Source organism: Gymnoscopelus braueri, assembly GCF_963280865.1.
Source record: "Gymnoscopelus braueri genome assembly, chromosome: 17".
Lineage (NCBI taxonomy): Eukaryota > Metazoa > Chordata > Actinopteri > Myctophiformes > Myctophidae > Gymnoscopelus > Gymnoscopelus braueri.
In genome coordinates this window covers 41,296,385-41,366,037 of record NC_137617.1, presented here as the reverse complement: position 1 = coordinate 41,366,037, position 69,653 = coordinate 41,296,385, and the positions used below count along the sequence as shown (strand labels likewise).

Genomic DNA, 69,653 nt, shown 5'->3' with positions numbered 1-69,653 from the left:
ATTTCTTTGTTCCCCCTTTTTTCCATCTCCTGAAAAGTATTGGTACAGACTGAAGATTATGTAACGTAGTTTAAGTTGACGTTACCTGATTTTAATGACGTATCGCGCACGTCGCGTAACACCTACACTACACCTATGTTAATTCACACGGACACCCGGCAGTCGGCAGCTTTTGTAAGCTTTGTTGAGGTGTGACTGAACTTAAGGGTTGTTTTAATCGGTACATGTGCGTGTGTGTGCTACTGAAAAATATTTGGGCGGACGCCGTGGTACTGTGTGCAATGAGCAATGTAACACTGGCTGTCATGTGTTGAAACAGCTGGTCCACATCAACATGTAGACATATACACATCCATGATTTAACAAACAGTGACAATGAGACCGAATGAACCGCCATCTTATCTTGTCCTGCTCCAGTTGCTGAAAACTGATGTTTTTACTTTCGATTTCATCCGTGGATTTATCTACTAGGGGAGACCAAGGATGGTTGTCACACTTTTTACTCTGACTTGAATTGCTCATCAACAACACATCTGATGATAATCACTCCTACATCAGAATGAAGCTTACGGTCTTGGCTTGAAATGGGTATAACCTTTTTCCGCATAACTTATTCTATCAGGAAGTTATTAGCCATAAAAGTGACTTTGACACAGTGTGACAACCAACCCCATAGCGGGGTAGCTTGTCACAATGCACAGGGTTGGTTGTCAATGGGATGTGATTTAAAAATGTGATTTAAAAAAAACATTTGTAATTTATTTTTTGAGCTAGAGACACACAATATGTTTTTAAATGACTAGAAACACCATCCCCAATACCCAAGGCCCTTTATAGTTGTAAACCATTATTATTGACCACCTGACCATGTGACAAACTTTCAATGCTAGCTGTCACATGGCTGTAGCTAGCCAATGAGACAAGTAGCCTACAGTCTATCCTTTCAGTCCCTGTTATTCAGTAAATCTCTAGTTTGAACCTGGCTCCTCCTGGCATCACGTCTTAATTGTCCTTGAGCAAGGCACTGAACACAACTGTTCCTAGCACACTGTATAATGTCTTCCATACAGTTAGATCATACATGGGCCACATGCGGCCCCCACCTTCACTTAATGCGGCCCGCAGGTTAATATCAGAATACTGATATATTATTGATTTGTTATTGTTTTTATTGACTGTTACAATTCCAAACATGACCCGCTTTAATTACTTCAGTCTATTAGTAGCTTAATGACTAGTATTACAATTTTATTGTCTTTTTTATGTCAATGTATTTGTATTTAAGTTCATAAAGTTAACATAAGTATAAACTAAATGCATTTGAAATTAGATAAAAAATTTTACTTTTTAGGATTCCAATTAAAAAATAGCAAAAATAGCAGATCTACAAGCTTGTTTTGAGCTTGTAGATCGTCTATTTCTGCTACTTTTGCGTGACCTCGAAATATGGCATTAAATTAAGAAAAAAGTTAAAATACGTAGATAGAGGTGTGGGTGTCTGCCTGACAGTATAAGTAATGTGTTCCTCTGGAGTGAGTGTGGAAATATAGTGGCCCTCTACATCATCAGTGTTGCATCACCTCTGATATAGTCTCGCGTAGCCAGACAACTATGCCACAATCTCTGAATGCTTTATAGAGTCTGGAACTACACCTCCCCAAATCCGAGAGAGGAAACTGGCACTTCCGTTCATGAAAATATATTTTAAAATATCTTTACATTTTATTTTTTAATTTCCATTTCTGCTAAGCAGCAAGATAAATATACTTAGATGATTTGTATTTGTATTAGGATAAATGTGCGCGACTGTAAAGACCAAACGGAAGTGGGGAGGAGGCTTCATATCCGGTTTATATTCTAATCATGATCAGAGCTTCTGAGTCCCAGACTGTATGACCGGAAACATTTGAACATTGTGGGAGGCAATAGTCTGGCCACGTGAGACTACCCCTGATATAACCAAGCCCCCAGAGTTGCTGAGAAACATTGAAGCTGCCACCCCAGTGGCCAAAGCTGGAACTGCAGGCGGGGAGAAATACATGCACGCGCAAAACATGCTGAGAGATATTTATATATATAGATATAAATATGTAAACATATTATACATAAACACATATGCATTTAGTTATACATAGGCATCTCGAGTGTATTTAATAAATATATCGCGTTCAATCCTTGACACACGGGCTGCCGTAGAACGCAAAAAGGACACTAGTGCGCATGCTCATAACTCTATGGGGGTACAAAATCAAACCAATAATTCTACTTCCGGCAGGTTTCCGGGTGCTTCAAAACGCCACTGAGCCAAGCCCCCAGAGTTGCTGAGAAACATTGAAGCTGCCACCCCAGTGGCCAAAGCTGGAACTGCAGGCGGGGAGAAATACATGCACGCGCAAAACATGCTGAGAGATATTTATATATATAGATATAAATATGTAAACATATTATACATAAACACATATGCATTTAGTTATACATAGGCATCTCGAGTGTATTTAATAAATATATCGCGTTCAATCCTTGACACACGGGCTGCCGTAGAACGCAAAAAGGACACGCGCATGCGTATAACTCTATGGAGGTACAAAATCAAACCAATAATTCTACTTCCGGCAGGTTTCCGGGTGCTTCAAAACGCCACTGAGCACATTCATTGAAATGATAGCTGGGGGCGGGGCAATCCGCCCTCTAGTTATATTATACCTCTATGCACTGAGCACATTCATTGAAATGATAGCTGGGGGCGGGGCAATCCGCCCTCTAGTTATATTATACCTCTATGGATATAACCAGTGGTTTACTAATGGTGATTTTTATTTCCAGGGGAACGGCATTTTAATGACGTCACATGCACACGCGCGCGCACGCTCACCACCACCGGTGAAACCTGTTATGCAAATTAGACATTTGGGTATTTGTCTCGTGAACCTAGGGGGGTGAAAGGTTACCAGTGGAACGCCGTGGTGTCCCGTGAAGCGACCAAAACACCACTGTGTATAACAATGATTAATGACAGCATGTAGAGCTATTTACCACTTATTTAACACACAATATCACTCACCCTACCTGTAAATGGATAGTTTTATATTCTTACTTAGTGGAGAATACTGCATGGCCCTCTGAATCTCCTCATTATCCTGAGAGAGAGAGAGAGAGAGAGAGAGAGAGAGAGAGAGAGAGAGAGAGAGAGAGAGAGAGAGAGAGAGAGAGAGAGAGAGAGACAAAGACAGAGACAGAGACAGAGAGAGAGAGAGAGAGAGAGAGAAAAACATTAGTGCACCTTGACAAACATGAAAACATCATTATGAATAGCATTAACCACATGAACCCCAGCATGCCTATTCTGGGGGGAACATTCCCCAAAAATAGCCGATCTACAAGCTCACAACGCATCGTTGTGAACAAAGAGATTTGGGTTCTTTCTTGGAGCAGTCCAGGAAACTATTTAAATGAGAATAGAGGGTTTAAAGGGATATTTCACTTTCAAACATGTTTGGGGTAATTCTCACGTCTACTCTGGCTTTTGTGACACTCCAGACAGCTTGATTCACTATTTACATATTTGATATTCATCAGGGATTCACCGAATGGAAAATTCTTGCCCGAAAACTGAATTATATTTTGTACCATTGCTGTCATGGCTGTGCCTCTGTTGTAGAGCTATAATAATAATAATAATAATAATAATAATAATAATAATAATAATAATAATAATAATAATACAATTTATATAGCGCTTTTCTAGATACTCAAAGTTGCTTTACAGAGCGAATATAAAAACGACTTTATTAGAAAGAACTAGTTAAAAAGGTTATAACTATAAAAGAAAGGTAAACAAAACAAAAGGGAGGGGCAGGGGTTGAGCTATATGATTATGGCAAAACTTATAATCACTATGGGTCTATATTGAGATCAGTTATTTAAAACATATAGATTTATTTATTGTGTAGAATGATTTATTTACTATAGTGTAGTAATAAAAGACAATATGTCTCAAAACATTAGCATGCCATACAGTTGAATTATTGCAAATTAAATAAATATTAATTCAAGAAATGAAAACAAATATTGAATAGCCTAACAAAAGGAATGATAATGTCTGCTGTCTGCAGTTGCATTATTGCACATAGCCAAAATGCATTAAAGGGATAGTTCACCCCCACAATGACTTTTTTTAGTCACCCATAGAGACTTGAATTCATGGATATTGTTTTGTTTTTGTCTCATTCCTAAGACAATAGTTTGATGACCAGCAGAGGTTCCGGTAGGAGACACTAAGAGTCTCCTTTGTGTCTTCTACCGGAACCGCTGCCTACCGGTCCGCTGGCCATCAAATTATTGTCTTAGGAATGAGACAAAAACAAAACAATATCCATGAATCTCCATGGGGTAACTAATCTACAGAAACATTAATTTTTTTGGGGGTGTACTATCCCTTTAATAATATTAGGCCTGCCGCCTGCCATTCCTGCAATTCCTTTTGTAGAAGTCACTTTTAGTTTTAAAATCATTTCGGCTGAAAAACCAATATGCTTTTTTCGTTTTGCCTTATTCGGACGGATATATTCGGTGGCCGAATATTCGGTGCATCCCTAATATTCCTTTTATCAGTCACGCCCCCTTCCTATACAAACCCATTGTAACTTCAAACTACATTTGAACCATGTTAGATTCATTGAAAACATCGTCCTTGGTTCTGGTGACTGATATTGTCCTTCTAGAGGCTGAGGAGATCACTTTTTTATAATGTTTTGGGGTAATGAAAAAAAAAACAATAATGAAAAAAAGAGAGAAATAATACATGAAAAAAGTAATTGAAAAAACACCGTCTCCTCAGCCTCTAGAAGGACAATATCAGTCACCAGAACCAAGGACGGGTGTTTCTGATGAATCTATCATGGTTTAAATGGAGTTAGAATGGGAAGGGGTCGTGTCTGTTAAGATGAATATCAAATATCTAAATACTGAATCAAGCATCTTAAAAACTGAGGTGAAACACAAAAGCATGAGTTGACGTTAAAATGACCCAAACATACAGTATGTGAAAGTGAAATATCCCTTTAAGTGCATGTGAATTACATCAACAATTATGAATGACAGATTCATATGGTAGAAGGGTGCAATTTGTGACAATAAAGCACAGAGATGTTTAGTTTTCTGTGGTAGCCTATACTACGTTTGTTTGTGAATCTGTAGAATTATTAAAAAACTTCTCATTTATTCAGATGCAAAAACAAAAGACTTTGAGAAAAATGAGAATGAAAAATAAACACTTAAGGCAAACTCTAAGAACCAAAACAACCCAAACGGCTAAGAACTCCAGTGCTGGAAAAAGTACTTAAATGTTTTACTTAAGTAAAAGTATCAATACTGCAATGTAGAAGTACCACTCTGTTACAAGTAAAAGTCCGGAATGAAAAAATTACTTGAGTAAAAGTACAAAAGTATTGGCATCAAAATGTACTTAAAGTACCAAAATAGCAGATCGACAAGCTCGATGCGACGCGTTGTGAGCTTGTCGATCTGCTATTTTCTGCGATTTCTGCGATTTTCTGCGATCTGCTATTTTCAGCCTAGGTATAAAACAGGGCTGAAGTTGTTAATTGTTTTATATTATAAATCTACTGTCTAAATCTTCAAAATAACTAGTAACTAAAGTTTTCAAATAATTGTAGTGGAGTAAAAGTACAATATTTGCCTCTCAGATGTAGTGGAGTAGAAGTAAAAGTACAGAAAACTGGAAATACTTAAGTAAAGTAAAAGTAAAGTTGAGTAAATGTACTTAGTTACTTTACACCAGTGAAGAACTCCAACAGGCTAAACCTTTATCACCAATGGCCCTGCAGCTCTCCCTCAGGCATGTTACCTGTGTTTCTGTTTGTATCTGCAGCCTCCTTTAAAGGGTTAGTTCACATTTTTGGACTTAAAGCTGCAGGAAATACTTGCCATGAATGTAGTGGTTGCAAAGGTATTAATTGATTGCCCGAGTCCCGTGGTCAGAGTTCAGGTCCGGTTCTGATGAATATGAAGTAGTTCTGGTAGATTAGTAGATTTGGTGGGGGCCGCTCATTAAAAAATAAACGAATAAATAAAAACTAGCGTCATTTGAATTGTTGACCTATTTCTACCATATAGTGCAGGTTTCGTTCAACTTCGACCCCTCTGTCACATGGTACTATTTTTTGTGTCATGTATTTTGTGGGTGAGTAGGCTGCCGCGGCGTAGTGATTCTGGACACAAACAATAGTACCATGTGACAGAGGGGTCCAAGTTGAACGAAACCTGCACTATATGGTAGAAATAGGTCAACAATACAAATGACGCTAGTTTTTTTAATTTATCTATTTTTAATGAGCGCCCCCCACCAAATCTACTAATCTACCGGAACTACTTCATATTCATCAGAACCGGAGGATTGCCACCAGCAGTGCAGGAGAGACAACAAGCAAACAATCAGTGAACATTTACAGTTTCATACACTACTTTAAAACCATAGAAAGCATTCCTCTGTCTGTCTGTCTGTCTGTCTGTCTGTCTGTCTGTCTGTCTGTCTGTCTGTCTGTGTGTCTGTGTGTCTGTGTGTCTGTGTCTGTGTGTGTGTGTGTGTGTGTAGTAGGGCATGGGCTGCCCTGTGACATTAACCATGCACTTTAAACCTTCTATTCAGACAAAAAAAGACTTGAGTTACAACTGTAGTTGGACTGCTTTTTCCGTCAATACAAAATCTCTTACTCAAAAATAGCCCATCTAAAAGCTCACAACACGTCACGTTGCGACGCTTGTAGATCAGCTATTTTTGCCAAATGTTAGAGCACCCCAGTCTCTTTTAAACAGAAAGTAATACAGAGGACAGGAGCCTATCCTATGTCTGACAGAGGCGCGCCACCGTTTTCTGCCACAGCGCCCCAAAAAAATACAAAATAATTAAACCAGTAAGAAATATAACTTTTGTATTCCACTGATACTCTAAAACTGGGGGAGAAATCTTAATTTTTATCTCCTTCCCCCCATATGCTAATCAGATAAGGGATTGTGACACTCCCTGAGGTCTCCAAAATCCATCCTCACTTTGGCTATTTATTGATACTAGTGAAATAAGTTACTGGCATCTTACAATGTCCTACTTTTGTGGAGATATCTTCTGAAAATATACCTCAGTTACTTTACAGCACTGCAAATAATAATGCAAATAATAATAACCAAACGTCTGTCTCTGTTTAACCATAGATGGACAGCTATCTATCTATCTATCTATCCAAACCTAATAATAACGTTAATAACGTTTTTGCACTCAGGCAACAAGTCACCTTCCCCCAACAACTCCTCCAAACATGTCCACTGTATTTACTATAAAAAATTATAAGAACAACCCAACATCTCCCAACAACAACTCCTCCAAACAAATCCGTTCTCAATAAATAGATAGATTTGCGTAACACACACACACACACACACACACACACACACACACACACACACACACACACAATGTCAAATAATTTCAAAACGTGCCTTGTAGCTTTGCAAACGCCCAGGAATGAAGAAGTTTCTCTGCAGACAATAAGACTGTTTGAGTAAATGACAAATTCCAGGTTTTTCACACACCTATGCAAGCCAAGGTACAGTAGGTGGCTGCTCCCATTGGTCGATTCACTCTCTTTCTTTCTCTCTGCCAATGGGGGCAGAGATAAGGTGGATACTTTAGACTGCAGAACACAGCTAGCTTTACTATGCATCATGTCAACCCTCAAGTCATGATTCATACAAGATTAAACCTTATTACGTATAGTGTTTGAACATTGATTGATTGATTGATGTAGTTTATTTAGAAAGACATGAGAATAGTACATGACAGTACATAACAGTACATGGAAGTACAAATTCACAATACAAGGTCTACTAAACTGGAAACCCTCATTAAGCACTAAGCTTGTTTAAGATGAGAACCCCATGCACACAAATCATGATGAAATATAAGAGGCAGGCAGATATACACACTACTATACAGAATGTCATACAATCAGCTTTCAGGTTACTGGTATGACGAGAGAAAAAAAATAAAATATATATATATATACAAAAGAGGAAAATGAAGGAGGGGGGGGGTAGGGGGGGGTAGGTTAAGACTTAGACAGGGGCCATTTTCAAATTGCAGCCTCCTGAAGGTGTATCTTTAGGGCAGTTTTGAAACATTAAATAACTTTAAGTTAACAGCTAGTTGGCTGAAATTGCTGTCGTGTGTGTGTGTGTGTGTGTGTGTGTGTGTGTGTGTGTGTGTGTGTGTGTGTGTGTGTGTGTATTTACCTACATTGACTTAGTAGATGTAACAGAAATAAACCAAAATAACTGTGCATAAGTGCATGATTTCCTTCCAGTTCATGAAGAGGTTCTCCACACACTAAATAATTGTATGCGTGTCTGTCTGTCTGTCTGGCTGTCAATTCTATTCCATTCCAATCCAATCTCATTACTTCATTTGAAGTTATATTCATAGGAAATTGTTATGAAATTAAATAATATCACATATTATTGCCGTCTCTTTCTTTCTCTCCAATGGTGGCATTCAGTTATACAGCGTTGTTTTTCAGTCACTGCTATAACTACAGTATATCACTTTGAAAAATGTTATTATGAAGAAGAATAGCTACTCTCATTATTGACATTTTTTAAGGAACCCCAATAAACCATTTGAAAGTACTGTAGAACAATTCAATTGGAAGTGAAACACACATTACCATGTCAAAGCCAACATGTTTCTGTTGGTTAATGTGTGGCTATTGTTGGTTTCAGCTATACATCACCTGAGGCTGAGAGCCCAAATATTTTCAAATTGTAATTAGCTACACAACATGTTTTTCAAGTTACTGTAAAGGGGAATACCACACATTTTCAACATCACTAGAGTACAAAAGCATGTACTTTTGAAGTATTCAAAAGTAGATGCTTTTAAAAAATACTCAATAAACATTCAGTAAACATAGTCAACTTTTGAAAATAAATGAACCTTTTCTCATTCCCAAAATGTCAAACATTGACTTGAGATATGTGTGTTCTGGTTGATCTGGTTTGTCAGACTCATTGAGCTGGTCAGACTAGCGCGTTCTGCTCCTGCCTCTGCCATTACCGCCTTTTGTGTGAGTGAAAGAGGGATAGCATCAATGGATAGACCTGGAAGACGTATTTCTGCTTTTACATCAATCCCAGTTGAGAGCAGGTTCTGTGATTGGTTTTCTACCGTGAAACACAGCATTTTTTTGAAAGAAAAGAAAGAAGACATAAAAGTAACGAGTCACAGCCTTCCTAGAAATGCAGTGGAATCAAAAGAAAATATATTTGTCTTTGAAATATAGTGGAGTGAAAGTTAGTATCGAAAAAAAAGCAAATACGGATACTCTAAGTCTAAAATGTTTACACAAAAAGTGTACATTTGGAAACTTAATTCGGTTGATTATTTCTCCACTTCAATAATACCTATTGGTATTGTATTTTATATCGTTGTGTGACGGCCACACCAGCAGCCACACAAAGTTGGTAAAACATGGTGGACACTTTATTAACAACATACTACAAACATAAAGGACTACACACAACCGGTTAAATGACATTCTGTTTATTGCAAGTTTGATGATAAAGTTACTGACTGGAGTGTACATCCTTTAAGTTCTCTTTTGTCAGGGTCAAGTTGTTTTATCAGGAGTCATTTAATTGGTATTTAAGTTTATTGTCTCCGCCAGAGGTGGAGAGTATGTTTTCGTTCTTGTCCTTCCGTGTGTGTCCCCGTCTCAGCCAAGCTAACATTGGTCCAGCTTCGCGTGACACGTGACAATATTGTTGTCACCAATGCTCCGATTGGCTAGCGAGACGCATGATGACATAGAAACCTATAAATAGCAAATGTGCTTCAAAAAATCATCTATATTTTTTTAAGTGAGCTTCCATCAGCCAAGCTAAAATTGGTCAAGTGACACGTGACAATATGTAATATAAATAGGTAAGACGGGATTAATCAGGAACAGTACTGGCGGAGACCTGTGCTCCGAGGAGCACATTTTCTAGTTTAGTTTTTGTTGAGTATCAGATGGGATGAGGGCTGGAGTTTAGATGGCTGACCAAAGAAAGGACCAGCTGCTTCACATGTCCTTATAAGGAGCTGATTGAGTAATTGGACTGCACCATGTCTCTATGCATAATGTGAGGGGCAGAGGTTTATTATGAGTTTGAATTTATTATTGCAATTGTGAGGAATGTATTTTGATAGTTCAGTTGTATGTAGTTTCTTTATTTAATATCAATCAATCAATCAAACAAACTTTATTTATAGAGCACATTTTTACAGAACCTTAGTTGACCAAAGTGCTGCACAGGTAAAAAAAAGAAAAGAAAAAAGCAATACATCAATATATAATATAATCATGTATAAAACACAGTATATTTACACCTATGTACACAGAAGGTAGGAAATGTTCGACAGGAGTTAAAAACAGGAACATTTTAGTTTTGGATGTTGTTAAAAGCCAGAGAGAAAAGGTGAGTTTTAAGTAGGACTTAAAAATCTCAATGGACTGAGCAGTTCTGATGGGGGGGGGTTGTTCCACAGCTCTGGGGCTGCCACTGCAAAAGCGCCTCTGGTTTTGAAGGTTTGAAGGCACTGTCAACAGCAACTGGTCAGCAGACCTCAGAGCTCTGGGTGGATTATGGGGCGTTATAAGTTCAGCCATATATATAGGGGCCAGACCATTTATAGATTTAAAAGCAAATAGCAGTATTTTAAAGGGCAAGACCACTTTGGTAGAGGTTTGGGTTGTGTAGTTACCTTGCCATGATGTAACTCCAAAGGTGGACAAGAAATCTAAAATAATTGCTCCATTGATTAGAAATTGATAATTCACTCATTGACTTACATTGTACGGTGAAACAGATCTCAAAGTCACTCTTTTAGCACGTCAATAAACACAAACAAAGCTGATTCAGACAATATAGAACATCACCAAACCCAGTACTGTTTATGTTTTTAATAAAAATGTCAACTTCCTGCTGATTTTACTATTTGAAGATCCGGATCCGGATCCGTGGATCCAGTCTGGGTTTTCTTCTTAATACAAATAGCGAAATCAACAGGAAGTAAACATTTTTATTTAAAAAACAAACAGTACTAGGTTTGGTGATGTATATCTAATAAAAAAATTAGGGGGGGCCAGAATAGAGCTGGGGGACCCCACAGGTAAGAGGGGCTGTGGATGAGGAGAATTCACCCAGCTGGACTGAGAAGGTCCTGTCCGACAGATAGGATCTGAATATGAATATGGAATATGGAATATGAGTTAGTGTGGTAGTGGATTATGTTGTAGTTATTTGTAGTGTGTTTAAATGTTATTCATTGTCTTGTCTTGTCTTGTATTTGATCACCCACTATTATATGTTCCCCTCATGTCTCATTTTGGTTAAGTCAGTCTTGATGTGAAGTTCAGTTCTGTTTGTCCACTTTTGTTTTGGGTTATTGGTTATTGGGAAAATAAAAGACAAAAATAATACATTTTAAAGAAACTACACGTGTGTCCTGGTGTCTCTCTTGCAGACCAACTCTGGTGCCTGACATATGGTGGGATCACAGGATATATTTTTTGTCAAAATGTTTTTTTTTCATTGCCAACCCCCACTGATGAACAGTGGATTGTGGCAGAGGGAGAGGAGGACCCTGTGGAACACAGGTGGATCCAGAGGAGCAAGCAGATTGCACCGCCCATAGAGCCACTGGACAGGGTGCTGAGGGTGAAACCAGCAGAGAACCAACACCGGTGGACCTGGCTGGCACTATTCATACTCGCATGGATGCAGGCGCTCCGATATATGTGCGTGGCTCAACTCGACCCCAACTACTGATATTTCACCGGAAGAAAAATATTGTTTTGTTACTCCACTGCGCCCTCTACAGATCTGGTCAATGGATTTTTTTGTTATTGACCAGATTTTTCCTTCCGGTGAAATATTTTCTTCTCTGGCCAAAAAGTATATTTTAGACATGAGTGTCCCCACTTAGTAGAGTTGGCTTTCAACTCCATAAAACCGTCTTTGTTTTGTTGAGTAGAGAAAGCGTATTTTTTTATTTTTTACTGCAAACGGGAGGCTGAAAAGATTTTCCAATGGATTCTGTTACTATTGGGTATGCTAAAAAGCATACTAAAAATGTAGGAAAATCTAAGATGTGGAAAGGCATTCTTTTCAAGGTGGCATCCGCAATGGCTGCTGGGAGCTTAATTTTTATTTTATTTTACTGTTGTCTCCTGTACTATGTTTATTTGTCTTGTACTGTATTGATGATGTCTGTTTTTGTATGGATAACTATGCCACCACTTTTTAACAGCCTGCTCAGGGACTACAGATGAAAATTAGCCAACTCTGGCTAACTCTGGCTCATTTACATGGATGTGAATAACTGACATGTTGATCAATGTGCATTGTCCCTGTTAAATAAATAAATAAATAAATAAATAAATAAATAAATAAATAAATAAATAAATAAATAAATAACTATAAGTTAGGAGGGAATATGTAAAAAATCATACAAATTATGCACTTTTGGCATGGTGTTAGGTATGTTAGGTACGTGTTAGGAACATGGCAGCCGAGGGTGTGTGTGGTTTGTTAGGCTCCACACATATTCCTTTAATTTGCTTTATCCCGCAATTATTTATGGTTTTGGTGCTTAGAACAAAGAAGCATTTTAAACTGTAAGCGCAGAGATAATCGAAATGTTTGCGCACTGCTGCTTTACTGCTGGTTTCTGCTGGTCCCACTGGGACAATGCTTTAATAGACCACCGAAGTCCTGACGTCACTCGTTCATCCCCAGGTTCGTAAAGTCATTTCTCTATGGAGAATAACATTGGGTCATCATAGAATCGTCTCATATAAGAATTGTGGTCCAAAAATAAACAAACTGTCTCGGCGATATTGTCAGGGAGGAGGCTCTGTATCGTTTATGATAGTCAGTCACTTATATTTGATACAGTCTGTTTCTGGCGAATATTTAACTAATTCGGCGGAAGTAACATTGGCGTTTTCTCACCGTCAGTTGATGCTTCATGTCCATAAGAGTCAAACCGCCGGGGTCATTTGTTTATTTTTGGAACACAGTTCTTATTTGACGCGATATTAAATACGTCTATGGGATTCAGAATGGGGGTGGAAAACCGCGAACCAGGTAGACAAACAAAGGATGTGTAAATTACGTCAGACTTCGGTGCTCTATATGAACAATGCGGAAAAACAAATGCAAAAAATAGCAGATGACCACTCTACGCTTCTAAATGAAACACAGAGGTTGAATTTCCTCGGGTATGGATACCTTATGATTCATTCCACCACCAGACCAAAGGAATGCTGCCACGGTAAACCAAACAACAACAAACAAAAGACGTGGATTAGAGGTCGGTGGTATGCTTATAGAATACTACTGATTCTACTTCTGCTATCCGGCGATGTACACCTAAACCCCGCCCCTTCAACCAACTTGGTCCCGGAACAAACACCAGTGAGTGGACCGAACGTGGGGCAACTGAACGCAGACGCCAGTAGGCTGCCAGCCCTCACCGGAGCGGCGGCCTCATGGGGATCGGTGCGCTACAGGGCTGGATCGGTTGGAGATGAGGACGCACGGCCGGATCCGTTCGGGCTGAAGCTTGCCCAGGACACGGTGCACAATGCAGCGAACCCACGGGACCCTAATCTACCTGCTGGCCTTGTTTTCCACGCGGAGGGACATGAACTGTCTGGAGATTCTACACAGTCACTCGCCAGCCAATCTGGGAACCCAGAGCCAAGATGAGAATGAAAAACAGCGCCCTCTGCTGTTTGTACTATCTTGTAGGTTAATGACTTCAAGGTCAAAGTCGATGACACAATCATCTCTCGAGTTTACCTATTTGGGATGTATTCTTGACAAATACCTCACAGGAGAAAGCATGGCAACAAAGGTGGTCAAAGGAGTAAACCAGAGAACCAGATTTATGGGCAGAGTTTCCCCTTTTGTCAACCCTCAGGCCCTCAGGACCCTCTCAGGGGCCCTGATTCAGCCCCTTTTTGACTATGCTTGCTCCTCTTGGTACTCCAACACCTCAGTGTCACTGAAGACTAAGCTTCAAACATCCCAAAACAAACTGATTCGACTACTTCTCGGACTGGGGTCCATGACCCACCTCACTCCCACTCACTTTACCAGCCTAGGCTGGCTCAGGGTGGAAGACCGGGTTAAACAACTAAAAATGGGACTGGTCTTCAAAATTGTAAATGCAGATTTGCCCGAAATGCCCCCTATACCCGTTTATCTGTCAAAATACCTCCAAAAAGTTAGTGACACCCACAGTCACGAAACTAGAGGGAGCGTAAACAACAATCTGGTACCACCCACCCATAAAACAAACATGGGCAAATTCTCAGCCACCGAGGTATGGAATAGCCTAACCCCATCCCTCAAAAAATGCAGTTCGTTGGGCTCATTCAAAACAGCCCTAAAAACTCATCTATCTGGAGGCCATAAGAGGAGGTAGTACCAGTTTCCCTGTAGACAGATGACCCCCCCTTTTTTTGTACATACTTTTATTTAATTTTTCATGATGCTTTTTTTGTACATAGTGGTATTTTTTTCTCTGTTTCTTATGTTGATTGAACTGTTTGGTTGCTACTATATATGTCTCAACTCAACTCAACTTTATTTATAAAGCACATTTCAAACAACCACAGCTGCCACAAAGTGCTGTACAGTGCATAGGTAATAAGTAAAACAGTAGCTAAAAACACAGTATACAATGACAACACACAAAACAAGAAAAACTGAGGGGGGGGGCAGCACAGGGTCAGAGGTCTCATGCTATGTTAAAAGCCAAAGAATAAAAGTGCGTTTTAAGAGAGGTTTTAAAAATGGCCAGAGAAGGGGCTTGCCTAATCTGCAGGGGAAATGTCTATGAAATTAATTCAAGGACCCCAACGGAAACAAGTCCGCAAGGACTTTTTTGGTCGGACCTTTTAGACAAATGTATTATAAATGTAACTGTGTTGTTTTACATTCTTTTGCCTAATAAAAATGTCAATCAATCAAGCAACTGTGTACATACTGCTAACAAAAACTGCTCAAAAGAATTAAGGGGTCAAAGTGTTCCCTTAATTATTTTGAGCAGTGTATAACTATGCCATCCAATTCTGCTATGACAAATAGTTGTATTAATTCCGCCACTCTAACTCTGAGCTCTGTTACTCAAACAATGATTGGGATGCTGGGTTTCAATCCCTGGCCGAGTCTTGCCAAAGAAGACTATAAGGTACCCAATGCCTCCCTGCTTGGCACTCAACATCAAGGGTTGTTGGATTGTCCCGCCTGTGACATACAAGCATCATTTCCATGTACTTGTAGGCTACATAAAGCTGCACTATAGAAACAGGAGATATGCTCCTGACCTATGGGCCACATGGCTCTGGAACCTTGGTTCCCAAGGCTACTTACTTAATTACTCAAACAATGCCACTATCATAAGCTGACAGCTTTACTCTCCAATATTACAACATCCCATCTTAAACACAGCAACACATATGCTTACACCTAGAAGAGATTCTAATCGACGTAATCCTGCCATGACATACCCAGTCATTTTACCCAAACATTTTTTTTACTATGCAAGTAAATGCATACAACATAATACATGCCTTTTAGGTCTTATTTCACAACCCTGGGTAGGCCACCCAGCCTGGCGAGCTATGCACTCCACTCTCGCATTATAGAAAAACAATAAAGATTTTATATGAAAGGAATAGTAATAGTCACTGCCTTTTCATCTCGTTTTAATTGCTGTAACAGGTTAAAATGAATAGCATATAAAAATAAACATACAAAATGTATTTTGTGGCATCTGTATATTGAAATGCAACAAATAAATAAGATAGCAAGTACTACAAGAAATTATTTAGCAAATATATCTACCTTACTTTGGTAAATCCAACACTATTCAACAAATAAATTATAAATGGACCAATAAATAAATGAATATAAAAATAAATAAATTAGATAATACATAAAATTCAAGAGAAATGCAAAGGTTGAGTGTCAAACAATGTGAGTTTTCAGTTTGCGTTAAATGTGGCAGAAGCCAGCAGGTCAAGTCTCAGCAGGTGATTTCTGATCTCCTTCCTGATCAACTCCCAGGCCTCAGCGCTGTGACCCTGCACACAGGAAATAGTGTTGAGCAGCTGTTCACAAACCTTTTACGTAAAAGACCCCCAAATGAATATGTATTTAGCTTTGGACCCCAAACAAATATATTCAAGAATTTTCAGACTTTTTGAAAAAGAAAAGATCTACAAGTAACGTGTTGCAATGCGACACGTTGTTGCGAACGCAGCGGAAGGAGGCGCACCGAAGGCGCGCCTCTGCGCAAGTGGAGCTTACTATGAAACCGTGCTCGGGTTGTGTCTCTCTCTGTATCTCTCTCTGTGTGCACTGCCTGTGTGCAGCTCCTCTGAGATAAGTAAATGTCCAATATAGACGTACCATACATCAAATGAAAGGTCTTTGAAAACTGAACACACCTGTCAAGGTTGCGTTTAAGCCCGCCCCTTCCCCCGGAAGCCACGCCCCGGAGAAGGCTCCTAAAAACTCCCCATTGAAACCCCATGTTAAATGAAAAGTGCCCGAATCGCTCCGAAACTTTTTCTACCCCCCCTAAGTGGGGGTCTACGAACAAATACTTCGGGCTCGGATTTTGGCTCCGCCCCCCGGAAGTGGGTGAAACAGACACTTCAAACACTTTGTTGAATTGTTCAAAAACATTCAACGCTTTTTTTTTGTGAATTTGTATTTTTCTAAGATGCTCCTTTTAACGCAGATTTTTTTCTTATTTTTTTTTATTTTTTTATTGGTTATTTTTTTTTATAAATATTTCATTTTTTTTTTGCGTTCGCTTCCCGCGTTCGCGCGTCTTACTTGTGAGCTTGTAGATTTGAAATAGCTAATTTATATAGGGTTAACGTTGTTAACCTATTTAGACCCGTTACACCTATACGTTGTTATACCTTTCAAGCCAGGAACGGCTTGAAAGGTATAACTATAAGTTTTTCAGAAAACTTTTAGAAGGATTTAAAAGGCGTTTTTAGAATCGGCCTCAGGTCTAAATGGGTTAAACACATTTTGATGTTACAGTATATGAACTAATTTCGCTGGGGGCTCATTGGAACCCTCTCAAAGACCCCTAGGGGTCCCCGGGCTCTTAACCGGTTATTGCACTTCATCATGCAATGAATAGCGAAAACAGCTGATCTACAAGCTCACAACGCATTGCATTGCAAAGCGTTGTGAGCTTGCAGATCTGCTATTTCTGCCATTTTTGAAATCGTTTGAAAATGCTCACCGAGAATAATAATCAAAATAGAGACGCCAGGTTGAACGTGGTTAATAAACAAAATGTCAAGGCCTATATTAACACCTAATCTGCCAGAATTATTTCAGATTTGTTGCTGTAGACTGCCAGAGATTTTTCATTGAAAAAAAAAGTACTCAGGAGCCGAGATACAGAATTTTTAAGTTTTAAGTTAACAAGGAAGTGGATAGGAGTTTAAATCTTCGATAAATCATATCTCCTTGGTCTTTGGGTCAAAAAAAAAAGAACGACGCAGATCTGCGTCTTTGGCAGCCAGGCGAGGGATTAAATAGAACGCAGATATGCGTCTTTGGCAGCCAATGTGTTGTCTTTTGAACCCTCAATCAAAAGAGACAAAATGGAGGTTATTCTTAGATTATTCTCACCATCTGTTCCAGGACATGATGCGACAGCCTCTTGAAATACAAGTGCAGCTTCCTGCTCTTTTTCTTCCGATTCACCATCTACAACAGAATAAGACCATAATTGGTCATCTCACTAATCCAACGCTTAATTAGTTCTCCATTCAAATAATAATACACTTAAGGACTGAGTTATTGGCACTGGCATGCTGTAGTCTGAAGCCAGAGGGCGTATATATATATAACACAATTGTGGTATAATAAACTATTTTACATCTCTTCAGGATTTCACAAAAAAAATACGGCCCCTAGTACCTAGAATGTATTCAAAGGCGAGGTAGATCGGCTATTTTCGAACATTTTTTAAATGATGAAACAGGATTTAAAGTTAACAACAATGCTTACACAGGAGTGTAGGCCCTCGCCCTACTGGACTAAGACATTAACAAAGTCCTCCACCCTGCTGTCGATCCACGACACGGAGTCCAGGTCCTCCTCAAATAGCTCAGCCATCTCCTCTATAGTCTGCACAATGAAGGCAAGCTTGTCCTCGGGCTGTGAACAGAAAGAAACTGTTGATAAACCCACTACAGTAGAGGTATATTATTACATTACGTATGCATACCGAGAACACAATACAAAATGTTGACTTCAAGTTAACACTTATCTGTTCTATAGCAGGTAACAATGCAGTGACAAACTAATAGTGTTAATAGTGCTAAAAGTGTAACATAACACTATTACTTTGTAGATTTGATTGATTGAATGATTAACATAGCCTATGTTAACGCCTCAATAATTAGGCTACTACGGCATTTCATCTATTTATGTATGAGGAGCAGTGGTGGAAAAAGTACTCAAATTCCATACTTAAGTAAAAGTACCAATACTGCAATATAAAAATACTCTGTTACAAGTAAAAGTCCAGAATAAAAAACTTACTTGAGTAAAAGTACAAAAGTATTGGCATCAAAATGTACTTAAAGTACCAAAAGTAAAAGTACTAAATATTTGAAAATAGCCGATCTACAAGCTCACAACGCGTCGCGATGCGACGCGTTGTGAGCTTGTAGATCTGCTATTTTCAAATAGCCTAGGTTTAAAATAGGTTTAAAGTGGTTAATGTGTGTTTCATTATATCATAATTTATATCTGAAAAGTAACTAGTAACTAAGGTTTTCAAGTATATGTAGTGGAGTAAAAGTACAATATTTGCCTCTGAGATGTAGTGGAGTAGAAGTAAAAGTAATGGAAATTGTAAATACTCAAATAAAGTACAAATACCTCAAAATTGTACTTAAGTACATTACTTAAGTAAATGTACTTAGTTACTTTCCACCACAGTTCATAGGTGATAGCACTATTAACTAATAAATATAGATCTAATGAATATTGATCACAGACAGAGACATAATCACGGTGTCCTTTATAACAACTACTAATGAACTACTGACTAGCCTACATCAGCATACTGTAGGTCTTCAATAGCTACAGGGCAGGCTATTCTGTCATTTAGGCAGCTCCAGAACAGTAACAATCAGACATATAATCAATAATTAATATCATTAATTATTGATTATTAAGTATGATTGGAGGTGGTTACTACAGCTCCTGGAGGTGTAGTAGCCTACTATTAATTTGTCCCTGCATAACTGCTATGCCATTAATAAAGTGTTGGCATTCAAGGTTTACTGAGGCCATAGTCTCAGAATGAAAAGGATGGAGATATATTTACCCCACGTTTCCCATGTTAAAATAATTAAGACATTTTATGTCTCAGAACTTACCGATGCGTTTAATGCATGAGAGTACATGCCATGTGGGAAGGGAACTGCAGAATCCTCCTCTGTATAAGCTCCACCCTATAGTTTGACACAAACATTTTGCATATTTGACAACTAGTGTGAGATGTCAACAGAATACAGTTTTCAGTCATTATCCTGTGAGCAGCTATAACCAAAGGCCACTTACCAGTTTATCCAGCAAAAGCAACGAGTTTTCACTGTACTGTCTGAATTTATGATCCATCCATCTGCAACTTAGCGACAACCCATGGCTGCATGAATTTAGACACAAGCAAATAAAGAATATCTTGGTGAACATATTGAATGGTAAGTTTTTCCTTTTCAACAAACAAATGAGGTTTTCGGAGACCAGTTTACCATAATTAGCCATGTATCTCAGTTGCATTTATAGTTGAACAAATAGAATAAAGGCTCACCTGTTTCACTTTCCAGACTTGATACAGTGGTTGTAAACAGTTCAGAAAGCGGTCCACTGGTCTGATAGCTTGGAAAGTACAGTTGATAAATATTCTTAATTAGCTCGATGGCCCTTATTAACAAATTAGTTTTCATAATTTATCTAAATGGAGAATTAACTTAGCTTCAAACCTTCTGTTCTAACGCATTGCTAATCACCTTATTTTCTAATCTACTCGACATGAATACATTGTGATTGATAGCCTATTATGATAAGCACGGCATCTAGTTTTGACATGTGCGACAAAGAATTTTCAAGTGAGCTTCACATTGAGATATTCCTAAATTTGTAGCCTACTAGTTTGCTTTAGTTAAGATTAGCCCACTCAGAGCCATGGGCTGTGCTAATGATTGAACTTCAGATATGCCCATGTTGTAAAACAGGGGTCTTTAATGTTTTTCAGGCCCTTTAATAGCTGAGAGAGATGAAGCAGAGACCCCCGATACATGAAATTGCGTTGCAGATTAAACTGTCATAATTTTATAGATGGCTTCATCATAGACTTGACACGAGTTGAGAGCACTATCAATGTAAATAAAGGGTTCCAAAGCTTTACTTGTTCACCTCCCCCCCCAAAACAACATTTTAACTGGGGACCCCCACCCTGACAAGCACTTGGAATTGTAGCCATTACATTTAGTTTGGACTGTTCCACAGATAGTGAAAATAGCTGAACTACTAGTAAACCCATTAAGCACAGATGATGAAACCGTGTGTGAATGTGGACTTCAGACACTTCAGGTGCAATGACGTCATTTCAAATCGAAGTGAAAACGAAATGTAGCTCTACGAGCAGCAGGTATTGGCTACAGTGCGTGGGAAATAAATGACGACCAGACACTGAAATAGAAAAGGACATTGTTCTGCTTTCAACTGAGGACCATCGTTTAAAATGTGGAGCTCAGACAAGGTAAGAAAAAAGAAAGGCATCATACTCTTTATGCATTCATTACAAATACAGACACAAGGTACGTGTGTGTATAACAGATATTTTATATATATATATATATATATATAATATATATATATATATATATATATATTTCTCTCACAATATACATCACAAATCCATTGCCTGTTGATCGTGTGTTAAACACTACATGAGTTTCTTCAAAAAACTATTATCTATATTACATAAATGTATTTTTTTATTTGTAGAAATAAATTGGGTTCCAGGTTCTAAATATTAGCCTAAGTAATTTGAGGCATGGACAGGTAAAAGCAATAGCAGAAACTGAATGTGTCAAATCAGTCAGTAGTCTGAGACCACCGGATACCTGGGGTCTCGAATGGGGATCTTTTACAGGTATTTACCCAGGCCTATAAAAAGGAGTCAAAAAGAACAGTGTCTAAATTATATAAGAGCCTGGTATCAGCCAGAACTAACTCCACAGAATATATTAAAACTAAATGGGGAAAAGATTTGGAGATCAATATTACTACAGATGATTGGGAAAATATGTGCAAAACACAGTATACATCAACTAACTCAAGAATGTGGAGGGAGTTCTGCTGGAAGAATTTAACCAGTTTTTTTTATAACACCTAAAATTAAGTCAAAGCAACTAAAAACAGATCAACCATGCTGGAGACAGTGTGGCCACATGGAAGCGGGCCACGCTCATATATTCTGGAGGTGTCCCAAAATTCAAAAATATTGGCAAGATATTCACTCCACCATAGAATCTGTTCTAGGTTTTGAGATACCTCAGACTCGTTCCTTGTTGTTATTGGGAAATATTCCTGATGATTTTTTGACACATGACAAATATTTAATCAAAATCTTTCTAGCAGCAAGCAAAAAAGCGATCACGCGTCGCTGGTACCAACAGGATCCTCCAACCAAAGACAATTGGGTGGACATTATAGGGGAAATATACACTATGGAAAGACTAACTTACATACTCAGACTACAAGAGGACAAATTACAAAAAAACTGGGAAAAGTGGTCATCTTTCTTTCAGCCCACGGACAATGTATAACTATGACTAACTAAAAGAAATAACTGTAACAATTGAAGAATGCAGCCCTTTTCGTATCTTTATTGTTTTTGTGCTGTCATGTTTTTATTTTTTGTTTTGTTCCCCCCCCCACTTTTATGTTCTGTCTTGTATTCTTGTATGTGTACATGTCTTTTGAAAACCCTTTGTTTCAATAAAAATTTAGTTATAAAAAAATCAGTCAGTAGTCATTTCAGATCAGACAGGGCTCCAGTCCACACTTTCTTTTCCACTGGTAGCACTGGTGTATGAATTGCCTGCAAAATATTGTCCAAGAGCCTGCAGATCTACAAGCAAACAACGCATCACATCGATTTACATTCATTCATTTGTTTATTTGGACAGGACAATGCATATTAATGAACGTCAAGACGTAAATACACCGGAATTAGCAAAGATGCTAGTTTTCATCCGCAGTCCTCACTGTTCATCTGTACATCTGTTTGTGTGTGGACTTGCACATTATCTGATCAAATGAAATGTAGCAAATGCATGTGAGACAATTCAACTAACTTCAAAAACTTTATCAGTCAATCACTACGTTTGTCTTTGTATATGTAACAGTGATGCATGATTTTGTAACTAACCGGAGGTTTTTGCAAACCCCGCCCCCCCGGAGCGCCGCTGTAATCCAAACCGTGCCCCCGATAGTCTCCATTGGCTGGCTGTTTCCTGTTGCTGCCAAAATACGCTAGTCTGTTATATAGGTTATAACAATTCCTTCTCTGCTGGCTATATCCAAAGAGTTTATAAATAGATGGAGACGGCGGTCTTGTGCATCCGTTTGTCAACTGTTGTTGACACCAGAATAGGGATTCTAGGGTTCAAGTTGTAAAAAAAAAAGTTCCTATCACACAAACATTTGGTGGCCCCCTCTGTAGTAACTCTGACTCCCGGACCCCATGTTGAAGACCCATGCTCCAGCCTTGTGAAGACTCAGGAACATTCTGTGTGAAAAAGGCACCTCTGGGGCTCGATGCGAGGCATACACTTCAGTGGAAGTGACAGGTGGCACTGATTCACCCATTTATTTTGTTGAAATAGTTTAGAAAAATTGTAGGAAATGGAAAAAAGGGATATCTACTCGATAGGGAACGACACAGGGCAAAGCACCCAGATGTGCTGCTCTCATCTCCCTGAAAGTCCATATTTGGGCAACGGTTTGCGTTCTGCGTTACGCCATGAGCCATGCCAAGGCATTACTGTATAAAGATGTGTAGCGTAGTGACCATAATTAGAGTTAATCAAAACGGTAACAGCTGTGATATTCAGTTGCATTATATCAAAGCACGAACTGAAAACATGTGAACATGACTTGGTCGGACAGCAGAAAGAAACTCTCTGGAGAGGGAAAAGCCATCGCTGTGCTGACGAGCGGAGGGGACGCTCAAGGGATGAATGCTGCTTTGCGTGCCGTGGTTCGAATGGGAATACATGTAGGTGCCAAAGTTTACTTTATTCACGAGGGGTATCAGGGTATGGTGGACGGTGGGGACAACATAAAGGAGGCCACGCAGGAAAGTGTTTCCGGCATGCTCCAACTGGGTGGCACGGTTATCGGGAGCTCCCGCTGCCAAGAGTTCCGTACCCACGAGGGCCGACGGAAGGCCGCCCACAACCTGGTGCAGCACGGCATCACCAACCTGTGTGTCATCGGTGGAGACGGCAGCCTGATCGGAGCCAACATATTCAGGGAGGAGTGGAGCGGGCTGCTGGCGGAACTGTCGGACCAAGGTCTAATCCACGAGGACACCGTTCGCAAGTGCTCTTCTCTGCACATCGTGGGCGTTGTGGGCTCCATCGACAACGACTTCTGCGGGACCGACATGACCATCGGTGCCGACTCTGCACTCCACCGAATCATCGAGGTGGTGGATGCCATCATGACCACCGCGCAGAGTCACCAGAGGACATTCGTCTTGGAGGTCATGGGCATGCACTGTGGCTACCTCGCCTTGGTGAGTGCCCAGGCGTGCGGGGCAGACTGGGTGTTGATTCCCGAGATGCCCCCAAAGGACGGCTGGGAGGACATGATGTGTCAGAAGCTGTCCGCGAATCGCTCCACGGGTACACGACTGAACATTATCATAGTGGCCGAGGGAGCCGTCGACGGGCACGGCAAGCCCATTACCTCTAATGTAGTGAAGGATCTTGTCGTCAGATGCTTGGGCTTCGACACTCGGGTGACGGTCCTCGGCTATGTCCAAAGAGGAGGGACCCCATCTGCTTTCGACCGCATTCTGGCCAGTCGCATGGGGGTGGAGGCGGTCCTAGCGCTGCTTGAGACAAAAGACGACACTCCAGCCTGTGTGGTGTGTCTGTCTGGCAACGAGACAGTACGTCGGCCTCTCATGGAGTGTGTTCAGATGACTCAGGATTTGCAGAAGGCCATGGATGAGAGGAGGTTCGAGGACGCCCTCAAGCTCCGTGGAAGAAGTTTTGAAAACAAGCTGAGGACATACAAGCTACTGTCTCACCGTAAACCAGAATCAGAGCTAGCGACCAACTTCAACGTGGCCGTGTTGAACGTGGGCTCGCCCGCAGCGGGCATGAACGCCGCGGTGTGCTCTGCCATCAGAGTGGGCATCTCCGAGGGCCACAAGGTGTTTGCCGTCAGCGATGGCTTCGAGGGGTTCTACAAGGGACGGATCAAGGAGGTCAAATGGGCCGATCTGGGCGGATGGACAGTCAAAGGTGGGTCCCTGCTGGGAACCAGAAGAACACTTCCTGCCAAACACATTGAGCAAATTGCTGAGCAAATGCGAAAGCATAACATAAATGCGCTGCTAGTTATTGGCGGATTCGAAGCCTACGTCTCACTGCTGGAATTGTCGGCGGCGCGCGGGCAACACGAGGAGTTCTGCGTGCCCATGGTGATGGTTCCCGCCACGATGTCCAACAACGTGCCGGGCTCGGACCTCAGCATCGGCGCCGACACGGCTATGAACGCCGTCACCACCACCTGTGACCGCATCAAGCAGTCGGCCAGCGGCACCAAGCGCCGCGTGTTCATCGTGGAGACCATGGGGGGCTACTGCGGCTACCTGACCAGCGTGGGAGGCTTGGCCGCGGGGGCCGCCGACGCCTACATCCACGAAGAGCCCTTTGACATCAGGGACCTGCAGGCCAACGTCGAGCGCCTGGCGGAGAAGATGAAGAACAGCGTTCACGGGGAACTGGTCCTCAGGAACGAGAACAGTCACGAGAACTACACGACGGACTTCGTCTACCAGCTGTACTCTGAGGAAGGGAAGGGGGCGTTCGACTGCAGGAAGAACGTGCTGGGGCACATGCAGCAGGGCGGAGCGCCTTCTCCGCTCGACCGCAACCTCGCCATCGAGATGTCGGCGAGGGCGATGCAGTGGATCGCCGAGAAGCTGCGGGAGACGTCGGTAGGAGGCCGAGTGCTCGCCACCTCCGAGGACTCCTGCTGTGTGCTGGGGACGCGCGGGGACCTGGTCTTCCAGCCCGTCGCGGCGCTCAAGGAGCAGACCGACTTTGTCCACAGGATCCCCAGGGAGCAATGGTGGCTGAAGCTGCGTCCGCTGATGAAAATCTTGAACTGGTCTTAGCAATAGGCCTGGGCGACATGATTGATTGATTGATTGAATATTTTATTAGGCAGAAATGTAAAACAGCACAAGTACACTTAAAACACTTTGTCTAAAAGGTCCATCCAAAAAAGTCCTTGCGGCCTCGTTTCCATTGAGGTCCTTGGTATTCAATTCATAAACATGACATGACTTCCTCAAATCAATATCGGGATTATTTAGCCTCTCTATAACCCTGTATCCTCAGGGATCTATACTATTGACTTTTCCATTTTCACTCTACATTAAATATCTTTGCTGAAAATAGCAGCTCTACAAGCTCACAACGTGTTACTAACAATGTAAACGGGTTGTGAGCTTGTAGATAAGCTATTTTTTCGATGCTGGGGTTTAATGTGGTTAAAACTTTTGCCTCAAAATTGGTACTTATATTTTACTTGAGCGTTTAAATTTTTTGATAGTTTATACTTACCACTACATCTCAGTGACAAATATTGTACATTTTACTCCACTACAATTATTTGCAAACTTTAGTTACAGGTTAATTTGAAGATTTTGATTATTACAAAACATATGTTAACCAATTAAGCCACATTTTATACTTTGTCTATTAGAAAATAGCTGATCTAGAACCTCACAAAACCTCACAATGCGTATTCAAAAGTACAAATTACTAAGTCCATTTTCTTTTTAATATCAAAGCATTGCTGTATTGGAATATAATTGGGAAATAGTGCCAATACCAGATTTTCAGCGTTGTGCGCTTGTAGATTAGCCATCTTCACTATATTTGAAATATAGCTTTTACTGGTAAATGCATATTATAAGTTTGTAGTTTTGGGTGCCAAGCGTCCAAGAAAGAAAATGTAATGGAGTCAAAAGTACAATATTTCTTATTCTTCCTCTAGAAGTTTCTGTTTGAAATGTATGACTATGACAGAAACATTTGAAAATGATGGGACATTTTTTAAACGGGTCTGTCTCATGGGACTATACTATACACTTACAGTAAAAACATCAGAGTCGAGAGAACTCAAGTCACACCTTTTAATAGTTTTTAAAAATCCACGAATGACATCTTCCCCTAATTTACAAAAAGAAGATTACAGTAGCACATACACACTTTTTATGAGTGTCATGAGGTGGTAGGTTGAGTAGAAAAACAAACGCCCCGCCCCCAACACACATTATTACAGGATTATTCACTCACTCAAGAGGGACAGACCAAGAGAGAGAGCTACCGAGGTAAAAAGAAAAAGAAAGAAAAAAGACATGTTGTCTATAGGGCAAAGCAGTGGTGGCCATTTTGTGGTACCACAGATAGAAACCCCATTTTATTTTCCCATAGAGATTTCCGAAAAATATTTATATAAATTATTATCAGTAAAAAAGTAGACCATTTTTACAATGAATGAGATCCTCAACCAGCGGCATGTTAACATCTTCTAACAATTCCATTTGAGTGGTTTTAATGCCAAACACTTACTGCGTCTCTTTAAATTCCCCATTATGGTTTGCTTTGAGGCCATCAGGAGGATGCAGTTGAATTGTGGTGCTGCCGATCCTCTCAATACAACATTCCACATCTTCTCCCAGTGGACGTATACGGCAGTATACTCCAACTGGGTCTTTCTCTGTGTTGTAGGTTTTCTTCTGGCCTGGAACCAAGTCTGGTGAATCATTTGATTCTTGTCAAAAGATATTTGAAAACCGCAAAAAAATAGGGTATTCATTCAATATAGTATATAATGTAATTAAATATTGAAATGTTTTTTATGATTCACCAGGAGCCTGAATGGCTTGGTTCCAGGCTTAAAATAATTTATATAAATATTTTCGGAAATCCCTAAAGGGGTTTTCTATCTGTGGCACCAGAAAATGCCCGCCACTGCTATGCCCTATTGGTTTCCTAGCAGCGATTCCCCGCGAGGATAAACACAAGAGGGGCCCCCAAATAATTGTCAAACACTAAGATTCGTTATACAATACTATGTCAGTTCCATCGATCCCAAGCCGAGAACCCAATCGATTGATTGCTCATTAAAATAATCATGCTCAGACAAAGCGCGCGGCCCATCCACCTGACCACTTAACACGGCCGTGTTAAGTGGTCGGTGGGTGGGCCGCAGACACTTTTTGAGATTTTAAAGTGGGGCCCCCCTGATCCGGAAAGGGTTGAGAACCGCTGCTATTATAGATTGCATGCACACACACACACACACACACACACACACACACACACACACACCAGTAGACATAATGTGCAATAGAAATTTTGTGTGTTTTGCTTTAGCACAGTCTTGCGGAACATGCCACACCCAACTTTTTCGCTGCTTATAACCTGTATGAGTGGGGTGACAAATAAGCCCTCTTGAATGTTGAAATGTTTTCCGGACATACATACCGTGTGCAATAGACATTATCGTTATTACAGTATAAACCTGCTATAACAGCTGAGAAGTATAGTAAACAGAGCAGTTCCACTGACTTGTGCAGCCCATTCACACCGAGCATGATAACTATGACGATAATTAACTCATTTAGACCTGAAATGCCTATACTTTGTTATTCTCTTTTACCACTTCCAGGCACAATGTGACACATTTTGAGCTTGTTGATCGGCTATTTGAAAATAGCAGATCAACAAGCTCACAATGTGTCACATCACAACACGTTGTGAGCTTGTGGATCTGCGATTTTCAAAAATATTGGGAAAAAAGTAATACCACATATTTTCAGATGGTGGTCTGCGACTAAATTGGTTAAGTTAGCGTCAACAAGAACGATAACGTTAAGACATGTTATTTTGGCTCTTATTTTATGGTTTCTGTCCGATGATGCTTTGGTTTCATGCGTGGTCCCTGGTTATAATATATGCCGTCTGATGACGTTACTGATGACTGTTTATGTGGTTTTACTATCGTTTGTTCTGTTGTGCTGCTGTTGATATTGTTCTGTACAACACTTTGGTACAACGAAAGTTGTTTTTAAAATGTGCTCTATAAATAAACGTGTTTTATGTAAACAGTGCACCAGATGTCCAGCTGTTTGTCAGAACTCACACGGAGGGAGAGAGGGCGAGACGGATGTCTCCGCCTCTGTGGTGCTGAAAGACGGGGATATCGGTTTTATTTATTAATTATAAGGAGGAGGTGACTATTCACAATACAGTCTCCGCATCTCCGTTAATGACAAAACTTTCCGAAGGCCAGTGAGGCCGACCGCATTCCAGATGTCCTTTTGATGGAGTTCCAATGACCGCCAATGCTTCCATCGTTCATAAAATCGTGCTCAAAGTGATCCAAACGATATCGTCCACGACTATCATTGTCGTTAAAGCTGTGGGGTGGACGCTGCCATCCATTTTGAGTTAGGATGATTTCTTTTAAAATGACATTTATAGTTACCGTGATCCGTTACCGTGCTCAGTGTGACTGCTGGCCCTTCAGGCCTGATTTATATAGTTGGTTGTGTGTCGGTGTCGCGCCATGACAATTGCCGATCTACAAGCCCGCATTGTGAGCTTGGTTGTGCTGTAGATCGGCCATTTCCTGTACATCAGCGGTTTTCAACCAGTGGTCCTTGAGGGGGTACCAGGGGGTCCCCAGCGAAATTAGTTAACATAGCGTCATAATCATTTTAACCACTTAGCTTTGGCTATTAAAAAATAGCAGATATACAAGCTCATAGCGCGGCACCGAGTGCCGCGCTATGAGCTTGTAGATCTGCTATTTTTGAAAAGTCTTGAAAATGTGTTCATATGTTTGAATATATATATATTTTTAAAGCAATTTTTTTTTAACTCAAATCTCTGCTTCTGGGGGTCCCTGGCACAAAACATTTTCAGATGGGGGTCCGCGGCCAAATACATATCAATATAGGGGGTCCTTGGCATGAAAAAGGTTGAAAACCACTGCTGTGCATGACAATGGCGCACAATCATGTATAAATCAAGCGATACAAAGACGGGACAATGCTGGAGATGAACAGGTGCAAGACCTCGAATGATGACAGGGATTTTCGTGTGTATATGTGTGTGTGTGTGTGTGTGTGTGTGTGTGTGTGTGTGTACGCTGGGACACACAGACGGGAGTGATCTCCGAGGCGCGTCTGAAGGAGCTGCACCCCCCCCCCTCTCTCCCTGCGCCCCAACATGTCGGTGGTCCTCGTCAGGTCGGTGAGCGTGGGCCACCAGGAGAACCAGTACCGCCAGTACGAGTGTCCAGTCTACAAGACCCGCATGAGAGGACTGGCACCGTACTGTACATCATCACCTGGACCATCAACACCATCACCAGAGAGAAGCCCACCCAGTGGGTGCCGGCTGGAGTCTGCCTCCTGCTTTAGGACACACACACACACACACACACACACACAGAGAGAGAGAACACAAAAATATGAACAAGCAAACAAACTTTTTGTTTTCTATTATGTTATGACTTGTTTGAGTTTTCATTTTTCTCATTTAAAACCACTAAAAAGGTCATCCTTACTTGCTAATGCCTAATTTAATAATACAAATAATGAACTTTATTTTGTATAGCACCTTTCATGACATCAAAGTGCTTTACAGCGCGAGAATACAATTACAGAAAAAGTGAAAATAATTTAACGAAGCAAAAAAAGAAAAGCAAAAGCATAAAACATTAAAATAATAGCAAAAAAGACAGTGAATCAGGCAAAACGGTGAGGACATGAATAACAACATAGAGATTTAAAAATCAACTAAAAGAGTGAAGAATTAGGTCTTGAGCTGTGCTTTAAAGCTATCCACAGAGGCCGCAAACAATTTATACCTTGTTTTCGTGCTGCGTCTAGCACCAAAACTAGACGATTTAAGCTGCGATGCGTTGTGAGCTTGTAGAGGGGCTATCTATGGTGTGCAACGGTTAGGCTGGTAAACCATCCCGGTCGCATGAATTCACATTATCACGCGTCTTCATTCTGCAGACCGATCTGGCCCCAAGCGCTGGGTGGGTCTTTTGCAACAAAACAAAAAGTGGAAGACCCGATCAGCGTCTGTGCCCAGGGCCCTGTGATTGACAAACGGCTGATTGGATATTCCAACATTTTGGTTTCTGCAAAACACCCACCCAGCGCCAGACCAGTCGGCAGAAGAAGACACATGATAATGTGAATTCAATTCACGTGACCGGGATGGTTTACCAGCCTATGCGACGGTGGCATGCAACCAAGGTTTAAAATCACCCTTAAAAAGGTCTAATGGTCTTGGTCTAATGCATACCAAACCGTGGGTCCTTGAAATTAAAAACTTTTAACAACCACTGCCCGCCATATAGTCAAGTTGTAGAGTATAGTCACAGTGCGTCCTCTAGGGGGCAGCCTGGTACAGATTAGAAGCAGCTGGCTGCCACAACAGCAGCATTCATTCATTCAGCATTTCATGGTGGGTGAGACTCAATGAATGAGCGAACACACACACACACACACACACACACACACACACACACACACACACACACATATGTCAGTTTAGAAAATAACAGATCTACACGCTGCAAGCTTCTGGATCGGCTTTTCCTGAATAGCCGAAGTATAAAATAGGGCTTAAGTGGATAAGGTACGTTTTGCATTAATAATCTAAATCTACAAAGTAACTAGAATGTTTTTAAATAAAGGGGAGCGGAGTCAAAAGTACGATATCTGACCCGAGATGTAGTGGAGTAGAAGTATAAAGTATTGAAAAAAATGGACATAGTCGAGTACATAGTACATAGTTAAGTAAAAGTACCTCACAATGAGTACAGTACTCGAGTAAACGTACTAGTTACTTTCCACCAGTGGAGGAGTAGTGCTGGTGAGAGTGTTTTGGAGGGGCTCCAACCTGGTGTCAGTGTTTTCTAACAATAGACGTCTGGCAATACAGACGTTTCCTTCTCAGAAACGGCCAACGCTGTTGTTGTTGTCGGAGCGCCGCTCCGACAATAACAACAATTGTTCTCCGTCAGATAGAGGTGAGAGGACCAGTGCATATAGATTAGAATTATATTATTATAGTTTTTGTCCTCCGTCAGATAGAGATGAGGAGCAGTGCATAGATTAGAATGTTATTATTGTTTTTGTCCTCCGTCAGATAGAGAAAAGAGGACCAGGAAGCCAAACTAAAATTAAGTTGTTCCTGTAACAATAAAGCACAACCTTGAACCCTTGAACCAGTGCATAGATTAGAATATTATTATTATTATTATTGTTTTTGTCCTCCGTCAGATACAGATGAAAGGAGCAGTGCATAGATTAGAATGGCACATTTGACAAGTCATGAAGCGTAAGAGTACACAAAACACTCAAAGTCTGTCAAATAATGTTGGATATATCACCCAGACAGATACCGTACTGTATATATATATATATATATATCGGTCGGGTTCTAGTTCTTTCTATTCAGGTCTGTGAAGGAGTCCTTGGTTGGATTGGTGTGGAACAAATAAACAGTACTTCTTTCTTTTTTTTAGAGGACCACTTGGCCTGTTCTCTGCTAGCGATTTTGTGGCTTGTCTTTACCGTCATGGCCTGTGGTGCTGCATCAGTACTTTGTGATTGCATATGACAAGCGCAACGAAAAACATAAAACCACACGTGGTGGTGAAAAACCTGCTGACGAGGCTTTTTGCATCATCCTTCAGGGTAACAACAAGGGGAATTAAGCTAACTAGTAGAGAAAGAAAAAAAAGCAGCGCCCCACCGGGCGTTTTTTGGACCCTTCCTTGTATGTTAAAGCCCCCCCCCAGACACTGCAGGGCTTCCTCCCAACTGTCCCCATCAACTTTGACTGTAATCTATTATTGCAGTGGTTCTCAAACGTTTTAATTTCAAGGACCCCCCTCATAACTATGAGAGTGCACAAATGGAACCACATGGACCCGTAAATGGTCCCGTAAGAGTCTATTCAGGGGTCTTCAACGTTTTCAGGCCATGGACCCCCTAGCTGAGAGAGAGGTGAAGCAGGGACCCCCTCTATATTGTATAAAAGTGTGTTTCAGATAAACCTTTGCTGCTCTTTTTCCCCCTCTACACCTATAACTCTTTGCCAAAAATAGCCGATCTACAAGCTCACAACGCCTCGTGCTGCGAGGCGTTGTGAGCTTGTAGATCTGCTATTTTTGGCTAAAGTCAGAAAAGGGATGCTAGGGTTCAAGTGGTATATTTGAAAAAAAAAATCATATCACACAAAGATTTGGCAGACCCCCTGTAGTAACTCTGAGGACCCCCTAGGGGTCCCGGACCCCCTGTTGAAGACCCCTGGTCTATTTGGTTCCGTTTGTACAATCTCACAGTTACAGAACTGTAAGGGTCCATTTAAACATGCCGCCTCCAAGGAACCCAGAATGTTCCCTGAACCACTGCCCTACTGTATATTGATCGTGTAAATTGTATAGATGTAGTCAGCAATGTAGATTTATTTTTTGAAAAGCAGAAGTCCATTAGAGAATGTGTTGATTATGATTATGAGTAGGTTCTGGATCCAGGTGAGCCACGTATACAATTCTAGAGTTGCGTTCAATGATGCGTCACAACTCACAAGCGCTACGTTTGTGGGCCGATGGAGAACGGAGATGGCACAACTCCTATGTCAACGGCTCTGGGCGCCCTGGTGGCCAAAATATGGGACCAAAAAAAAGCTGATATTACAGTAAACTGACCCATTATTATTTCCACTCCCAACTTTTAGAATAAAAGAAAGCAGGTAGAATACTATTGCTAGTAGTGAGCTAAATGTCTCCCAGTTACAGTCAACAGGCAGACCGCATTAAGACATTAAATCATCCATGAGGCTTTAAAACACAGGTGTGTTGACACATGTCAAGTCCTATTAAAGCTTCAATGCGTACGTTTTATGTTCGTTGTTTTTACAAGAAGAAAGGTATATCTGCTATTTTCTCGGAATTCTCGCCTGTTCCCAGAATCGGGATGCCAGGGTTTCACCGCGTGGTGAAACCCAGCGACACTTGTCTAAAGTAGGTTAACTGCACATTAGACAGCATTGTCGGCTAGACAAGGTGACACATTCTACAATGACTTCTTTGTCGTTTTTTGGCAGGACTAAATACAGAAGATGCCACCCAAGCTTACATAATGTCACAGTATCATTCGATACCAAACAGCAACCAGACAATAGTGTTACGCTCCGAATATATACAAAGCGGAGATCGAGTTACCCTTCACATCAGTCACATATGCCTGCTGGCTCAGCCTGAGCACACAGACCATAATGCTCCTAGTGGGTGCCAAGCAGAGTTCTCAACGGGCCTGAAAATGAAGGCCCGGCCCTAACCGAACAATTACCATACTTTTAGGCGTGAAAACCCAAAAAGGTTTTATTACATTTTTCACGGGACCCGAGGCTTGGCTCGGCCCGACTAATTGTCATACATTCTCGACTCGGCCCGAAAACGTCGGGTGGAGTCGGGTAGGGTCGGTTTCGGGCAGAATTGGAGAACTCTAGTGCCAAGGACCCAGGGTCTCTGTCCTTGGCTTCCTGTCTTTCTACACTGAACTATCTGAAATAAAGCATAACATCGCCAAAGAATCATGTGGATTCCAAGATCCACATGATTCTTTTTTTTTGCTTAATATTTTTATATTTACAAGAGAATCGTGTGAGAATCGTGATCTCAATTCTTATGGAGGAAAATCGTGATTCACATTTGAGCAAGAATCGTGCAGCACTACAAGCCTGTGACTTCAGTCAGTCTGCTTTTTGTGTCGAGGACCCCCAAATTGATATGTATTTGGCCGCGGGCCCCCACCCGAAATGACTTGTGCCAGGGATGGAAAGCCTAGAAGAGAGGATTTGTGTAAAAAAAAATCAAAATGATTCAAAATTGTCCAAACAGTTTTGATGTTTGTCTATTTATTTAAAAAAATAGCAGATCTACAAGCTGTGAGCTTGCAGATATGCTATTTGAATAGCTAACATATAAACGCTATTTTAACTACTTTTGCTGGGGACCCCCTGGATAGCTTGTAGATCGGCTATTTTCTGAGAGTTTGTGTAGAGGGAAAAAAAGAGCAGACCAAGTACAGAGCCAATGGTCAAGTTGACTAAATATTGAGGGTTTAAAAGGTTAACTACCTGAAAATACACATTGGCATGAATCCAACTATCTATGAAATCTATGAAAACGTTTAATCTGCAACACAGTGTAATACAATATGTAGTGGGGGGGGGTCCCTGCTTCATCTGTCTCTCAGCTAGGGGGTCCTGAAAAAAACGTTGAAGACCCCTGGTGTAAACAAAATAAAATTCAGGGTCAAGTTCAAAGGTCAAGGAACTAGCGCAACCTTTCCCCGTCTTGTTTGTGTCATCTTGCCAGTAAAACAATGCACTTCCTTAACATTTCCGAACACTCCACCACAAATAGAAGTGTCTGCGTGTGCGTACGAGTGTTGAATGGCTGTTGCTTTAGCTATTGTTCCTCTCTGGCAGAGGATCATTCACTTTGAGCCTTTGTCTTTGCGACACCCATAGTCTCAGGTGGCAATCAGCCACCGCCAGATTACCGTCACTATCTCTCCCCCATAGCCGAGTGCTTCCTGCTCTATCTGAGCCCCAAACACTTCCTGCTGTGAAAGAAACAAACAGCCCTATCTGGACCGTATAGTCACACCTCAGTGGTGGAGAAGAAGTACTCTGACTGTTTACTTAAGTAAAAGTATAATAATTTTCAAAAAATGATTTTTTTTTTACATTATAAAATGTATTAATAAAAGGGATATTTACTTTGTCCCATTTGGCCAAACAATGGCATGGGAAAGGTGGCGGTGTGCGACTAGAAAACAAAGTTTGGATGCGCCGTTTGTCTGATAAAACAAACAGGTGTGGGAGCAAAACGCTCAAACAAACATTGTTTGCTTTTGGCCAATCAGTGAAGCAGCACAAAGCTTGATTGATGATACGGTAGGTAGCTAGGAACTATGACAGTCACTCAAACATCAAGTCAACCGCCAAGGATTACCAGAAATTGTCTTAATCATGCCGCCGGCTTCCTCTAAAGTGTGACCTTATTCTGACCGCGCCGTGCCAGCCGCTCCCTGGTAGCGGTGGTTCAAACCGGGTTCAAATCCGGGGTAGAAGAGGAAAGTTACAGAGTGCAGCTTTAAGTAAAAAAAAAACCTGAGTACTTTCACCACTGCTTCTCTGGTCTTGTCCAGAGTTATACACTATAATAACCCCCACATTTCATTTCAATGAAGTTGCTCACCCAGAGCACGAAGCACCCAGAGCTACCCTCTTCGTAATTTATCACATGATGGTTTCATTTACAGTAATATTTTGAATGCTTCAGTTGATGTTGCACGACTATTTTATACAGCTGCACTATCTAAATTATTATTTTAACTTGTAGCTGAACAATTATTCATGGCATTTTTATATATTCCTATATCAGTGGTTCTCAAACTTTTACATTTGAAGGACCTCCATAACTCTGAGTGGTTCCATGTGTACACTCTCAGAGTTAGAGACCTGTAAGGGTCCATTTGGTTCCATTTGTACACTCTCAGAGTTAGAGACCTGTAAGGGTCCATTTGGAACGCCCCCAAGGAACCCTGAGAGTCCCTGGACCTCACTTTGAGAACCACTGTTTTTTTTAAATCACACAATCTGTATCGGATCGGTACTCGGTATCGACCAATACGCAATTTATGGCCATCGGAATCGGTATCAGGACGGAAAACATGGTATCGGTACATCTTTTACCAGAATGACTCAGTCCATGATGGAAGTGAATCAGCCCAATCTTCTGGGAAGTGCAGGAAAAGGTCAGTGCTGGACATTTACTCGAGTACTGTACTCAAGTACAACTTTGGGGTACTTTTAATTCCCTTGAGTATTTCCATTTTCCGATACTTCTACTTCTCTGCTACATCTCAGAGGCAAAGATTGTACTTTTGACTCCACTACAATGATTGAACTTTAGTTATTAGTTTCTTTGCAGATGTAATTCTTTTGAACGTGTACTGCTCAAAAGAATTTAAGGGAACACTTTGATCCCTTATTTATTTATTGCAGTTCTTCTGACCAGTGACACATTGAAACGTTTGGACAAATGTTGAAAAACAATTGTGAAATTGGACATTCTGCATAATGAGTACTGCAAGTAATGCAGCACTTTTAACTCAAGCACACTTTTGAATATACTGTAGGCCTTTTTAACCCATTAAAACTGGGAAAGCATCAGTGTCATTTTAATTTTTACGTTGGCTATTCAAAAATAGCAGATATACAAGCTCACAGTGCGTCACTTCGTGCCGCTCTGCGAGCTTGTACATCTGCTTTTTTTGAACATTTTTGAAAACATGCAAAAGAAAAGGGATGAGACAAAGGCACTCTAACAGGAAAAGTTAAAAAGCCTTTAATAGTTTTGCTAATGCATAGCAAGAATACATTTGCTATGCATTAGCCAAACTATTAAAGGCTTTTTAACTTTTCCTGTTAGAGTGCCTTTTTTTTCATCAATTCTGTCACCCAGTTGTACCAAAGAGCACCTTGTTGGAGATTTCTACTCTAGCCAAACAGATGCGCTCCTTCATCTCTTTTTTCCATTTTTTAAAACATCTTTAAAGTGTGACATTTGTAGAATCAGCCTTTAGTTCTTAATGGGTTTATAACAGATTATTTTGACATTGTGGTATTTCTGCTTTTACTTTTTACAAAAAAACAGAGTACTTCTTCCAACACTGGAACCGGGACGCACCACAATGACTGTAGACATTTTCTAAGAAACCACAGACTGCTTGACACAAGGTCTGCCTTTCTGTTTGTGTTTAGAGGAACAGCATGTGAAGGAAAACCCAAGTGGCTGCGAGGGAGTCAATGAGTTCTGACAACCAACTCATCACACAGTCACCAGTAGTTTTTAGTGGATATGTAAAAACATGTACTTAAAGTGATGTTGAACTTGGGTTGGGTTGTGTATACAAGAGCTTCTGTAGTGGCCACGATATCCCAAATGAAATCCAAATGTATTGTCCCGTCAACTTTTTATCTGTTGCTCCCGTGTTCTGTGTGATCAAGGAACCAGAAGCGATTCCATGTTCTAAAACATGAGTCCTCAACAGTTACTACAGGGCGGGCCACCAAATCTTTGCGTGATAGGAACTTTTTTTTGTACATTAACCACTTGAACCCTAGCATCCCTCTATTCTGAGGGGAACATTAGCCGAAAATAGCCGATCTACAAGCTCACAACGTTGTAGATCTGCTATTTTCAGCAAAGAGGTTTGGTGTAGGGGAAATATATTAACATGAAGCCAGCACAACGCTACACATTGACAGTGTTGTCAAGCAAGTCTATGAAGCCATCTATGAAATCTATGAAAAAGATCTGCAACACAATTTTATACAATATGTAGTGGTCCCTGCTTCATCTCTCTCTCACCTAAGGGGCCCTTGGACTGAAAAACGTTGAAGACCCCTGTTCTAAACCACTTGAACCCGAGCCAACTCAGGTTCAGTTTACTACATCTAGACAGGGTTAAGTGGTTGAAACGGTCTCGCCATCGCACTTTTAGTACAGTGTCCACTGATGAATGCAAATGTAAATGAATGTCAACAAACAGCACCAGCTACAACAGAGGTTGTCCTGATGAGCTGCGTCGCCATCTGGTATGGGAACTGCACCGCCAGTGTTGCCATTTCTGCTTATTATAAGCAACTTTGGGTCTGTTTTTCTGTAAAGTTGCTTGTAAATATTGTTAGTCGTTGCGTTTTTTTGGGCTTGTTTCTAAAGTGCAGTTGTTTATTTGGGCGTGGTTTCTACATGTTGTTTAAACCAGGGGTTCTCAAACATTTTCATGACAAGGACCCCCAAATTAATATGAATTTGTCCGCGGGCCCACATCTGAAAATATTTTGTGTCAGGACCTATAGGGCACATGTGTGATCATGTGACCTAGTCGCTTCTTTTGGGCTTGTTTTCATAGATCTGGTTGCTTGTTTCTCTCGCAAAATCTGGCAACACTGTGCACCGCCCTCTAACACAAAGCACTCCAGAAGGCAGTGTGGATGGCCCAGTGCATCGTCACTGGGCCAGTGCATCGTCAGACCAGATGGCGGTGAGGACGGCCCAGTGCATCGTCAGACCAGATGGCGGTGAGGACGGCCCAGTGCATCGTCAGAGGTGAGTTTCTGCTCCCGCCAGGGGAATATACGAGAAGCGCTGTGTAGTCAAGGCTGAACGGAACATCAAGGACACTCACCACCCCAGCCACAATCTGCTTATCCCATTTAAACCCGAGGCAGATTCTACCAAAAAAATATAATAGGCCCATGTGAAGATTTTGGGGCAGAGGTTCTGAATTGGCAGCCAGGGAGTGTGTGTGCACAGTTTCGCTGCGATCAAGCCAACGGTGCCTGAGATTAGCTGTTCACAGACGGACGGACACACGGACGGACGGACGGACAGGGTGCAAAACATACACTCTTGTCATGCCTTTCGGCCTGGCGGAGACAAAAAGCCTTCTAAATTAGTAGTTCTCAAAGTCAAACTGTTTTGTGCCAAAGACCCCCAAAATTATATGTATTTGACCCCCCATCTGAAAAAAGATTGTGCCAGGGAACCCCAGAAGACAAGATTTGTGTAACAAATCGCAATGATTTACGTTCAGACACTGACGTTATGTGATGTCTACACGATTGTCACATATTTCTGCAGGTCACCAATTTCACCGTAACACCGCCATGCTGGAGGACAGATGACGGAGAGGCGAGGAGGCAGACATTTGAGAATTGGAATTCAGCTTTTGCCACATAGACCGGGGCCAAGAGGTGAACCAGTGACCAGAAGTTCTGCTTACCAGACGGCCTCTCTTAACCACTGGCCGCTCTGCCCGGTTACTCTGTGTGCGTGTGCGTGCTGGTGTTGTGTACCTTGCTGGGATCTCAGAAGAAGTTCTTGATGAGGGGCGTCACCAGTTTAACCCACAGCTTGACGTGGCGGTCGGAGCGCTCGAACGTGGAGCTGGACACCTCTGTGGATCTCATGTACAACATCTCCTGTTCCTGGACAGGACAGAGTATAAAGGACAGTGTGTTTAGTTTACACTGTTTATCCAGCTTTGTAGGGGACCATGCAGACCTCATGTATAACAGTGGTTCTCAACCTTTTCAGCCCACTATCATATTTGAACTGGGGACTTTTTGCCTCTTTCTTATAAATTTGGTTAATGTTTTACCAGTTTTTAATAGTATAGTTTGTTGTAAGGTCTTAAAAGTCATTAAATTGTCACTTTACTATCAGTGGACCCCCCAAAAATCATGTGGGGACCCCCCTGGGGATCCCGACCTACAGGTTGAGAACCACTGATGTATAACATGTTCTGTTCCAGACACACAGGACACACAGAGTCAAACACAATGTGTTTACATTGTTTTCCAGCTTTGTGGGGACCAAGCGGACCTCCTGTACACTGTACAAACAATGCAAACACACACATGTCAGCATGTGTGTGTTTACATTCTTTACCACAGGGGTCTTCAACGTTTTTCAGCCCAAGGACCCCTTAGCTGAGAGACAGATGAAGCAGGGACCCCCCACAGCTTTTTCATAGATTCCATATAGTTTCATTGGTTTGACAGCACAATCTTCAGTGTATTTTGGATTCATGTTAACACATTGAGTGCCAGGCAAGAACGCATATATGCGTTCTTTGCGTTCTTTTGAATCCATCACTTGAGTGCCAAGAACGCATATATGCGTTTAAAAAAAAAAAAAAAAACATTTAATTATTTTTTTTTAAATTTGGCCCAAAGACCAAGGAGATATGATTTGTTGAAGATTTAGACTCCCATCCACTTCCTTGTTAACTTAAAACTTAAAAATTCTGTATCTCGGCTCCTGAGTACTTTCTTTTTCTCAATGAAAAACCTCTGGCATAAAACAGCTAAAAAATCTGAAATAACTCTGCCATTCAATGTGTTAATGTGTATTTTCAGATATTTAACCACGTTTTTCTATCAATTAGTCACCCCATGGAGACTTGAATTCATGGATATTATTTTTTTCGCATTCGCATTCCTAAGCCAATAATTTGATGACCAGCAGCAATTCCGCAAAGAGTCTCCTTTGTGTCTCCTACCGGAACCTACCGGTCCGCTGGTCATCAAATTATTGGCTTAGCAATGCGACAAAAAAACAAAAAATATCCATGAATTCAAGTCTCCGTGGGGTGACTAATCGATAGAATTATTTTTTGGGGGTGAACTACCCCTTTAAAGGTTAAGGCTTGGCATGTAGCAGAGAGGGTTGAGGTTAAGGGTTAAACAAATGAACAAATTCAAACGAGTCATAAAGTAATAAGCATGTACAGTATGTGTGTGACTGTGTGTCTGTGAATGCATCAAAGTCAGGAGGACTGATGAGTCATCACTTCTGGAAAGAAACAGAGTTAGTACCTCCTGCAACTGGGCCTGCAGTTCCTGGTTCTTCGTTACTATGGCGATCTGCGCCTCCAGGTCGCGGTGAACGGAGCGGTAACCGAAATTAGGGGAGCCAATTAGAGTCAGGCAAGGCCGCTCCTGGCCCTGCAGGTAATACCACAGACCTGGAACAAAGAGGGGGAATAAAAAAAGGAGGTAATGTTAAAAAAAAAAAAAAAAGAAATCTGAAGCCACGTTTTCCAGTAGGGATTTTTAACCCATTAAGACCGGGAACGCATCTGTGTCATTTTAAGATTTCTTTGGCTATTCAAGAATAGCAGATATACAAGCTCATAGCGCGCCACCGAGTGCCGCACTATGAGCTTGTAGATCTGCTATTTTTTTTTTATCGTGATTTTTTTTTGCTAATCTTTGGCTATATGTATTTTTAAAGCGAACATTTGTAACTCAAATCTTTGCTTCTGGGGATTCTACAAATGTCTAGTTTAAAAAAACAAAACATATTTGCTATAATATCAGTGGACAGTGGTTCTCAAAAATAATATGGCCGTGGACCCCCCATCTTAAAATATTGTGTTCCAGGGACCCCTAGAAGTTGTAAGAGAGTCAAAAATGTTTTGCACACATTTTCACACTTTTTCAAAAATAGCAGATCTACAAGCTCATAGCGCGGCACTCGGTGCCGCGCTATGAGCTTGTAGATCTGCTATTTTATAAATCTTAAAATGACACAGATGCGTTCCCGGTCTTAATGGGTTAAGTCGGCCAAAAACCACAGCTAAAAAGGAAGCACATGCAGAAATCCCCGGAGTCTGTCCAAAACCAAAGTATGAGAGGGTGCGTGTGTGTGTGTGTGTGTGCGTGCGTGTGCGTGTGCGTGTGCGTGTGTGTGTGTGTGTGTGTGTGTGTGTGCGCGCGCGTGTGTGTGCATCCTTGTCCCGAGGCTACGACAGGATGACTGTACAAGCCAGCCTCTCTCACGCTACACACTGCTGGAGCCCGCAAGCAGTGGCGTGACAAAGTATAAGTAAATACTCAAGTATTCAGGTACAAATTACAAAGCAACCGTTTCAATATATTTGAAATAGGGCTTAGTATTTTAGTTTGTTTTTGTCGCATTCCTAGGCAAATAATTTGATGACCAGAGGACCGGTATAGGCAGCGGTCCCGGTAGGAGACACAAAGGAGACAAAGGAGGGTCATCAAATTATTGGCTTAGGAATGCGGGAAAAAAAATCCATTAATTCAAGTCTCCATGGGGTGACTAATCGATAGAAAAAAGGTCATTTTAGGGGTGAACTATCCCTTTAAGTGGTTAATTCGTAATATATGTTTTGAAAGTTTGGCTCCCAAGAGTGCCTTCCTAGAAATTCAGAGTCAAAAATACAATATTTCTATTTAAATCGTAGTGGAGTGAAAGTCAGCAGCTTGCAGGAAGGAAACTCCCAAAATGTACTAGAGGATAGGTCACGGGATCACTCAAATAGTTAGGGTTCGTCATCGAGGGAGCATGAATGCATTCAGCACGCAATCTGTCCCATTAGACTTTATTGTGCAATTGGAACCTTTGGCCTAATGGTGGCGCTAGAGGAAAGGCCATTGCGTCACCAAAGATTGTCTGGGGAGAATGAAAGTGCAACAGCAACTGCCACGGCAACCTAGACAGTCTTTTTGGAGAAATGTTGTTCGGGTGGTGAACCCGACCGACTGAACAACATAGCTATCCTTAAATAGCATTAATCCGGGAACACATATTATACTTTGGCTATTCAAAAATAGCCGCGCTACGAGCTTGTAGATCTGCTATTTAAAAAAAATCTTGAACATTTTTGTGCAAATCTTTGAATACATCTATTTTTTTAACAACGTTTTTAACTCAAATCTTTGCTTCTGGGGGGTCCCTGGAACATCATATTTTGATGGGGTCGGCTGCCAAAAACATATAATTTTGGGGGGGTCCTTGACAAGAAAAGGTTTGAGCACCACTGATATAGCAACAATAGTCTCTCAGAAAAATGTAGACATTTGTTGAGACAAAAAATAGCAGATCTACAAGCTCGTAGCGCGGCTCTCGGTGCTTGTAGATCTGCAAAAAAAAATAGCCAAATAAATCTTAAAATTACACAGATGCGTTCCCGGTCTTAATGGATTAAAGCCCCACATCTAGCAGGGCTGTCATGTCAGGGAGTGCTGGGCGGGAGGAGTAGGACGAAGGCTCTATGTCCTCTCGGTGGGGGCTCCTCCTCACTGGTGTGTGAGTCAGTAGGATAACAACAGTAGTGACAACACAGAAATGTGTGGGGGGCAGGAATCAATTGGCATAACGACTAAATTGAGGGGGGGAAAAAAAAAAAAAAAAAAAAAAAATGGTATTCATAAAATCGCTTCTTCTTGGCGTAATTAACCCATTCAACGTGGGAACGCATCTACAAATGTCTTCTAAATCCTAACGGGTTTTCGAAAAACGTTATGTTGCTATATCAGTGGTTCTCAAACTTTTTCCATGTCAAGGACCACCCAAAATGTAATGTATTTGGCCACCGACCCCCCATCTCAAAATATTTTGTTGCAGGGAACCCCCCAGAAGCGAAGATTTGAGTTAGAAATCTTCGCTTAAAAAAATATATGTTAAAAGATTTGCACAAATGTTCACGATTTTTCTAAAATAGCAGATATACAAGCTCATAGCGCTATGAGCTTGTATATCTGCTATTTTTATATAGCCAAAGTATAGTAATACAACCGTGTGTGTGTGTGTGTGTGTGTGTGTGGGGTCACCCTTGGCGTGGAAGGTCCACTGTGGCCTGTGGTACTCGTGGAGGTGCACCCGCTCCTGCTGCCCCAGCTGGCACACTTTGCTGTAGAACTGCCGGGCGATGTGCACGTAGGCGGCGGGGATGGCGCCCGCCACGCCCTTGGCGCCGAAGAAGCCGTTGACCTCCGGCGAGGCGGTGAGGATGCGGTAGTCGGCCCCGGCGCCGAGCACCAGGCTCATGTAGGCCCGCGTCAGGTTGAAGTAGCCCGACGTGAGGAACACCGTGGCGTCCGGACCCGCGTCCGTCAGCAGACGCTGTTGGAAAAACGTGGGTCAAGTTATTATTAACCCATTTACGGCGGGAACCCCTATTTGTAACTATACCTTTCAAGACGGGAACCTCTTTTGGGGTTGTTGTTGCAATGTACAGTATATTGCGACGTAGTTTTTTTGTAATTCTTTAATAAATATTTGAAGTTTTTCAGAAAACTTAGGTCAGGATTTAACACTTAAACTGCCAGGGGTTTTCTAAAACAGTTTGCAGCCTCTGCCAGCATTTTTTTACGATTTCATACCTTTTTCTCAGTTTATTTTTTAACATTTAAGTGAATGGAGCAGCAAATCTATCTCCTGGTTCTTTGTGAAGAAAAATAAAGAATTTTAGAAAAAAAACTATATATTAAAAACGTTTATAAACGTTTTTGGCAGGCAATAGCTTAATTCTCAAAAACGTTTATAAACGTTTTTGTCAGGAAAAGAGTTAAGAGGCGTTTTTAGAATTGGTCTCAGGTTTAAATGGGTTAAACCTCTTGAACCAAAGTGGGTGCCGTGGCACCCTAGGGCAGTGGTTCTCAATTTCTTTTCATGTCAAGGACCCCCAAATTGATCTGTATTTGACTGCAGCCCCCCCCCCCCCCCATCTGAAAAGGTTTTGTTCCAGGGAGCCTCATAAGAGGAGACTTGTTAAAAAAAAAACTAAATTATTTTAAATTTTTGATATTTTTCTAATATTTTCAAAAATAGCAGATGTACAAGCTGGCAGCGCGCCACGAAGTGACGCGCTGTGAGCTTGTAGAACTGCTATTTTTGAACAGCCAACATATAAATGGATAGATACGGTGGTTAAAATGATTGTGAGGCTATGTTAACTAGTTTTGTTAGGGACCCCCTGGAAGTTGAACCCCACCCCAAGGACCCCTGGGGGTCCCCGGGACCCCACTTTGAGAACCAATGCCCAAGGGTGCTGTGATGCTGGTCCAGGGAAGTCACAGAATACTGTGATAATATTTGGAATTTATCAATAACACTTCAGTTTAACCACTTAGGCCCCTATAACCCGAGTTGCACTGTGCTTGGTGCGTTCTTTTTCTTTTTACGCACACCAAATCTCATCGCCTAAAAATAGCAGATCTACAAGCTCACAGCGTGACATGTTGTGAGCTTGCAGATCGGCTATTTTTGTCAAATTTTCCCCCGGGCATATAGGGATGCTGGGGTTCAATGGTTAAATGTTAAATGTCAAGTATAAAGTTATTTTCAATCTGTCCTAATGGAAACTCTCTCAAGTTCTCTCAAGTTTCCTTTCCATTCGTATCGGCGAGCTTTCATTTCCTTTTGGTATAATTAAGGCACCTGACACGGACAGGTGTGGCTTTCTAAGAAACAATCTCACAATCATTACACAAGCATGTAAAAACGCTTATTACAAGCAGCCACAACAGAGCGGCTGGTATTGCGTTCACCTTGCATGTCAGTCTGTGGTGACTTTTACACAGATATGTGTCATTGTGCAATACTGGCGTGATGAAAAGCTGCAATTAATGCCGGCTTTGCCTTTCTACACAGAAGCAGAGCCGCAGTAAAGCCTCCCCTGACTGTGTGTGCTTGAGTGTGTGTGTGTGTGTGTGTGCTTGAGTGTGTGTGTGTGTGTGTGTGCGTGCTTGTACATTGCATGCCGCTGGGCTTGCGGAATCGGAGGTGTGATGTGTTACACAACGGCACGTGACAGCAGCTGTCGTAGATTCTACACATTTAAAACTATTGCCTACGGGCCGGACGGCTGGCGTGGCGGTCCAGGTCACCTAGGCTGCTAGTGTCGCGGGGTTCGAATCCCGATCCCGACAACCTTTGCTGCGTGTCACTCCCCATCTCCACAATGAAGCTCTGGTATACTGAAGCATTTTCCTTCACTGAGAGACATGAAAGCTGTTCTTCCAAATAAGAAGAGCATGTTGAAGTCATATAACCCACTCAGTTGTCAAAAATTCAATCCGGGAACGCATCTGTGTCATTTTAGTTTGCTTTGGCTATTCAAAAAAATAGCAGATATACAAGCTCATAGTATCTTTTTGAAAAATCATGACAATTTGTGCAAATCTCAAACAGTTTTTTGAAAAAACTTTGAAAAAATGTTGCTATATCAACTTTTTCATGTCAAGGACCCCCAAAATGATATGTATTTGGCCGCAGACCCCCATCTCAAAATATGTTGTTCCAGGGACCCCCCCGGAAGCAAAGATTTGAGTGAAAAACAATATATATATATTCAAAGATTTGTAGAAATGGCAGATCTACAAGCTCGTAGCGCGGCTATGTGCTTGAATATCTGCTATTTTTGAATAGCCGCAGAAATCTAAAATTACACAGATGCTTTCACGATCTCAATAGGTTAAAGTTACAAAATTCACTTCATAATGTATTTGCTGGCTCTTTATTTCACAAAATACTGACTGCATAGGTTGCTTATAGACAAGGCCTATTCAAGAGCATCACGGCCAAATAGGAATATAGGGGAAGAAGCAAATGGATCATTTTGACAGTATACGTCCGACCGGTTCCACAGTCCATAGATCATGTGCAAGTATACGACACGCCGTGTGTAGCACATATCAGCTCCTGTCAACACTTGCAGCACCTTGGCTCAGCTTCTGAGAAACCCTATGGGACATCATTCACCAACCTACAAATAAAACGACTATGGAACATCATTCTATCTGCCACGCAAGCTATTTGAGTGCACAGGAGTTGGGAAAGTCCCGGAAAAGACGCGCTGTGATTGGCCAGTAGTCACTTTGAATGGCAGTTGGGGCCAAACGCTCTCCCCAAAAACATGATTTACGATTCTGTGCCTCAAGTGAACTTCGCAGCGTTCGGCACGGCGAATCGCTCGCTTCAGCTCGCTCGGCGGTGCCTCTCACGGCTCAAGTTCGCTTGAGACGGTGCGGCGGTCAAAAACTATACTTTATCGTCCGGGAAAAAAAATCTGTGGTTGTTGGAAAAATAGTGCCGGCAGCGGGATTCGATCCCAGGAGGTTGGGGTTGGCAGTCCAATGATTAGCGAGGCAAGCCACCGAGAGGCAGGTGCTGCAATGGGGTTTTCGTGCTGTATTAGAATGTGACAACGCCCCCACCGAAGGGGTTTCCCAAGTCCTATAGAGTGAAAGCCCCGCCCAATGGCGATGGGAAGTCCCTTCTCCCGTATAGTTACATATATAGCACCTGCCACAGTCACCAAGCTGCCTAGAAGTGTGTGTGTGTGTGTGTGTGTGTGTGTGTGTGTGTGTGTGTGTGTGTGTGTGTGTGTGTGCGCGCAAGGTCAGTAGGCCAAGGAAGTAACTCCACAAATTGACTTTAACATATTTTTTTTTGGTTTGAGTAATTTAACTGGCTGAAACCTTGCCCAATCATGGAGTGATAAATCAAAGATACGCATCACAGATGACCGTCATCCACACCTGTGTGATCTGCTCGTCCACCTGGATCCCCAGAGGCTTCATCTGCACCAGCGGGAACACCCAGGTGTCGTCTTCCTCCCCCTCGCCGCCTCGCTCCCCTGCCCCTCCTTCGTCCTCGGAGTCCTCGTCCGCCACGTTCAGGATCTGTTGCCGCGTTCGAGCCGAGTTGACCACCTCCATGATCCGCTCGTTGGCCGACGACGAGAAATCCGCCCGGTTGCCTGGGAAAGAGAGGGAGCGAGAGAGATAAAGGAGACGCACAATTTAACCTAATGTCACCAAACAGGATGAAAAAAGTACTGTATGGCCGTAGGGCCGTCACGATTACAAATGTATGTTGATGATTAATTATGTCACACAAATAATTGCGATTAACGATTTCATTGTGTTTTTGGCATTGAACATTGGAACTTAATTTCAGTTTGCATTTTAGGCCCTTTCAGGGAATATATGGGATACGACAAATAACTTATAAATATATAATAATATATATACAAAGACTTTTTTTTTTAACTAGCAGAAATAGCTTACAACCCTAACCTCTTGTAAGCTTGTAGATCTGCTATTTCTGCTATTTTTGGAAAATGTTTGAACATGTATGAACATCATTTTTCAACATGGAAACGATTGTGACGATTATGCAAAATAGGTTCATATCCACAAGCTTGAAGATCGGCTATCGTGTGTGTGTGTGTGTGTGTGTGTGTGTGTGTGTGTGTGTGTGTGTGTGTGTATCATAGAGGCGCCTGCAGCCACTTCCCGCTGTGAGTCACAGAGCAGGATTGGGAAGCAGTGGAAATGCAGAGTCAGCCTTTATTTTACTGTAAGCCGAGTCTTCTCCATCACCTTTCCGACCACCATTCATTATCAAATTCACTGTGTGTGTGCGTGTGTCTTTCAGAATCATTACACAGGACTCCCAGTGTGTGTATGTGTGTGTGTGTGTGTGTGTGTGTGTGTGTGTGTGTGTGTGTGTGTGTGTGTGTGAGAGAATCATTACACAGGACTAAGTGCACGTCTTCCAGTGTGTGTGTGTGTGTGTGTGCACGCGCGCTACTTCCCAGTCCAAACCGTCTCCCAGAAACATTGTGACATCACTACTCTATTTCTGGTGTCCGTTTCAACTGCAGACATGATGTCATTCAACCCGCTGTCCAACATCCTGGCAGTCTGTGATCCAGTTAGACACACACACACACACACACACACACACACACACACACACGAGCCCGACCGATGTTTTTTTTGGGTCCGATGACGATCCCAATCCCAAAGTGGTTCTCAAACTTCTTCATGTCGGGGACCCCCAAATCTATGTCTATTTGGCCGCAGACTTATTGAATATCTAACGAAAGACCCCTGGGGGTCCTTGAGGGGGTTCCACTTTGGGAACCAATGGGCTAGACGACCGATTACAAATGCTTTGGATGATATTTTCTCAAAACTATAAAAACTTGGATCTGATACAAGTTTCTATTTGAGAACATTTAACCTAAGAGCACACACAGAAATAAAATAATAAACACAAATACATTTTTGATATTATAAATTTGAATTATAAAATGAACAAGCAAACAACAAGCAAACAAGTGAATAAAATGCACACATAAAGTGAACTTTAAACTGAACCACTTAGGCCTTATGCAATAAATCTATCAAAAAATAGCAGACGCAACCAGTTTGTACTTGTTTTGACATGCCTATAATTAATTATTATAGGCATGTCAAAAGTACAAACTGGTTGGGCATGTCGTTATAGTAAAATGACATGCCCAAAATAGACGCCAGGTTGAAAGTGGTTACAATTTGGACAAATTAGCTGCAGAGATGCTGATAATAAGCATAATAAGTGTGATGTAGTATTATTATTACTATTATTATTATTATTATTATTATAATTGCAGAGCTGTCGTTGAAAAAGTAAAATAATGGCTGATACATCTGCCAGACTGATATATCGCCGGCCAGGCTCTAGACAAACACGCAGAGTGTTGAAAACACAAAACTATGACAATTTCACATTCAGTTACACTGCTAGCCAACCGCAAGAATCCAGTAACTCCAACTTGCTCCAACATTTAGCTTCTCTCTCACACACACACACACACACTGTACGCACTCATTCTGTGAAGAACACTTATTTGTCAGCACTTTCACGCTCCATTAGCAACATCTGACTCCATCATGAGACCCATCTGTCAGTTCCACTGGCTGACGAGAGCGTAACCGACCATGAACTGTCAAAATACATTTTAAACTGTGACAGGCGTGCGTGACCTAGTCAGTCAGTGTGTCCGTGTGACCTCATATTCACCATGCATCGAATAAAGCAAAATAAAATCTCATGACTGAAGCACTTGGTCCCAATTTGTGATTTGTGACGACTAGTGCTCTATTTCCTAAACACATAAATGTACACAGCATGTTACGATGACGATGTTTAGGTATTATCATTCTAAAAACCTATGTTGCTGCTATTCTGCCGACGCAAATTATTTGATTTGAGTCTATTATTTTCATAGCGTCAGTTACTAGTGTAGGCTGTGCGGTGCGGAGCTCTGATGTGTCATGTACTTCTAATTTAGTCCATCTACTTCCTGAAAGTAGACTTAAAAATAAAACCAGTTTAGTAATCATAATAGGTGAGTGGTGTTAATTATCTCATGCTGGATAAAGTAGCGCTGCGGTAAAGAGACATCCACACAGCTGTAGCTCTGATAAAAGGTTAGCAGTGCAATTATCAGGTACACAACATTTTGGTCTTCTCTCTTTACTGTCATTTATTTGGTCTTGCACCAGTGGATGTGCACATAGCTCTTTGATACAGTAGCGTTGTGCTCAGGACTGTATGTAGTCCTACACAGGATTGTTGTCAATCAAAATAAGCAGTCTGCCGTCATGCAGTTAACGGATTCATTGCTTTTAAATGTTAAAAAAATAACTTGCAATTGTAGCCTTCAATAAGGTCATTAAGACCTATTTTCTATATAAAAACGAATCATCGATTTGTCGACGAGTCGCATGAAACTCCCGACTCTGATTCGACTAGATCAGTGGTTTTCAACCCATTTCATATCAAGGTCCATTATTTATTCGTCATTTGAGCCACACACCACCATTTGATGAGATTTAGACTCTCAGACCCAAAACTTATCGTTGGATAAGATTTTGTCAAAATAACAATTCTTCTACATTCTTTAATTGTGTAGACTTCTTGTAAATTAAGTAATGCAGATGTTTAACAGTAATGTAACTCTTGAGAGCGTAAAATGACCCTTACGGGTCCATTTGGTTTCATTTTACTCAAGAGTTAAGGATCTGATAAGGGTCCATTTGTTTACCAACTCTCCAATAGCTGGAACCCCCTCAAGGACCACTGGTGGTCCCCGGACCACTGGTTGAGAACCACTGGACTAGATGCTGTGAATACTGAGTCGGGGACAGCCCTAGTGTCCAGCATGCTGGCCGAGCGTCTACCTTTGTACGGGTGCACCATGCCGTCCAGCATGCTGACCGAGTCGTCCGGCTGAAGCTGCAGGGACACGTCTCCCACGGCCTCCACCAGCTCCTCGAAGAAGTCGGCCACTTCGGCGCAGTTCTCCAGCAGCACGTAGCGGTCCTGTCGGTTGGTGAAGTACGAGTCGCTCAAGTTGGCCCTGGACACAGTGGGGACAGCGCAGAGATCGAGGTTAGACAGGGGAAATGATAAATACACAAACATTACGAGGACAACACAAGCATCACAGAGCTTTCGGTCAATATTCCAGTTCAAATGAATCACGTCATCTCCTCTCATCTGCAGCAGTCTTATCGTACTAGGAAATTGCTTGTGAAAAAAAAATGAAATACTCCTGGTATTACTACTTGAAGTACCATTTCCAAGCATAAAAGGAACTGCCTTAAATGTACTTTTAAGTATAACGCAGTGGTGTAGTCTAGGAAAAGACACTTTACACACAGTATGTACTCTTTTAAAATATGTATCTACAGTTTGGTAAGTCTGCCAGGGACCGTTAAGTACATACACGATCAAATGCATTGATCAGAAACAACCATTCACACACACATCACATGGCAACACCGCAAATTAACATAACATGGTAGTGTGTGTGACCGGTTAAGTAGGCTACTTTTAAAAGAAAGATTTTCTGAAGCAGTCCAAGGATATGAACACTTGGATAACAACACAGTGGCTGATGATGGATTTATGAATTAACTAAATGTACACTACAGAGCTCTGCAGGGATAATTATTTTGTACTGTACAGATGGCAACACTAGAAAGTATCCCCAGTATGCAAGTAAAGAGAATGCAATTTGATACTGTGGGTTAATAATCAAAATGACTACGCAGGCCTATTAAAAGGTTATTTCAATCGGCGACTGTGCTCGTGTGTGTGTGGGAGGGAATAATCACAGCCTATCCTCAGAAAAAAACCTAGACTACACCACTGGTATAACGGTAAAAGTCTAAAACTGCATTTCTAATGCACTTTTTAAAACGCAGTGTTCTCTGTTGAGCATTAATGTGTGTTTTTGAAGGCTATTGACAATTCAAAGTACGTAGATCAAATAGGAAAATACGATTTGACATGAGATTGAGAGAAACTAACATGTACTCAATACAATCAGTCTGTTCACAACAGCTTTTGTCAAGCCAGCTTCGAAAAGAGCCTTTGATAATCATCTCCACAGCAGGTTCACTATCACTTGTATTGTTCTATGTTGCTTTTCTCTGTTTGGCTGCCACACAGGATTTCTTTAATGTATGTATAAAACTGTAAGGAGCATTCTGCTGCTGTTGTATTCAAACTGAAACCTATGTTTACTGTACACTGACATGCCTGATACAGTATATGCTGCTAAATGATATCTCAACTGCATACTGTATAAGACTATACACACAAAGTCTATGTTCCATATCGGTTCTATTGCTTCACCATATGTATATACAGGGTTCCCACACATTTTTAATCTCAAGTATGCCTGTATATACACAGTATCTGCTGATATTTTATACTGTATATTTACTTCTTCTAACCATATGTCTATGTATGTTTCTATCTTACTCTACTCATACCGCTATTTTCCTGGAAACTATAAATGATGGGAGCCTGTGATGTGACAATAAAGTGGAAGTTTGAAGTTCATCCCTATTAAAAGGCAATGCACTTGCATCAGCTGATTAATTCCCGAAGAATAACTGTTAAATTAATTCTAAGTAAATCTTTTTTGAAAATGTTATGAGTGGGAAGTTTAAAGTTTTTAAATCTTAAAAGACCATAGATTTTTGAGGTACAGCAGTAAAAAAAAAACTTTCTTTCTTATACTCCCCGCCTCTGAATGCAGTAAAAAGGCCTCCAAACAGTGGACCGTCCGCCACGTACCCGCTGATGATGATGCTGTCGTCAAACAGGTAGACTTTGATGTGCTGGACGCCGATGGTCTCGTTGAAACGCTGGGGGACTAGGAGCTTCAGCAGACCCCTCAGGTCGGGCGTGTGGTACAGAGAGACGCGCATCTGACTGGTGAAGCGCTTCAAAAGAGGCAGCAGCATGGTCCTCGAGTTCACCTGGCCTGCACACACACACACACACACATACACACCACAAACCCAGACAAAGGCATAAGAATCAGTGTGTTTTAGTTTTGTATCCTGGTTACTCCCTACAATATGCTGATTTATAGAAATGTCATGTAAACAATCAAAGCAGGTTTCCTTTTCCTGGGGGTTACCCCCTGAACACTACGGCTACCTTTAACAATGACCCTGTTTAATATCCTAAACAATACAGTTACATTTAACAATGACTGATTTAGTATCCTAAACAAAACAGTAACATTTACCAAATGACCGGTAATTGTATTGTTTAATATGACCATGTCGGTCTTTTTTTTCCGCTGTTTTTTAATTTTTGTTTTGTTTTTCTTTTTAATAATGCTATTGTGTATGTGTATGTTTTGTATGTGATGTCTGTCTGCTCTGTTTTTGTTTATGGGCATTTTATTTACACAAGAGCCATACTGTTGTCATGTATTATATAATTGAAAAATATAGTTTAATTTTTTTTTTAATTCTCAACTCATTCAGTGCCATTGACGTCAAAGACGTCCAAAAAACAAAACGGGAAAAACGTCCAGAACCCAAGATAACGTGATCCGAAGATTTGCTGCTCCATTCACTTCTTGGTTAACTTATTACTTAAAGATCCTGTATCTCAGCTCCTGTGTACCTTTTTTTTTACTATGTATTTTTGGCCGAGACATGCTATTTTCGTATATATAGGCGTATAAAAGTGAACTGTAGGTCGCAATGACATTTTCTTTTTCTTTTCGGGGAAGCACAGTGAAACCCTCTGTGATTAGCGACCATCAGGGGATCGGTCATACTGGAGATAAATATTCTGTGACTACTTGAAAAAGGTAAGAAAATCGATAATTTTTTTATTTACTTGGCACTGAATGAGTTAAGAGGTTGAGAAATTGGTCAATAGCCAACTTTCGGCTAGTTTCGTATGTGTTTAATCTCTCTTTTTAATCTAACCCGTTTCTTTCCTGATGCCAGGGCCCAGGGTTTTTCCCAGACAGATTCAGTAGACGTTTATCTTTAGCGGCATGACACGTCAAATCAGCCTCGTGCAAAACGCATACTTGGTGCCACGCACGCACGTACCTCGCGAGCCACGTGTGTAGTCCAACAAGACGGAGACTTTGAGGTCAGGGGCGTCCCCGTCTTCCTGTGAGCGTTGCAGTGCCTCCTCCATACAGTCCACCTGCACACCAACAGGTGAGGAACCGTCATTACAGGTGCATGTACACACACACACACACACACACACCCACTTATCTTATGACAGCGTGAATAACCACCACCACAGGTAGTGGTGAAAAAAGTACTAAACATTTTTACTTAATCCATTAATTAAGACCGGTCCAACAGCCCACCAGTGAGAGACGGAGTGAGTTGGCAGAGATTGTGGCATCTTATAATGAGCATTAGGCCTGTCACAATTATTACATAATCGCAATTATTTGAGATAATCACAATTATTTTTGCATAATCGTCATACTTGTTTCCATGTAAAAAGAAAAAATCATTCTGTTTGGGGTTTTCCCCCTTACTGCCCTCGCTCTCTAAATTGGAAAAGGATGTTTTGGCTTTTGTCACTCTATTGGCTAGGAGACTTGTTTTAAATATTTGGAAATCACCTACTTCCCCCTCTCACACTCATTGGATAAGAAGAGACATCTTGCACTGTCTAAAACTAGAAAAGATAAGATTCTCATTGATTGGCTCCTCCAGTAAGTTTGGGAAGGTAATGAGGTCCATTCTTTCAATTTGTCCGGAATTTGAATCCGTCTCTGATTGGGGATACGGATACGTGAGGTCTGGTGGAACGCTGATATGATGGGCTTGCTGTGGCAGGAGTGTTGTGATGCGGATTTTAAATGTGTCATGGATATGTACCGTTTGACTGATTTGTTGTTTTGTTCTGTCTGTGATTATCTGTTTTATAATATTTTATATTACCTGTATTTCCTGTATGTTTTGGGGTGATAATTCAATCTGTTTACTGACATTTTTTGTATTTGATGGATCGCACTGGAGGAAGCTTTTATGTGTCTGTTCAAGTGCCAACTTTTGATGCTGAATGCTTCTGTGGAAAATCCAATAAACAAAGTAAAAAAAATAACTAAAAAAAATAGCAGATCTACAAGCTTACAACACGTCACGAACGTGTTGTAACCTTGTAGACCAGCTACTGTATTTCCACTACTATTACATGTTTTTGGAAAGTATAAAAATATAAATGTGTCAGTCATTTCTTTGTATTCAAGTTATGTCATATCTGCCCAGTGCAATTTGCGATCATGAAGCCTAAAAACCAAACGGAAATAAAAATTGTGTTCATATGTTCCAATGTTCAATGCCAAAACACAATTAAATCGTTAATACATTTTTTTTGTGTGACAATGAATCGTCAACCAGATATATGAACATATAGAAAACAGAAAATTGGGTGAAGAGCTCCATTAACTACACCTTAGTTGTGAAGTTCTAAAACTGAAACCAAAGTGTGCACACACTCACACACAGTCACACACACACACACACACACACACACACTCTCTCTCTCACCAGGTCTTGCTCCAGGGGGCCTGTTCCCAGATATAGCGAGGCCATCACCACTCTCCTCTTGGCTGTTTTTATACGTGCCTGAGAAAACAAACAACATGTCATAACATCAGAGGAGAATAAAAAAGAAATAGAAAACTCAAATCAAACCACCGCCAATGTAACAAGACACTTTAAAAGCATACTTAGCATGACTGCAGTCATGTTTTTGGTTGTTGAGGGTTGGCTCATTGATTCAACATTCTTTTATTGTTACATCCTCCCATTATACATGGCTGTATCCTATTACACAAGTATAAGAGAGTAAAACATCTTGGGTTTTGACTCAACATTGCAGCAACAACAGACATTGCAAAAAACAACATTAAAAATCTATAAAAAACAGCAGTAACAATGGCACTAAAAATACAAAATACAAAAGCGAATGCACAATTTGAGGTGCCTTTGTTCAGGTGATGTGTGCATGCCATCACATGGCTTGGTTGAATGTTCGATTCTGCGGGCTGTTATTTCGTGATAGCAAACCACTGCCGTTACGAATAACAGACGGTCGCAAGTTCTGATTAATAGACCGAGCACCTGGATCATATCCAGCCACGGTGATGCTTGGATCTTGCTCTGCCGTATTCAACATGGCCAAGTAACAAACAATCTCATTTTACAGCCAAACGTAAATGTTTCTGAAAACATCTGAAAAATAGGAAAGGCAATAACAGAATCTTGATTCACATTTGATCAGCACTGCCACTGCCTATGTGGGATAGTTTGACGAGCTTGTTGTCACATGCATCACATGTGACACAGCTGTCTCAGCTGTCACTTCACTTTGTCACAAATAGCTAGGCTCTGTAACTGCATAACTGTTAGTCTGGGACTACAGTTATGCACAGAGACGATTTTGCGAGAGCACAGTCTGCACTCTGCAGTGACTATGAATGACTTCTTTTAAAAGCACGCATCACCCCCACCCTTAACAGCTTGTCACCCTTATGTCACCCTACCCTCTCTCTCTCTCTCTGACAACCATATCATTTTTATACATTTACAAGCAGAACAATAAGCCGCCAAGCTCTGCGTTATCAGCTTTCCCAGTGTTGCTGGGGTTATTGTGCTGTCAGCTTTTGTCTCTCTCTATCCCTCTCTCCCTTCTCTTTCTTAAGGCCAAACAGCACCAATGCAACTAGTCGCAACAAAACAGTTTTAAGGTCAACCGCACCAATGCAACTCCTTGCAACTGCCATCGGGGATAATGGTTGCAAGGAGTTGCATGGCAAATCATTGGTGTGGAGTGGCCTTTAAGGCTACAAGAACAATCAAGTATTGTCTTAGAGATTATTATATAGATTACTTTTTCGCACTGTGGGCATCTGCTATTTCTGCTATTTTGGAAAAACAAATCCCCCCCAAATCAATTACTGTGTCACTCTCTCACCCCAACCACGACTCAATTAAGTGACCAAAGACCGAGCTTTGGGGGAGCTCGTTTTAACAAGACACTTTTATCTGTCAGACTGTCACAGACGCTCTGGAACGGTTTGCTACAATGCCATGGTTCGAGGACACACATGACCTATGATGTGTGAAGCAAACGTTGACTTCCTGCCTAATTGCTGTTGTTAAGGCCTCGACATGTGTAAACAAATACATTTCTATCGCTCTAGGCAGGACACAACACAATTTGAATTATATATACTGTACACCAGACCTTCATAGCCTGGTAGAACTGGTCAGGAGAGGTGAGGATGTGCACGTGGGTGCCTGGCACCCTGAAGGCGGGGACGTGCTCCGCCATCCAGCTGAAGCGGGCGTGGAGGCTGCCATCCGCTCCCTGGGTCCCGGTGGGCCTGGAGATGTGAAGAGGGGCCGGGTCCGACTCCGCCAGGAGGGGGGCCAGCAGCAGCACTGAGGACCTGTAAGAGATCAGTGGCCAGTGAGAAATAAGCAACCTGGTTCATGAAAACAAGCCCAAAAGAAGGGGCCAAGACCAAGAGCACTTCAACATACAGTATATACTGCTATTTGAAAATAGACAATCTACAAGCTAGAGTGAGCTTGAAGATTGGTTCACTCATATGGTGCAATAATGAGGCTCTTACTCCAGTGTGTTATCAATGCCCCAAGATAGACTCAAGTGAAGGGGACACGTGAAAAAACATAACAGATCTCTACAAGCATTTCAACATATCACAGTGCAACCGCTGCAACGCGTTGTTAGCTGGTCGATCTATTCTTTTTGTCACGTGACGTCCTGTATAAATTAGACTGCTCAGCGCGTGCAGCACAGCACTAAATTGTACCATGTTACATATATTTAGTTGGCCAAAACCATATATATCCAAACATTTTCTAAAACATTTCATTAATTCCAAACCTTTTCCAGGCCTGGAAAACATTTTTCAAATTCTAAAATTACTTCCAGGAATGTCATGACCGTGGGAACCCTGACACAATTGTTTTTTGTTGTTATTTCTGTATCCTATTGGCACAGAGTAAAGAATACACTCCTGTTACCTGACAGCACACCTGCTGAGCACACAGTCTTCAAATAGAACACTGTCACGAGACTAGAGATCGTAAAAGTGGCATGAGATGCACGTGACAACAGCTTGTGATGCAGATTTGAACCCGCGACATTGCCGGCAGAGCCAGCGGGATGAAGGGGAAACGAAGCGCTACCTCAGTCACCCCACTCACACAGTCGTTGGATTTATTTTTAAACCATTTGCAATGTGGCATCCCTATTTTGAGCATGTCATTATAGGAAAATATTTAGCAAAAGGATTTTTAAATGAAGATCTACAAGCTCCCAAAAATATTCTAAAACGTAAAAAAAACTGTGGAAATTGTAGATCTACAAGCTCAACGCGTCTCTTAATTGCTACGCATTAACTTTCACCACACAACACCATTGCACGATGGAGTATATACTTCATCGTACAGGTAGTGCGGTGAAATTAAATACCGTAGGTCTCTTCAGTGGTTATTTAATCAAGCAACAGAGTAAGGAACTAACTAATTACTACTTTCATAATCGATTAATCTATCAAGTGAAAAACAAAAGAAACCCAGGCCAACGACCACAAAATACATATGGTTTTGATGATTACTGTCTGTGTGTGTGTGTGTGTGTGTGTGTGTGTGTGTGTGTGTGTGTGTGTGTGTGTGTGTGTGTGTGTGTGTGTGTGTGTGTGTGGCTTCTGTCTAGTGACCTTCAATTCACCCCAATTTCTTCCCCTTTCTCTCTGCCGCATCCGTCACAAGTCTGACTCTGCCACCACATTAAATGAAGTAGGATGGAGCTGGAACCTCAGGCGAGACTGTGATTCTTTTGCCAATGGGTTCCCAGATTGCTCTCACACACTCACACACACACTTTGTATTACTGTACTTGAGGAGGACATCAACATGTTTAACCCTAAAAGCCTGAGTTATACTCAGTTGCGCTCCTGTGTCGCACACACAAAATAGCCGATCTACGAGCTCACAAGCTCGTAGATCGGCTATTTTCGGGGTGACCACACCGCCAGAGCCTCCTCGAACCCTTAAACCGAACACGCAAAAGAGCTATTCCTAACCCGACTCTTTTCCTAAATGTGTTAAAGCCTAACTCCACAAATATTTGCAAACATAAAATAACATTTCTCTAGTGAGGAGGACCAGGAAACTTTTCCTCACGATGTCGCTTTCTCAAATTCTACTATACTTGTGGGGACATCTGGCCCTCACAAGTATAGTCAAATAAAATAAGTACACACACACAAAGTTAAACACACACACGCACGCAGATGCAGTCAGAAGTCATTCCGCTGCATTCTTTTGTCTTCATAGGCGCTGCCGTCAGTGGCGGAAAGTAACTTTTACTTTACTGGAGTATTTTCAGTTTTCAGTACTTTTACTCCACTACATCTCAGAGGCACATATTGTACTTTTTTACTCCACTACAATGAGTTGAAAACTTTAGTAGTAGATTTCGATTATTACAAAACCACTTCAGACCTATATACTTCGGCTATTTGAAAATAGCCGATCTACAAGCTCACAACGCGTCGCTTTGCGACGCGTTGTGAGCTTGTAGATCTGCTATTTACAAAGATTTTTTTTAATAATTTTATACATTTGCAAAACTTATGAAATAGGACGTTTTGTACTTTTACTCAAGGAACATTTTTGAATGCCCGAACTTGTCCTTGTAACAGACTATTTCCACAATAGGGTATTGATAATGTTTACTTAAGTACTTCTTCCATCACTGGGCTGGCTGGCTGCTGTTGACAGTCTGGGGACACAGAGTTCGGGTTCGAGGAGAGAACAATAGGAGCAAAACAACAGCTTAAAGAAACTGTCTGAGTGAAACCATCAGGGGAGAGACAAAAAACATTGAACCCAGTTCAAACAACACACAACGCACACAACGCCCCTGGAGGCTCTAGTCTAGGACAATGAGACGATGCCTCGCTGGAGCTCTTGCATCGACATGTGGAAGGAAGGGGGATTTCACGGCGGTTTTAAGGGCTCTTTTCCAATCAAATCACATGCAGTTTAATGTGACGACGCATCGTTTTATAACTGCTGCAAAGACGACTTTCTTATTGGGCTGCAACCCATCGATTTTCATCTTCTTAGTGATTATTCTATGTATTACTTTTTCAATTAATCTCATCGAATAATGGAGAAGCGTGTTTTATTTTTATTTTTTATCATAGATATATAAACCTAGATACCTCATTGGTCTTTTCCGGGACTTGTCAGAATCTAGTCGTATAAAAAACATCCCGTTATATTTTTATACAACTAGATTCTGACAAGTCCCGGAAAAGACGTGCTGTGATTGGCCAGTAGTCAGACAGGAAGCTTGCCTTCTCCAAAATGCCGCCCGAGATACCGACGCCTCAGAGCCGGAGGAGGTGATCGTCTATGGTTTTTATGCCTTTATTGACAGGACAGTAGTAGGCTGACAGGAAATGGGGAGAGAGAGATGGGGAGTGACATGCCGCAAAGGCCGTCGGGATCGGGACTCGAACCCGCGACAGGCTACATTCAGCCTAGGTGCCTGGACCGCTGGCGCCGAGAAGCATGTTTTATTTTTATTTATATATACATATCAACAAATCAATAACCACTTAAGTGTTGTTTTATACTTTGTCGTGCAACTGTGTGCCAATATACAAATATTTTGTTTTTTTTACATTGAAACTTTTCACCTATAATGATGACATGCCGAAAACAGGCGTTGATTATTAATCAATTATTGTATTAAATGAGCGATTATCGATACGTTTTTATAACCAATTAAATAATTAACTGTTGCACCATGGCTTCCTTGTGTTCATAGCTTGGGCTAAACCCCATCATGAGTTTTATTGCAGTCATCATTGCAAACTACAAAGGTTGGCTCAATGACGGCAGCCTTATGCAAGGTACTAGGCTTCCTACCTGACCCCAAAGGGTCAAAGATTTACTGGCTATTAACTAGCCAAAGATAGAGGGTGATTGATGGTAGAATGATAAGAGCACCGTTTACAAAACGCAGGCTGGCCAGTTATGAGTCAAAATAAAATATTAAACCAAGCTGCCTGCAGCTAATGAGCCTGGACTGCTCCATTACAAGGGGTGTATTCTAAATCTAAAACTTTCATAAATACAGTAATATACCTATACATTTAACCCACATAAATACATGACAAATCTCTATGAACTACAAAAATAATGATATTGCTCTCTCCATATTGCACTAAGGTAAACAGTGCAAATTAATAAAAGTGCAAATGTGCTGTGCAAATGTCATTCAATAAGTAAGGGTTACATGTGCAAGCAGATGTAGCAGAGGACCTCTCTCTGTTACAAGTCTGTTGATTACCTTTGATGCCGTAGAGGTCTTTTTTCTTTAATTTTTTTAGGTATTGAAAATGTCTTAAAAGTCATTCAATTGTCACTTTACCCCCACCCCCCAAATCATGTGGGGACCTAGAACAGTTCTCAACCTGTGGGTCGGGACCTGCAGGTTGAGAACTGTTCTAGGGTGCCAAGAAAAGGGAATTTTGCAGAACTAGTGACTAAGTGAGAACTAGGAGACTAAGTGAATAAAGTAAGGCTAGATGTGTTTATAACAGAAGAACTATTCAGTACGTCATTGTAATCTGTGTCTGTGTGTCTGTGTGTGTGTGTGTGTGTGTGTGTGTGTGTGCGCACGCACGCGCGCGCGCACGCACGCACGCACGCACGCACGCACCGGATTCCATTGGTCTGATGATTTGATTTAAACCATGTGATGGACATAACATCTCTAATTGCACTTCCTATAAAAGGCATTGCATCTCACTTAATGGCTGATTTTCACGCGTTGTGAACTTGTGAGCTTAAAGATCTGCTATTTTTGGTATCAATCACCCTTTACATACATCGGTAACCGGAAGACTCGCCCCAAAACACACTCGCCCCCCCAGCGGTTCTTGTACTCTTGTATTTGTTTTGCTGAGGCTAAGGTTAGGATTAGGCATAGTTTTACTGAGTTTACGTTTAGGAATACCTAGTGGCGACCGTTCCGAGGTTATCGGATTTGAACCAGGGCGAGCTTGTTTTGGGACGAGCGTCATTTGTATTCCATATATCCACCACCAACCACTACAGAATCACAGCCAGATTTGCCTGCAGGGCTGTCATTTATATGTCTAAAGTTTGTCCACGTAAATTGAGCGGATATGAAACTTAAATCTGTCGTTAAGTGATCTGTGTCGCTTATAAACCAACCATGCCAGAGGCGAATCTCCCAACGCACAACAGTCCATTTCCATGTTACATGATGCCATACAAGTAGGCTATTCCCAGATTAAATTGAGCTCAGGTGAGTACTATAACACAGTGTTCTATTCTTTAGAGATAATAAGCTTGGGAGAGCATATAATGGGAAGATAATTGGCATATTGAGACAGGTTTGAAAAGGACAAGTTATATCATAATAATAAGTGCACTGGGGAGAGAGCTAGGGCTTAAGGTGTCAGAGGTGGAAAGTAACTGAGCACATTTACTTAAGTACAATTTTGAGGTACTTTTAATTTACTGGAGTGTTTCAAAAATGTTTATACCTTTTACTTTTACTTGAGAACCACCACAAGAGTCAAATATTGTGCTTTTTGATTTGTAAGGGAAGTGATTCTTTGGATTGGAAAGCCCCGGTTGTACTCTTACAATTTGCCTTTTGATGTGCTCTTGTGTGTTTCTTTGTATATGAATGTTTAAATGCGTGTGTATCTATAGTCGTATGGTCTTATGCTGCTTGCCCTCCCTTTTATTTATGGTTTTGTGTTTTTGTTTGTTCTCTTTGTATTATGTCTTCAGTTTATATAATTCCAGTTTGTTTATTTGAATACAATTATGCCACAACTTTCTGTGAAAAAAGAAAAAGTAAATAAAAAATGTTATTACAAAATATATATATATTGTGCTTTTTACTCCCACTACAATTATAAGAAAACTTTAGATACTAGTTACATTGTAGATTTTGATTATTATTACAAAACATACATTACCTGATAGATCTGCTATTTTCAAGAGATTTGAAAACTTGAAATGGGACAGTCTGCATAGTTTTACTTAAGGTACTTCGAGTACATTTTTATGCCAATACTTTTGTACTTTTACTCAAGTACATTTTGAATTCCAGACTTTTACTTGTAACAGAGTACTTCTACATTGCAGTATTGATAGTTTTACTTAAGAAATGATTTGAGTACTTTTCCCACCACTGCAAGGTGTGTAGTGTACTACTATGGGAACATGCCTTGCAGTCAGGACACAATGTTACAGCAATTATGTAACATGATGAACCAGGCCAACTGCTGCAAAATGAATGGGGGAAAACATTAATTACACCGACATAGCATCCAGATATGACATGAACTGAGCCTAAAATATAAAAATGTATATAATAGATATGGTTGTTGAGGTACTGTGTAATTAATTACTTTGACTCTTGTTTCGTAAACAGGAGAGGAGAGATGCAGGGTGACAGACTAGCCATGGATCACACGACGCTAGTCCGTCACGTCATGGCTGAACTTCAACTTGGTGTTTGCACTTTCTCCATTTACAGCCCGTACATCTACAATAACGTTCAGATTTAAAATATAAAGTGCTTACCCCACGGCCACAGATGTTAAAATTCTACTCGGGACCACAGAAGTACCCGTATCGTCCGTATTGTTCAATAAAAAGCATTTTAATCCGATCGGTGGCCATTTTCTTCCATTTTTTTCCCCATATACATTCAACTACGCGACCCTATTGGTTGGGAGGGGTATTGCACTCTGATACATTATAACACTCTGAGAAAATGGCCGCCGATCGGATTAAAATGCTTTTTATTGAACAATACGGCATGATACGTGTACTTCTGAGGACCCGTACATAATTGTAACATCCGTGGCCATGGGGTCAATACTTTATATTTGTAATCTGAACGTTTATGTAGATGTACGGGCCGTAAATGGAGAAACTGAAAAGAACAGGTTGAAGTTTCGTCATGACTGTCATGATATGACAGCCATGTTTCAGGGCTAGACACAGTAAACAAGCCCATGGACGCCATTTATGTGGTGTTTCTCTGGCCTGCTCTGGATCTAAGTCATTCCTTACCCTCTCCTCCTGTCCCGTAACCCGAATAACCTGTCAGATATTCGGGTGAAGACCCCGGCGATGGCCGGTGTATACACGGAGGACACCAGCCTCCTCCACGACATGGGAGCCGCCATTGTTGCTGCTATCAGCAGCGCAGTGTTGCCAGGTTTTGTGAGAGAGATAAGCAACCAGGTCTAGGAAAACAAGTCCAAAAGACGCAATCAGCTATTTGAAAATAGCCCAAAATCGCTTATAATAAGTCAACATGGCAACGCTGACCAGCAGCAGCAGTCAGGCAGCAGTTTGAATACACAACTTTATCAACAGGTCAGTGGTGGAAAAAGTACTCACATATTTTGCTTAAGTAAAAGTATCGATACTGCAATGTAGAAATACTCACAAGTAAAAGTCCGGAATTGAAAACGTACTTGAGTAAAATACTTTTGTACTTTTACTCAACTACATTTAGGATTCTGGATTTTTACTTGTAATGGACTAAGTCTAAATTGCATCGTTGATAATGTAAGGCCGTTTAGCTCAGTTGGTTAGTGGTGCTAATAACGCCAAGGTCGTGGGTTCGACCCCCACAATGGCCAGTCTGTTTTTGAGGACCCCATTTGAAACGAGCCCTTGCGGCTTTTCTGGGCTTTTTCAATCCTATTTAGTTGACCTTGTATTGTGAACTGTACTTCCATGTGATTTTTTTCTCTGCAAACTTCTAAATAAAGTATTCAATCAATCAATCAATACTTTACTTAAAGTAAAAAATGTGAGTACTTTTTCCACCACTGAATATTTAACTCTTCTATGAACACTTTATTATTATTATTATTATTATTACCATTATTATTATTGTTATTATTATTGTTGTTGTTATTATTATTATTATTATTATTATTATTATTATTATTAACAAATAAGTTTCCTCTTTTAAATATATATTTTATATTGAAAACTTAGTCTATTTACTATCGTTGATCGAAAGGAGTTAAGTGCGACCTCCCGTGGCTGAATTCTGAAGTAAATGATCTCTAAAAATTCTGCGGTCAAGTCAGCTACTATAATTATTACAGTAATACAATTACTGTACATAGTAAAATATACGATTTTAATGAAAGTGATTGAAAAGGATTGAACAGCAAATCATAATTATTATTACCAATATTATTATTAGTAGTAGTAGTATTATTTGTATTATTAGTATTAGTATTATTAGCCCATTATTATTATTATTATATGCTTTATATATACAAAAAAATCGAATGAAATGACAGAACAAAAACAAGACAATATGTGCCAAAAGGTGAACAAATGGAGTTTAACATTAAAAAAAAGCATTAAGCAACTTAGATAGAGTGTATTAAAGTGTATTTTGAATAGTATGATTATAAGTCAATGGTGGCTTTCTTGTCACCCAAACTACCGGCATAATAAATGAGTATAAAGTGGGCTGCTTGCACTAGCTTTTGGAAGTCAATAGGTCCAAAAATTTAAAAATAAATACCACAATGAAATAAATAAAATCCACAATGAAATAAATAATGATGATGTAAAAAAAAATGCAATTAAATATAAAACAAATAAAATACATATTTATTTATTGCATTATGTGTTTTATTTCATTGCGTTTTCTATTTATTTAATTGTGGTATTTATTTATATTTTTTTTGACCTATATGGACTTCCATACTAGCTATTATAGTTGCATTTGGCCCCATATTCGTGTGGTTTGCGTGTAAACGTGGTATGCCGTCATCTATTCAGCCCCATGATGTCGTCAATAAATTACATTCTGTATTTTTCTGCCATGAATAATGATGTTCTGCTTTTAACTTTTTCACCTTGTCGAGAAGAGAAGGGAACCCACAACCCACCAATACCAGGAAACAGTCCGCTAAAGGTCACACTGATTATTTATTGGCAATCTGCCAAGAGCGTGCGTGCGTGCGTGTGTGTGTGTGTGTGTGTGTGTGTGTGTGTGTGTGTGTGTGTGTGTGAGAGAGAGAGAGAGAGAGAGAGAGAGAGAGAGAGAGAGAGAGAGAGAGAGAGAGAGAGAGAGAGAGAGAGAGAGAGCATGCGTGTGTGTGCGTGCGTGCGTGTGTGTGTGTTTACTGGAAGAGCCTTCTGAGCGGGGAAAGGCGGAGCTCTTACGAACATCGGGGTTTTTATACTGGCCGGAGGAACAGCCTACCGTAAAGCCAACAACACATACGCACACACACACACACACACGCACACACACACACACACACACACACACACACACACACACACACACACACACACACACACACACACACACACACACACACACACAACACACACACAGCACACACACGCACACGCACACACACACACACACACACACACACACACACACACACACACACACGGAGAGAAGGAGAGGAACACAATATCAGCCACACATTCCACAGGACACACACACAGGAACAGAAAGCCCACGCCAGGGACCCACATTCTGGATTTTTTAATGACTGACTTAATCATCTATACAGGCCTGGTGCTACTTGTGGGGAGTTCGGACACCTTATCCCCCCCGTCCACAGGACACAGGATAGGGGCCACATTCTACAAGGTAAGCGTTATAATAATAAGGAGCAAATAAGCCCGCTTTAATACAATACAAATGCATGCATGCAAATCATGAATCGTTAGGATCGTTATATTTTAAGACCGTATAGATCGCATCATCAATTCAAGACAAATTGTTAATGAATGTGTGCATTGATGGTGAAATGTTGGTTCAGGTTTAAAAAATATATATATTTGTGGAGAATATATTATTTTAGTGTTGAGTGTGTGTGTGTGTGCGCTTGGCTGCGGCGCAGTGCAGCCACGGTCGGTGTGCATGTGTTCAAACCGGTTCAAACACACTCTACACACACACAGCCTTGAACCTTTGCATTGGTGCTAGAAAGTAGGCTAATGGCATATATACGTGTATATATTATATGATATACAATTTCAGACCCTAGATCAGGGCCGGATCTAGGCATAGGCAAGGGGGGGGCAATGCCCCCCCAAATGCCCTGACTGCCCCCCCAAAGATTTGAATTTGTTTGCTTTAAAACAATATATATTCAAGGATTTGCATATATTTTCAAAACATTTCAAAAATAGCAGATCGTAGCGCGGCACTCGAGCTTGTATATCTGCTATTTTTGTATAGCCAAGGTGTAAAATAATGCTTTATCACTATTTCCTCACTATTTCCTATTGCCCCCCCAATTAAAAATTGCTGTATCCGGCCCTGCGTGTATATATTATATGATATACAATTTCAGACCCTAGATATTTGTAAATATTTAAATATGTATATATTACCACAGCCACGGTCGGTGTGCATGTGTTCAAACCGATTCAGACACACTCTACAGCCTTTGCATTGGTCCGTATATAGACAGTAGGTAGTTAATGGTCTATACGTGTATGATATACAATGTTAGACCCTAGAGAAGATAGAACAGAAGAATGGCGTCAACAGGAGGCGAATGCCTGCGCGGCATTGAGAGTCCCGTTATTATTATCATTATTATTATTATGGCGCCTCTCGTAACCGCGTTCACACCGGCAGCTACAAAGCTACAGGCTACCATTCGTTTTCAACAGAAGCCAGCGACATGAAGATACAAAGATACATCCGACGTTTACAGCAGCTACAAAAAAAAAGTTGAGCTGGTTTCAACTTCAGCTACAAAGATACAAATCTACAAATATATGCTGTGTAGCTTTTGTATCTTTGTAGCTGCCAGTGTGAACGGAGCCTAAGCCCCGCTTCTGTATATATATAGGCTGCATGTACGGTTGGTTTAACTCCGAGAATGTAGGCTACAATGTCACCAAATGGACCCGTGGGCTATTTGATTACATTTTAGGCTACATTAGTAGCGAGTTATATAAATGGACACGTAATAATAACGCTGAGGATTTAGCTGTGTGTGTGTCATGTGTGTATGTGTGTAGCCTGTTGGAGCAACAGCGAGGCGATTAGACCCAGACGGTAACCGGAAGCCTCGCCCCAAAACACACTCGCCCCCATCATTTTCCGCGGACCGGTTGCCCCCAGCCCAGCGGTTCTTGTATTCTCTTCTCTATTTGTTTTACTGAGGATAAGGTTAGGAATAAGTTTAGTGTTGGGCATAGTTTTACTGAGGTTAAGTTTAGGAATAAGGTTAAGTTTAATAGGCATAGTTTTACTGAGTTTAGGCCTACTTAGGAGTAAGATTAGGTTTAGGCATAGTTTTACAGAGGTTCGGTTCTGACCCGGAGCGACTGTGTTTTGGGGCGAGTGTTTTTGGTATTCGACCGTATACTAGTATGCAGAGCAGGACGGGACATGCTATACAGAATGAAACTGGAGACCCGGGGCCTCTGCTCTGTGACGGGAGTGAATGGGAATGGGGGTTATTTATTGAAAGAGGAGAGAGAGAGAGGGGGAGAGGAGAGAGAGAGAGAGAGAGAGAGAGAGAGAGAGAGAGAGAGAGAGAGAGAGAGAGAGAGAGAGAGAGAGAGAGAGAGAGAGAGAGAGGAGAGGAGAGGAGAGGGGGAAAAAGCGCGCTGGACTCATTCACAATGACCCCGTTCCAGAATTCCCTTGCGGGACGTGCGATCGAAGACAATTGAAAGCAATCAGGATCTAGTTGCTGTCTGGCTGCTCAGTGCCTGCTCCAATCCGGGCTGCAGGACGGGACAGGCAGTGGTGGAAAAAAATACTCACATTTTTTTATTTAAGTAACATTTAGAAATACTCTAATACAAGTCAAATTAAAAAAATACTTGAGTAAAAGTACCAAGGTATTTGGTATAAAAAATGGACTTACAGTACCAAAAGTAGAAAGTACTAATTATGCAGAATGTCACATTTTAAGTTTTTAAATGTAAAATAGCAGATCTACAAGCTCACAATGCCTCGCATCGCAGGCATTGTGAGCTTGTAGATCTGCTATTTTCAAATGGCCGAAATGTATATAGGGCTGAAGTGGGTAATGTATGTTTTGTAATAATAATCAAAATCTACAAAGTAACTAGTAACTAAAGTGTTCAAATAAATGCAGTGGAGTAAAAGTACAATATTTGGATCCGAGATGTAGTGGGGTAGATGTAAAAGTATTGAAAATTGGAAATACTTGAGTAAATATACTTAGTTACTTTACACCATTGCAGACAGGCACACGCCACCACCAGACCCCAGACCATGAACCATGAAGAATTTGTTTAAATTAGCTATATCTTAATATAACCCCCGCCACCAGCTCGCTCGCTTTACCGGCCGTGTGTGCATTCATCATCATTGAGATAATTGCACTTCACATGAATGATGAATTATGCTGAGAGAGAGGGAGAGAGAGAGAGAGAGAGAGAGAGAGAGAGAGAAACCATAGCCTATAAGCGTTGCCATGTTGGTTTAAAGTCCAGCCA

General features: G+C 41.1%; 4 protein-coding genes and 1 long non-coding RNA gene across 6 annotated transcripts in view; 2 read left to right on the top strand and 3 right to left on the bottom strand.

The window, feature by feature from the left end:
* Window positions 1–16,109: 16,109 nt before the first annotated feature.
* Window positions 16,110–22,683, bottom strand: LOC308104367 (interferon a3-like; the record flags this gene model as incomplete). Its single annotated transcript, XM_080454779.1, has 6 exons — window positions 16,110–16,208; window positions 17,788–17,865; window positions 18,211–18,318; window positions 19,551–19,625; window positions 19,735–19,819; window positions 22,613–22,683. 6 exons carry the CDS (start codon window positions 22,681–22,683, stop codon window positions 16,110–16,112), a joined length of 516 nt encoding a protein of 171 aa, XP_080310905.1.
* A 685-nt stretch (window positions 22,684–23,368) lies between these two features.
* Window positions 23,369–25,597, top strand: LOC308104366 (ATP-dependent 6-phosphofructokinase, platelet type-like; the record flags this gene model as incomplete). The annotated part of the gene is made up of 1 exon (XM_080454778.1): window positions 23,369–25,597. The coding sequence occupies exon 1, from the start codon at window positions 23,420–23,422 to the stop codon at window positions 25,595–25,597; it is 2,178 nt and encodes a 725-aa protein (XP_080310904.1). The 5' UTR covers window positions 23,369–23,419.
* Window positions 25,598–26,606: 1,009 nt separating this feature from the next.
* On the bottom strand, window positions 26,607–29,322 carry LOC308104849. Its single transcript, XR_013934864.1, has 2 exons — window positions 27,710–29,322; window positions 26,607–27,630 (listed from the first exon to the last, which is right to left on the bottom strand). It is a non-coding gene; the product is annotated as an uncharacterized lncRNA (long non-coding RNA).
* A 3-nt stretch (window positions 29,323–29,325) lies between these two features.
* On the bottom strand, window positions 29,326–64,367 carry pgs1 (phosphatidylglycerophosphate synthase 1). 2 transcript variants are annotated; one of them, XM_080455387.1, is made up of 11 exons: window positions 64,233–64,367; window positions 57,307–57,511; window positions 55,605–55,682; window positions 54,138–54,237; window positions 52,852–53,041; window positions 50,943–51,121; window positions 47,466–47,686; window positions 43,755–44,046; window positions 40,992–41,140; window positions 39,468–39,599; window positions 29,326–29,917 (listed from the first exon to the last, which is right to left on the bottom strand). In XM_080455387.1, the coding sequence occupies exons 1-10, from the start codon at window positions 64,346–64,348 to the stop codon at window positions 39,480–39,482; spliced, it is 1,650 nt and encodes a 549-aa protein (XP_080311513.1). In that variant the 5' UTR covers window positions 64,349–64,367; the 3' UTR covers window positions 29,326–29,917; window positions 39,468–39,479. The 2 variants fall into 2 exon arrangements, with proteins under 2 accessions (XP_080311513.1, XP_080311514.1); XM_080455388.1 differs by having other exon boundaries at window positions 29,326–29,914.
* Window positions 64,368–66,577: 2,210 nt separating this feature from the next.
* Window positions 66,578–69,653, top strand: part of LOC308104501 (uncharacterized protein) — a 4,510-nt gene continuing 1,434 nt past the window's right edge. Inside the window, exon 1 of the mRNA XM_080454932.1 lies at window positions 66,578–66,810. Coding sequence (XP_080311058.1) covers window positions 66,706–66,810 — 105 coding nt within the window. The 5' untranslated portion in view covers window positions 66,578–66,705. The remainder of the gene's footprint in view (window positions 66,811–69,653) is intronic.

Excerpts from the sequence above, each read along its gene's own strand:
- pgs1 (XM_080455387.1), bottom strand. The coding sequence starts at position 64,348 with ATGGCGGCTCCCATGTCGTGGAGGAGGCTGGTGTCCTCCGTGTATACA. Across the intron at positions 54,238-55,604 it reads GCCCCCTGGAGCAAGACCTG|GTGGACTGTATGGAGGAGGC; the intron begins GTGAGAGAGAGA and ends GTTGGTGTGCAG. Across the intron at positions 44,047-47,465 it reads TGGACGAGCAGATCACACAG|CGTCTGCTGACGGACGCGGG; the intron begins GTGTGGATGACG and ends TTTTTCCAACAG.